Below are 72089 nucleotides of genomic sequence, written 5' to 3' on the forward strand. Positions count from 1 at the left end.
TGTTGCCCATCTTTCCATTGTATACATTACTTGTTGTCCCATAGCATCTACTAAACCTCCCAATGGATTCAGTTGTTGGGCAGAAATGGACATTTGATAGTTTCTTAGCCCTGTCTAGTATGTTGGACGTGTGTTGCATACTCTGAAGTGCTGGTTTGTTCGACCATTTGCGGAGGATTTAATAGGATGGGTACATCGATAGGATGTGACTATACAGTATCCTCTAGGTTAAGTATTTCTACATCTCCTTCCACACCCTCTTCCAGGCGTTCATTTTCTCCTCTTGCTCTACGTCAAGCCATTTTTAATAGTCCCACCGAGCGTGCCAAAAAATATATGTTGACTTTTTTAGCTTTCGAAGGTTAATAATGTAATTTGGAGTGTGCCAGCAATAATCAATCAGTCCTTATAGAATTTAAATGCTAACCAATTATTAGACGATTGTGTTGAAGTTATTTCAGTCTCAATGAAGAGGACTTTTACTGGTGGCTTGTTTCAGATACAATTTATAAGAAATAACAAGTACAAAACAATTCAGAAACTGAATTTCATTGAGTAAATAAGAACTTACAATGAAATGACCTAGCCTTGAAAAAGTTTACAGCAACGACTACTTGAGACTACTCCTAAGAAATAAAGTGCAGTACATGAATTGAAATGCTGAAATGTAAAGAACATGAAATATAAAACTGGAAAGAAATATGAAGTAAATAAACTGATTTCTGTATCTGAGTCTGGGTCCTCATTCTGGGGCCTTCTCTTCTATCTATACTTTTCCATGGCAACTGTCGAAGTGGGCCTTCAACCGTCAAAATACGTTCCCACGATTGCTAATCATGTTCTCTCAATATTAACCCCAGTACACCGTTCTTGCAGTTAGGCTTCCCTCATGGATTTGAATTTAAATTGTAAGTAACTGTTAAGATACGTCACATTGCACCTTTCAATTGTTCCAATGCTACGCAGATCCACTACTACCAATAAGAGTTGCCATGTATCTGTCTTTGATTAGAGACTTACCCTAAATCCCCACATTGCCCTTTTAGTGCCACGTGTCGAGCTAGGATTGGCTTTTACAAAATATACAGCCAATAAATAGTCTAAAATATAGTAAAATTTACGTACTTAGTTTCAATCCCCAATCAAATAGTGGGGTTCTATAATCCATTTTGAATTTTATTTTGATCTCTCCAGTTTTATATATTGTCTTTTTTCATTTCAAATTTTAACGATAAGTAACATAGGGATTACATTACAACAAAATTAAAAGTATAAAAATCAAATTATTCAAATTAAAATAAAAAAAAATTAATGATATAATTTTATCGTTCTTTGTTGTCAAACAAAAGCGATACATCTTTGAGCTACTTTTTTTAAAGTTATTTTTTGCTTCTAAATTAACTTTCTAGCTCAGCTTCGAATCTTTGGGTAGCTTCAAGATTTGGTTGTATAAAATTTTGGTCCCTATTATTTTAATTTGCTCAATTTTGACAGGGACCAAATTGACACATCGTTTAACTTTTTGTCCACTAAACATAATAGTCGTTACTTATTAGATTAATATGACACAATCCGTAAATTAAGAGACAATCGAGCAAATTAAAATAACAATGATCAAATTGACACATCGTATAAACTACAGAGACCATTTGCATAATTTATCCTAAAATTTCCCACACTTTTTTTTCCATAAAAACCCAAACAATAGGATAAATTACACTACTAGTCCTTTTAATTTGAGACTTTATAACAAAATTAAAAATGTAAAGTTTAAATTGTTCAACTTAAAATTATAGAGACTAAAGTAATATTTCGTTTAAATTATAATGACTAATGGTATAATTCACTCAAAACAATAATAACAATGACTTGATTGTATGCAGGGCTTGGGCTTTCTGTCCATGTCAACACCACCAATCCTCTCTAAATCCACACACATTTGCATTACCAACCAAAATAGGCCACACACATAAGGCCCTCTTCTACACTGCCTTATCTCTCATCGTTGTTGGAATCTCCGGCCACACGGTCTCCCTACCACCATTTTTTACAGTATAAACAACAGCTACCAATGACAGAGACACAGGACGAAACATTCCATGGCAAATTATGGGCATCTTTGGCATCATCCTCGTACCCATAATTGAAGGCATTGCACTTCCATATATAAAGCAATGGTCTATTGGGTTTGGAATTCTAGCAATATGTAGTTTGGTTGCAACACTTCTGTTCTTGATTGTGTCTTGTTCATATGAGTGTGAAAAGCCAAAGGGAAGCCTACTAACAACTATGTTTAGAGTTTTGTAGCCTTTGTTTGCAAGATGTATCAACTATTAGATCCAAACCACATGTATGCAAAGTAGAGAGTCAAGGATGGATGGTGTACAAGGACTTCCATCGTAACTGAAGGAAGTCTGAGCTGGACATCTACAATACCAGTTCTCCCTTCTCTTCACGTTCTTGCCATTGTTGACTCTCACCAACAGAAGGTAGAAATTTTGGTTGGTTTGTCTCCCTCTCTCTCTCTTTCTCTCTCTCTCTCTCTCTCTCATCTTTATGTATAAATTGAGATGAGAGAGAGGGGGGGGTGAATTGTATCAGAATTTTGAGAGAGAGAGTTGTGAATTGAATGAGAGCATTTCTTTTCCTCTGTTTTTTTATTTGCTGTGTATTAGTAAAATTCTCATTTCTACTCCATGGACGTAGGCATTGGGGTGAACCACGTAAATATTTGTGTCTCATTTGTGCGTGTGATTGTTTGTTGATTATTTTCTTAGTGTTCATAATCCTAACAAGTGGTATCAAAGCCTGGTTGTGTGTTTTTCAGAAAAAAAGAGTGTTCTCAAAAATTGCCTAGAATTCAAAGTTGTCGAAATCCACTTTTGATCACACCAAGTCGAAGTTCTCGACAAGATGAGCACAAGGGTGAAAATCGCGTCGAAAAATGAGCTCGGACGAAGCCGCACACGCCGTTACGCGTTATCTGATGTCGTGACCACACGCGCAAAATGCGCTACATGCACATTACGCGTCTTCTTCGTTCTACCAGTCGCTGATGTCATCCCCTTCATCGATCGCTGACATATTGCCGCCAGCACCGACGTCATCCGACTGTAGCGAGACTTTCTGCGCTCCTTGCGAAAGACAAATAGCCCTACAGTTCAGACTCCACTTGCGGTTCTGAATCTGATTTCACAAATGCAATGTAAAACGGTGAAAACACAAAAAGAGTCCAAATCCGGCAATTCTTTTTGGAAAATCAATGTTTGAATCAAATGCCAAAAATAGAATGTTTACCAGATTTCGGAGTCGCCACCTAAATATTTTTGAAAAATTTAGGAAACTTGAGACTCATGCCAAAGGCCATTAGTCTGTCATCACCAAAGTGTCTCGGCTTACGAACTTAGGTATGAGAGGGGAAGGTCATGAATTAAACACCCCACTCACCTGATCAAAGATCGGCCTCTACTAATCATGATGTGTTTCTTTTTTACATTATATGCTCTTGTTCCGATTATTAGCTATTTTTACTGTGTGACGCTCACACAAATATGGACTAATTGCAAGAATTTCAACATTTGATCTCATGTTTTTTTTTTTTTTTTTTTGAAATTGTTTTGTGAATTTGCCATTTGAAAAAGTGGGCTAAAATGGACATTTAATCAAATCATCCCAATTCAAGCAACTAGCCTTCATCCACAGGCATTCAAGCAATTATATCATTTAAGCAATTAGCCTCATGGTAAGCATGTTAGACATGGCAACACAAACATTCAATGCAAGATGCTAAAACAATAAAAGCTCACCTAGTACTCCGAGCAAAAAAAGTGTGAAAAAGTTAGCAAAATATGTATGTTCCTAATTATGCAATTATGGCTAATGCAACACACACATTATATATTTTATAAGCTCGGTTATGAGCATGGCATATGATTTCATTCAAGACATATGATAAATCACGTATTCAAGTAATGAATTTAACACTTGGTTAGTATGATGAGCCAAACCTTAGATGCATGCAAGATGAATGGATGCAAATCATAAGAATGCTAATGAAACGTGCTCTAAACTAACCACCGTAAGCGATTTAAATAAAAGGGAGAAAGACATGGGATTGGAAGACATACACGTTATTACAACATTTGACCCCTCATGTAGGAGGGTGCGAATCAATGTCTGAAGAATTAACTAACTATTAGAAAACTGGGCGAATGGGTAATAATTAACTTAACTAAGCTAATTAATTACTTTATTACAACAATTTAACTAGCTATACCCCAATTATCAATAAGCTAATGGCTACAACAATACTAATTATAATAAGATTAATTATAACACTAATAATCATAATACTAATGGAACAATTAATCGCATTCGACAAAGGCGTAAGTGAAGATGGATGAAGGTTACATGTATAGCGCCTGAGAGCTACTCTATCTGTCCAAGCCAACTCTGTTTCACCTTCAGCCACTGCTCTATTTTCCTGCAAAACTGCACTGCTAGCTACACACCGAGGGCCGGTCGTGCATCAATGATGGCCGACCGAGTCTACAGATGATCGATCGTGCATCAATTTGGTACAAAACTCTATTTTTGTGTTCTGAGGTGAACTAGTGCTGACAGAGTGTTCTCAAGCTCTGTTTGTCTCATCTTCCTTCTCTGTCATGGGAAAGCCTCGAGAGAAGGTTGAAATTGATCCCAAAGCCATCAATGAGCAAATTGATTGCTTGATGGTCTCGGATACCATTTTGGACCAAAAGTCAATGAATGCAATGAATAAAACCACCCCTCCCTCTTGTCATGGAATGAGCTCAAAGCGGGAGGTTGCAACGCTTCATGAATCATCAAAATGCCATGAATTAGCATGTGATGACTCTTGACACAAGGAACTTGGCATAACATTTGGCCAAGTTCAAGGGATTCTAACTGTTTTCTTTATATGGGTTGTTCCAAGTTTTAAGCTAATTTTATGAAGCCTTGCCATTCTTTAGTCCATTTTTCCATGGTGATATTAAAGTTCTCTAAACAAAAAGTAATGTCCAATGAGAGATTCTTCTAAAGCATGAGAGAAAGACTATACTGTTGGCAATGAATCTTCGAAAAGATTAAGCCGTCAAGTAGAAGTCTCTCTTGCATGTTTTGTACAACCTCAATCGGTTGAAATCATTCTCAAGAATGAAAGGGATAGATGGTGGATTGATTGTTAAAATTAGACTCTTAACATGAAAAATGAGCAAAGAAAAGCTTGGAACAACATGTAACAAGTTATGTATGCCAACTTATGAGACAGCAAATGAATTAACCAAAGCATGAACCAATTTAAAAGGCTTGGACAACCCTAAAACAACTCTTAATACATGAAAAACAGAGGTTAAAAATGCATGAAAAACAACAAAGTGATGAAACAAGGCTAGGAAGCAAAAACAAGGAGCGGTGCCTAATCCCTTCACTTTTGAAACTTCAAACATGATTTTTAGCTCCTTTTTACCTTTGAAAATCAGTGCAATGAGCAAAGAAAATGAGTGTAAAATAGAGGTTTGAGCTATAGGTAAAGGTGTAGAAAGAGCAAACTCTCTCTACCCTTTTGGTACCTCTTCTAACCCAATCTTAAACACTTCAAATAGGATCAAAACAACATAAAACAATAAGAACTAAGTAGTAAATGAAAGAAATGAAAGCAAGAAGGAAGATAACAAGTTTATACCTCTCAAAGGAGTAAGCTTGTTGTTTGTGATCAAACTAAGCTCCAACACACTCTCAAACTTGAATTATGCTTCTTAAAGATCACCAAGGCTCTAAGATGGTGAGACAAGGTTGTGTATGGTGTATGGAGATGACACAAGGAAGTTAGGTTAGCTCAAAGGTTGCTTGCTAACGAAGAAGGAGGACGAAAGAGCTCTCAAGGTGTATATAGGTTTTCTAAATTTTGTTCAACCCTCAAAACAATAACACGGCTTCATTTTTATAGAATTTGAGCTCTAAATACGATAAATATCTTCACAAATGGACAGTTGGTGGCCTCCTACCCAAAACAGTGTTTTTTTCCACCAGAGATCGGCCGGCCATCATTGATGCCCGACCGGGCTTTGACGCCCTCCCCTGTTTTTTTTGGTTCAAACTCAGCTCAGGGTGGAAAAAGGTCCAAAAATAGGACTTAGAGGTTCAAACAAAGTAAATGTTAAAGATTTGAGATTATTTCGAGAGCTTGACTGAATTCGAATCGCTGCGAATTCAAAGGACACAATTCAACTTTCATCATTGAGTGTATCGAACCAAGCGCCTAAGTCTTGCGGGCAGTCAAAATGGGCTGTCTACACCGACCCGCGCTAACGCATGTTCAACTGCGCTGACTTGCATTGACCAAAGCCAACCCGGAGCCGTTGACCAAAGCTGCACCACTAACCAAGCCACTACTGACCGAGCCGTTGACCAAGCCTCGCATCTAGCCGCTAACGTCAGCCTAACACCAGCCAAACCTGAGAAATTATTCGCTCCTTCTCAGCCACTCCAGATTCTGCCGATTTGAACCGTTCAACCTGTTTTGGCTTGATTTGATTCATTCTAAGTCTGTTTTTGACGATCCAATAGTGTTTTCCAACTATTTCAAATATTCTGGACACATCCATATGGTCAAATTTTGCAAATAAGATTTCAAAAATTTGTAGTCTTTATTTTGGCAATCCGAAGTGTTTTTCGAGCTAAGTTGACCAGTCTAGACTCAACAGCGACGTCTGATTTTTCAGACAGAGTTCATTTTCTGTAGAAACAATTGTAGATGGAGGAATCAGCATTGACTTCGAGATCTATGATAAAGCTAAATGCTTCCAACTATGTAATCTAGAAGCCTAGAATGGAGAATGTCCTGTATTGCTGAGATTTGTTTGACCCTATTGAACCTAATGGAGTCAAAACAACAACGGAAAACAACGAAGACTAGAAGCGGAAGAATCAGAAAACCATTGGCCAGATCAAACAATGGATCGATCATAGTGTCGTCCACTATGTCACCTAGGAAACTGATGCCTATGCTCTCTGGACGAAGTTAGAAGGCATGTACCAGTCAAAAACTACTCGGAACAAAGCCCTCCTAATGAAGACTTGTAAATTTGAAGTCGAAAGGCGATATCTCTGTTGTTGAACACACTAGTGAGTTTCAAAATCTGGTGAACCAACTGGCAACCGTTAAAATGGAGTTAGATTATGAAATACAAGCCCTCTTGCTGCTCAATTCTTTGCCAAACAGTTGGGAGATGTTGGTGGTGTCCCTCAGCAACTCTACACTAGAAGGAAAACTAACCATAAGCATGGTTATAGATACTCTATTCAGTGAAGAGGCAAGAAAGAAAGACATGGGTGGAGATCAATCCCATGTTCTCATTAGAGAAAATAAAGGTAGAGGCAGAGGCAGGGGAAGAAGCAAAAGCAAAGGATGCAGCAGAGAAAGATCTCAAGACAGAGGGAAGTCTAGAGATTGTAGAAGTCGGCCAAAGTTCAAGTGTTACCATTGTGACTAGGAGGGTCACATAAAGAAATATTGCTATGCTTTGAAGGAAGAACAAAAACAAGACAATGGACAACCAAAGACCAAAGATGGGAACACTGCAGTTACTGTCACAGAGGATATTTCATTATTCTCTGTTACAGAAGAAGAATGTCTTCATATGTCAAATAACGATACCGAGTGGGTGGTAGATACAGCAGCTTCTTACCATGTCACACCCCATAAGGAGTTCTTTAGTACGTACCAAGCTGGTGATTTTGGTATAGTGAAGATGGGCAACTCTAGTTTTTCAAAGATTGTGGGGAACGGCAATGTTTGCATCCAAACCAAAGTTTGGTGCACAATGGTGTTGAAACATGTCAGGCGTGTTCCCGATTTACGGCTGAATCTTATCTCAAGGATAGCCTTAGATCGACAAGGCTATGAGAACTACTTCGACAAAGGCATGTGGAAATTGAAAAAAGGATCTCTGGTGGTAGCCAGATGACAACCGGTACCCTGTACAAGACTCGTGTGGAGGTGAATTCAAATAGCCACAATGCGGCAGAAGATGAGGCATCACCAAATTTATGGTACAAAATATTGGGTCACATAAGTGAGAAAGGGTTACAAATTTTGGCAAAGAAGTCTCATATTCCCTTTGCCAAAGATGCAAAATTGAATTCTTATGACTGTTGTTTATTTGGAAAGCATCATAGAGTCACTTTCCATTCTTCATCCAAAAGACAATCAGAGTTGTTGAGCAGAGTATACTCTAATGTATGCAGTCCCATAGAAGTGGAATCCTTGGGTGGTAGAAAGTATTTCGTGACATTTATTGATGATGCATCACGGAAGGTATGGGTATATGTCCTAAACACCAAGGTTGAGGTGTTCCAGCATTTTCAGACATTTCACGCCATGGTGGAAAAGGAGACAGGAAAGAAGCTGAAGTGTGATACCCCCGTTCTGTATTATGCTAATTGGTCCCAAATGTCATTGTGATTTTATGTTTTGATATGATTTGTGTGCCATTATGTGAATATATATGATTTTGAAGTTTTACCTGTTCACCATAGGAATATCTGTTCGAATAATCAGCTTGGGAAATTCAATCGAGGGCCTTATCGGCCACAGAACCCGAAATTTATTACGCCATTGTGTTTGGCATAATTTTTAGAGCCTACGGTGAAATTTAATTGAAATTTATTCGGGCCAGATTAAATTGAATTATTTAATGACATTGTGCTCCAATTGTTTAATATCTTAATTGTGGCTAGTGGGGCCTCTTGCATTTGAGCACTACACATCTCATTCTCTCATATACCTTCATTTTGGCTGATATTCACTCTAAGGAGAGGAGAGGGCCGACCTTTAGAGAGAGAGAAGAGAGAAAAATCTGTGTTTGATCTTGAGGGCTTGGAATCTTGGAGTCCAACTCAAATTGGACCATAGATTGAAGAATTGGACTTCTAGGTAAGTCATTGACTCTTGAAATTATGAATTGAACTTGTAATCTTGTGAGTTCAAGAGTTGTTTGTAATCAAGAGCATGTAATAAGTTGATTTTTGTTGAGTTTGAAGTCTTAGAACTCATGCATGTAAGAGATTACCTTGAATTTGCATGTTTGAGCTTGAAACACATGATCCATGTAGAGTTTTGGTTAAAGCTCATGTTGTAATCGCCATTTGTACCATCTGAGTTGGGAATGATGAGCATCTCCCACATGCATGTACAAATCATGGAAGTATAAGTCTTGAATGTTTGAGTTTGAGCATGTTGATGATGGGTTTGAGATGTTTTGGGACATGCATGTAGATAAATCATGAAATTGAGCTTCCTAATGTTGTAATCTTGTATTAGTAGCATGTTAGCATGTGTAAATGTGTAATTTGAGCCATTGCATGCAAGAAATGTAGATGGAAAACCGTATTGGAGCTCAAGAACACGATCTGGGAAACCCAGATTTTTGAGGTCCGCTCGAGCGGGGTAATGGCCGCTCGAGCGGGAAAATCGTGCTCCCAGCATTTTTGCAGAGTTGGATGTCCGCTCGAGCGGGACACCTTACGCTCGAGCGTGGAGTCTTGTAGACAGGCCTTCAGCTCGAGCGCATCTTTCGTGCAACCAGTACTTTAGCAGGCCTTAAGGGTCCGCTCGAGCGGAGAAGTTTACGCTCGAGCGGGGACCCCGTTTCCTGGAATTTTGTTCATGCATTCTGTGATTCGTTTTCCGTTCTCTTTCACTTGTAAGCACTCTTAGGCATATGTTAAGCATTGTAAATGAGTTAATGAGATACGAACAAAGCCTAAAGAGGAATATGTGAATTAAAGAACGGATTGAACTGTTAGTGACCCTTTTGTATTCATGAAATGTGTAGGGTCAAGCTCCAGGGCGCATCCACAAGCCGATCACTGTGAGTAATATCAATATTTGAAAACTTGTCAATGTCCAATCGTTATTCCCCTATAAATATTATGAGCGGTTAATTGGAATTGTGGACAAAAGTCTGACAAGAAGAAATGAATGAATGGGCCAAAGGCCGTTTTGACATGAATGAATGGGCCAAAGGCCGTTTTGACATGAACGAATGGGCCAAAGGCCGTTTTGACATGAACGAATGGGCCAAAGGCCGTTTTGACATGAACGAATGGGCCAAAGGCCGTTTTGACATGAATGAATGGGCCAAAGGCCGTTTTGACATGAACGAATGGGCCAAAGGCCGTTTTGACATGAATGAATGGGCCAAAGGCCGTTTTGACATGAATGAATGGGCCAAAGGCCGTTTTGACATGAATGAATGGGCCAAAGGCCGTTTTGACATGAACGAATGGGCCAAAGGCCGTTTTGACATGAACGAATGGGCCAAAGGCCGTTTTGACATGAATGAATGGGCCAAAGGCCGTTTTGACATGAACGAATGGGCCGAAGGCCGTTTTGCCATGAATGGAAACCCGGATGGGCCAAAGGCCAGAATGTTTGGAACTACAGTTACTTGACTTGCATTTCGTATAGTTATATATATATTTGGTTGTTAAACAGAAGTATGAATTGGGCCCAAGGCCGTTCGGAGCATGTTGTTCTACATATTGTTGTGCAACTGTTATATTTGATATTATTCACTGGGCTATCGCTCACGCTCATTCATGTATTTGTAGGTGAGCCAAGGGAGGTCCAAACCCAGCCTCAGTGAAGTCTGCTAGAAACAACAGGAGTTTTGGGAGAGTCAGCCTTGTGCCTCGCGCATGAGACCATCCTTGCCCTTTCACTATGTACCTATGTTTTGTCTTGTTGGCAAGGACCTAGTGCATGTCTGTACGTACATAGTCTGTTATAGGTTGACTCGTTTTGGACGATCCTGTCTGTAATGAATTTTTGTGAGACCGTACTTTTGATGTGAGTTATTAACGTATCTGAGTATGGTTTGTTTGATTTGCATGTAAGCACGGCTCTATGGACAAAGTTTTTAATTTTGCTTCCGTTTGGCCCCCATTAACTCTGTTAAAATACATTTGGTTTGGTTTGAGGCCGTAGGTAATCTCATGGTTACTGGCCGGTTGCGTCCCTAACCCATGGGGGCGGGTTCGGGTCGTGACAGAGTGGTATCAGAGCACGAGTTAATAACTCACACACTTGTCCAAGAAGAGCAATAAGCGTCTAGATAAGATCTAGGATGCATTCATGTGATAAGTACGAGTTTGGAAGCATTGATTATATGCTTAAATGTTCTGTTATGAATAATTATATGTGTAAGTTGTGAACTACTTGCATTACAAATTATCTGGAAATATGTGCTCCTTAGTGTATGTGTACTTGTGTACCTTTGGTATGGAATATAATGCAAGTTTAATCAGATGGTGAGAACCAGAGGTGATGAGTTAGAGGAATCCTCTACTGCCAGACTGGACAGAATGGAAAGACTGATTCAGGAAATGGCAGAAGCTTTGAGACAGCAACAGGAGTGGCAACAACAGTGGCAGCAACCACACCCGCCACCTCCACCTCCGGCACCACCCGTACCAGATAACCAAAATGATGATCGGATAATCGCTCTCACCAAGGAGTTCAAAAAAATGAAACCACCACAGTTTCATGGTGGATTGGATCCTTTGAAAGCGGAAGCTTGGGTTCTTGGGATCGAAAAACTGTTTGAAGTATTTCCGTGCTCGGATACACAGAAAGTGCTTCTAGCCACTTTTATGCTAGAAGACGAAGCGAGAAGATGGTGGATGTTAATGCGAGAAAACCACCGGGGTGTTGACTGGGTGAAATTTTTGGAAATCTTCTATGACAAGTACTTCCCACAGTGTGTCCGGGACAGGAAAGTGGCAGAATTCATGGAACTCAAGCAAGACAGCATGACTGTAGCTGAGTATGAGGCCAAATTTACTGAGTTGGCCAGATTTGCACCACACGTGATTGACACTGATTATAAGAAGGCAAGGCATTTTGAAGGTGGGCTCCGAAGTGACATCCTAGAGCGAGTGAATGTCCTGAAGTTGGAGACCTACATCGGGGTGCTTGATCGGGCCATCATATCAGAGGCTAATATAGCTAGACAAGCTAAGCCAACAACCGAATGGAAAAGCAACAAAAGGCAAGGCTTCTTTTCGAAGAAGAAATTTTTGAAAAAGCAGAACACGGGCTCCTCAACTACTTCCAATTCTTCCCGAGACGCAGCTCCCATGTGCAACATTTGTGGCAAAAAGCACCGTGGAGTCTGTTACCGTACGTCAGGAGCCTGTTTTAAGTGTGGGAAACAAGGGCATATAGCCCGAGATTGTAATCAGAATAGTGGGAAGATAGCTGCTAGCTCCACTGCATCGATCCCGAAGCCGGGAAACACTTTGAGATCTGCTACTACTGGGGATACAGTGAGACAAGGGAGAGTCTTTGCACTCGTTCCGGGTGATACACGGAATGCCAATGCCGTTGTCTCAGGTACTATTTCAATATGTAATCAGGATGCCTTTGTATTAATTGATTCTGGATCGACGCACTCATTTGTGACATATGCATTTGCATCTAGACTGAAAAGACCCCTAGAATTGTTGCCATATTTGTTATGTGTGTCTGCTCCATCGGGGGAATCTGTGTTATGTGACTATATATATCAGTTTTGTGACATGCATATTGAGGATGCTACCCTATATGTAGATTTGTTGCCCTTAAACTTTAGACACTTCGATGTAATTTTGGGCATGGATTGGTTGACCAAATATTGTGCCACTATAGATTGTGTGACAAAGAGGGTTGTGTTTAGACCACCAGAACAGAAGGAAATTGTGTTTGTGGGAAATGGGGTAGTGCCTCCACCATATTTGATATCTGCAATGAAAGCATGTAAACTGATCAGGAAGGGATGCCAGGGTTATTTGTGTTATGTATTGACTGAACAATCCGTGAATGTTGAATTGGATGATATTCCCATTGTTAGAGAATTCCCAGATGTGTTTCCAAGTGAATTACCAGGGGAATTGGTAGATAGGGAGATAGAGTTTACTATTGAAACTGTGCCAGGCACCCAGCCTATTTCTAAAACTCCCTACAGGATGGCTACCGCCGAAATGAAAGAATTAAAAGAACAGTTGCAAGACCTTCTTGATAAAGGGTTTATCCGGCCTAGCACTTCGCCTTGGGGCGCACCAGTGTTATTTGTAAAGAAAAAGGATGGTACCTTACGCCTGTGCATTGATTACCGGGAATTGAACAAGGTAACGATAAAGAACAAATATCCCTTACCCCGTATTGATGACTTATTTGATCAGTTGCAGGGATCACAGGTGTTTTCTAAGATTGATTTGAGATCTGGGTATCATCAGCTGAAGGTTAAAGCAGAGGATGTTGAGAAAACCGCATTCAGAACGAGGTATGGTCATTTTGAATTTCTTGTTATGCCATTTGGAGTGACTAATGCTCCGGCAGCATTTATGGACCTAATGAATAGAATTTTTAAAACCTACCTTGATGAGTTTGTTGTAGTCTTCATCGATGATATTTTGATATACTCTAAAGATAGACCTGAACATGAACATCATTTGAGGACTGTTTTACAAATACTTCGGGAAAGGAAATTATTTGCTAAACTAAAGAAATGTGAGTTTTGGTTGGACGAGGTCATTTTCTTAGGGCATGTAATCAACAAGGAAGGAATTTCAGTGGACCCGCAGAAAATAGAAGCAATTGTGAATTGGCCTACACCAACTAACGTGACAGAAGTTCGCAGTTTCATGGGCTTGGCCGGGTACTACAGGAGATTTGTAAAGGACTTTTCGAAATTAGCTGTGCCTCTTACCCAATTGACGCGTAAGGGACAACCATTTGAGTGGAATAGTGAAAGAGAATCAGCCTTTCATGAATTGAAGACAAGATTGACCACCGCACCAATTTTAACACTACCCTCAGGTACGGAAAATTTTGTGATCTTCAGTGACGCATCTTATAAGGGTTTGGGTTGTGTGTTAATGCAGAACGGGAAGGTGATTGCTTACGCCTCCCGACAGTTGAGGCCACATGAGAAGAATTATCCAACACATGACCTAGAATTGGCTGCAGTTGTCTTTGCTTTGAAAATCTGGCGGCATTACTTGTATGGGGCAAAGTGTGAAGTTTACACGGATCATAAGAGCCTAAAATACTTCTTCACGCAGAAAGAGTTGAATATGCGTCAGAGAAGATGGCTAGAGCTGATAAAAGACTACGACCTAGAGATTCAGTACCATCCCGGGAAAGCTAATACAGTGGCTGATGCCTTGAGCAGAAAATCAACAGGGAGTATGGCTTGTTTGCTTACTGAACAAAGGGAGATTTGGCAAGACCTTGAAAAGTCTGAAATTGAAGTAGTGGTATGTGAACAGGGCGGATTGATAGCCGCTATTACAGCCGAACCGGCAATTGTTGATGAGATCAAGCAGAAACAGAAAGGAGATGAGCTCCTCAGAAAGGTAATTGATGAATTTGAAGTAAGCCCAAAAGCAGAGTACAGTGTTGAAAATGGAATGTTGAAATTTCGAAACCGAATATGTGTTCCTGATACCCCGGAGCTAAAGAAGAGGGTTTTAGATGAAGCCCACAGATCTGTATTTGCTATGCATCCGGGTAACAATAAAATGTATCGAGATTTGAAACAAACCTATTGGTGGCCTAAAATGAAGAAAGAGATTGCAGAGTATGTGTCCAAGTGTCTTCAGTGTCAGCAAGTTAAGGCTGAACATCAGAAACCAGGCGGCCTACTTCAACCTCTTCCTATTCCTGAATGGAAGTGGGAACATGTGACTATGGATTTCGTTGTTGGCCTACCTCGGACTTCCCGAGGTATGGATTCTATTTGGGTTGTAGTTGATAGACTGACTAAGTCTGCACATTTTCTGCCTGTTAAAACTACATTTACTGCTTACAGATTGGCTACTATTTATGTTGGCGAAATTGTCCGATTGCACGGAGTCCCAGTGTCCATTGTGTCAGATAGGGACCCGAAATTTGTATCTAGATTGTGGAAAAGTTTGCAGGAGGCTATGGGAACAGAACTAAGGTTCAGTACTGCATTCCACCCACAGACAGATGGCCAGTCAGAGCGAACGATACAAACTTTGGAAGATATGCTTCGCATGTGTGCCTTGGATTTCCAAGGGAGTTGGGAGGATTACTTATCACTTGCAGAATTTGCTTATAATAATAGCTTCCACTCCAGCATCGGTATGGCACCATACGAGGCTTTGTATGGTAGGAGGTGTAGATCACCTATTTGTTGGACAGAGGTCGGAGACAGAGCTTTGCTTGGGCCTGAAATTGTACAGGACACCTCTGAAAAGATCAAAACTATTCGGCAAAGGCTCAGAACAGCCCAAGACCGACAGAAGAATTATGCAGACGTTCGGAGAAGACCTCTTGAATATGAGGTCGGCGACCATGTGTTCATCCGTGTTTCTCCGATGAAAGGCCAAGTCAGGTTTGGGAAAAAGGGCAAGTTGTCGCCCCGTTACATTGGGCCGTTTCAAATTTTGGAGAAACTTGGTCCAGTGGCTTATAGAGTTGCTTTGCCACCGGGATTTGAGCAGATCCATAACGTGTTTCATGTGTCGATGTTAAGGGGTTACCTCCGAGACCCGTTACATGTGATTGATTATCACCGGGTTGCTATTGATGAAAATATGGAATATACTGAATGGCCGGAAAGAATTATTGATCGACAAGTGAAAGAATTGAGAAACAAATCCATTCCAATGGTGAAAGTGGAATGGAAGGAACACTATGGGACAGATGCTACATGGGAAAAAGAGGAGGAAATGCGTTTACGCTACCCACATTTATTTCCCGACGAAGGTAAATTAAGTTTGAGGGACCAAACTTCCTAAAGGGGGGAAGACTGTGATACCCCCGTTCTGTATTATGCTAATTGGTCCCAAATGTCATTGTGATTTTATGTTTTGATATGATTTGTGTGCCATTATGTGAATATATATGATTTTGAAGTTTTACCTGTTCACCATAGGAATATCTGTTCGAATAATCAGCTTGGGAAATTCAATCGAGGGCCTTATCGGCCACAGAACCCGAAATTTATTACGCCATTGTGTTTGGCATAATTTTTAGAGCCTACGGTGAAATTTAATTGAAATTTATTCGGGCCAGATTAAATTGAATTATTTAATGACATTGTGCTCCAATTGTTTAATATCTTAATTGTGGCTAGTGGGGCCTCTTGCATTTGAGCACTACACATCTCATTCTCTCATATACCTTCATTTTGGCTGATATTCACTCTAAGGAGAGGAGAGGGCCGACCTTTAGAGAGAGAGAAGAGAGAAAAATCTGTGTTTGATCTTGAGGGCTTGGAATCTTGGAGTCCAACTCAAATTGGACCATAGATTGAAGAATTGGACTTCTAGGTAAGTCATTGACTCTTGAAATTATGAATTGAACTTGTAATCTTGTGAGTTCAAGAGTTGTTTGTAATCAAGAGCATGTAATAAGTTGATTTTTGTTGAGTTTGAAGTCTTAGAACTCATGCATGTAAGAGATTACCTTGAATTTGCATGTTTGAGCTTGAAACACATGATCCATGTAGAGTTTTGGTTAAAGCTCATGTTGTAATCGCCATTTGTACCATCTGAGTTGGGAATGATGAGCATCTCCCACATGCATGTACAAATCATGGAAGTATAAGTCTTGAATGTTTGAGTTTGAGCATGTTGATGATGGGTTTGAGATGTTTTGGGACATGCATGTAGATAAATCATGAAATTGAGCTTCCTAATGTTGTAATCTTGTATTAGTAGCATGTTAGCATGTGTAAATGTGTAATTTGAGCCATTGCATGCAAGAAATGTAGATGGAAAACCGTATTGGAGCTCAAGAACACGATCTGGGAAACCCAGATTTTTGAGGTCCGCTCGAGCGGGGTAATGGCCGCTCGAGCGGGAAAATCGTGCTCCCAGCATTTTTGCAGAGTTGGATGTCCGCTCGAGCGGGACACCTTACGCTCGAGCGTGGAGTCTTGTAGACAGGCCTTCAGCTCGAGCGCATCTTTCGTGCAACCAGTACTTTAGCAGGCCTTAAGGGTCCGCTCGAGCGGAGAAGTTTACGCTCGAGCGGGGACCCCGTTTCCTGGAATTTTGTTCATGCATTCTGTGATTCGTTTTCCGTTCTCTTTCACTTGTAAGCACTCTTAGGCATATGTTAAGCATTGTAAATGAGTTAATGAGATACGAACAAAGCCTAAAGAGGAATATGTGAATTAAAGAACGGATTGAACTGTTAGTGACCCTTTTGTATTCATGAAATGTGTAGGGTCAAGCTCCAGGGCGCATCCACAAGCCGATCACTGTGAGTAATATCAATATTTGAAAACTTGTCAATGTCCAATCGTTATTCCCCTATAAATATTATGAGCGGTTAATTGGAATTGTGGACAAAAGTCTGACAAGAAGAAATGAATGAATGGGCCAAAGGCCGTTTTGACATGAATGAATGGGCCAAAGGCCGTTTTGACATGAACGAATGGGCCAAAGGCCGTTTTGACATGAACGAATGGGCCAAAGGCCGTTTTGACATGAACGAATGGGCCAAAGGCCGTTTTGACATGAATGAATGGGCCAAAGGCCGTTTTGACATGAACGAATGGGCCAAAGGCCGTTTTGACATGAATGAATGGGCCAAAGGCCGTTTTGACATGAATGAATGGGCCAAAGGCCGTTTTGACATGAATGAATGGGCCAAAGGCCGTTTTGACATGAACGAATGGGCCAAAGGCCGTTTTGACATGAACGAATGGGCCAAAGGCCGTTTTGACATGAATGAATGGGCCAAAGGCCGTTTTGACATGAACGAATGGGCCGAAGGCCGTTTTGCCATGAATGGAAACCCGGATGGGCCAAAGGCCAGAATGTTTGGAACTACAGTTACTTGACTTGCATTTCGTATAGTTATATATATATTTGGTTGTTAAACAGAAGTATGAATTGGGCCCAAGGCCGTTCGGAGCATGTTGTTCTACATATTGTTGTGCAACTGTTATATTTGATATTATTCACTGGGCTATCGCTCACGCTCATTCATGTATTTGTAGGTGAGCCAAGGGAGGTCCAAACCCAGCCTCAGTGAAGTCTGCTAGAAACAACAGGAGTTTTGGGAGAGTCAGCCTTGTGCCTCGCGCATGAGACCATCCTTGCCCTTTCACTATGTACCTATGTTTTGTCTTGTTGGCAAGGACCTAGTGCATGTCTGTACGTACATAGTCTGTTATAGGTTGACTCGTTTTGGACGATCCTGTCTGTAATGAATTTTTGTGAGACCGTACTTTTGATGTGAGTTATTAACGTATCTGAGTATGGTTTGTTTGATTTGCATGTAAGCACGGCTCTATGGACAAAGTTTTTAATTTTGCTTCCGTTTGGCCCCCATTAACTCTGTTAAAATACATTTGGTTTGGTTTGAGGCCGTAGGTAATCTCATGGTTACTGGCCGGTTGCGTCCCTAACCCATGGGGGCGGGTTCGGGTCGTGACATGAAGTGTATCCGAACAGACAATGGAAGCGAGTACACGTCAAAAGAGTATGAAGCCTACCATGCTACTCGCGATATTCGACATGACAAGACTGTTCCTAGAACCCCATAGCACAATAGTGTAGCTAAGAGGATGAACTAAACCACTGTGGAGAAGGTCAGATGTATGCTTAAAATGGCAAAGTTGCCAAAGTCATTTTGGGGAGAAGCTGTTCATGTTGTTTGCTATTTGATCAACAGGTCGCCATCAGTTCCATTGAATTTTGAGATTCTAGAAAATGTGTGGTCTAGAAGGGAGGTTTCTTACTCTCACTTGAGAGTGTTCAGGTGCAAAGCATTTGCACATGTATCTAAGGAGCACAGGCAGAAGCTGGATGATAAAACCACTCCATGCATCTTTATTGGCTATGGAGATGAAGAATTTGGATACAGATTGTGGGATCCGAAAAACAAAAAGGTCATTCGAAGCCGAGATGTGGTATTTCAAGAAGGCTAGACCTTAGAAGACTTTGGGCAACCAGCCAAACCCAAAGTTGATGATGTTTTAGAAATTGTTCCGAATCCTACACCATGACAACATGCCACTGATGAAGAAGAGCTACCACAGCATGCAGCTAATGATATAGAGTTGCAGGATGGTTTTCTAAAAAAAGAAGTTCTAGAAGAAGAGGGTGTTGAACAGGAAGAGGCACAACCCCCTCTGCCAGAGACTGTTGGTCTATAGTTACAAAGATCAACAAGAGAGTCTAAGTCGTCGACAAAATACCCTGCTTCTGAGTATATTTTGCTTACTGATGAGGGGGAGCCAAAAAGTTTTCAAGAAGCTCAAAATCATAAGGAGAAGAGTACCTGGTAGCAAGCTATGCAAGAAGAGATGCAGTCCTTGCAGAAAAATCAGACTTATGATTTGGTAAAACTTCCCCAAGGTTGAAAAGCATTGAAGAACAAATAGGTGTTCAAGTTGAAGAAAGATGGCAGCGGAAAGCTAGTCAAGTATAAGGCTCAATTGGTTGTCAAAGGTTTTGGCCAGAAGAAAGGAATTGATTTTAATGAAATCTTCTCGCCAGTTATGAAAAGGACATCCATTCGAGTAGTTTTGGAACTAGTGCCCAGTTTGAATTTCGACCTTGAACAAATGGATGTGAAGACGACATTTCTCCATGATGCTCTGAAGGAAGAAATTTACATGGAGCGGCTAGAAGGTTTTGAAATAAAAGGGAAAGAAAACTTAGTCTGCAGATTGAAGAAAAGTCTCTATGGCTTCAAACATGCACCGAGACAGTGGTATAAGAAGTTTGACTCATTCATGGTGGGTCATAAGTACAAGAGAACTGCTGCAGACCAGTGTGCATATGTCAAGAAATTTCCTAGTGGAAACTTCATCATGCTCTTGCTCTATGTTGGCGACATGCTGATTGTTCGACAAGATGCCACCGTAATCAAATCACTAAGGAAGGAGTTATCATAGTCCTTTGACATGAAGGACGTAGGCCCTACACAACAAATTTTGGGCATGAAAATTATGCGTGACAGGGAAGCCAAGAAGTTGTGGTTGTCATAGAAGAAGTACATTGAACGGGAATTGAAAAGTTCAACATGAAATATGCCAAGCCAACCAGTACTCCACTGGCTAATCATTTCAAGCAGAGCAAGACGTCTTGTCCCTCCTCTACTAAAGAAAGAGAAGAGATGGAGGTTATTCCTTACTCATCCACCATAGGGAGTTTAACGTATGCAATGGTGTCTACCCGACTAGATATTGCTCATGCTGTTGGAGTAGTAAGCAGATTCCTTTCCAATCCAGAGAAAGAGCAATGGGAAACAGTCAAGTGGATTCTGAGGTACCTCAAGGGTACAAATGTGTTTGTGCTTTAGAGATGCTAAACCAATCTTGGAAGGCTATACTGATTCAGATATAGTAGGTGATCTTGATAGTAGAAAATCTACATCAAGATTTCTGTTCACTTTCGCAGGGGGAGCTATGTCATGGTAGTCCAAGCTATAGAAATGTGTTGCTTTATCCACAACTGAGGCAAAGTATATTGCTGCAGCAGAAGCTGGGAAAGAAATATTGTGGTCAAAGCAGTTTCTCCAAGAGTTAGGATTAAAGCAAGAAAAGTTCACGGTACATTGTGATAGCCGAAATGCTATAGACCTGAGCAAGAATTCTATGTACCATTCTCGCATGAAATACATTGATGTTCGGTATCATTGGATACGCGAAGTGATAGAGAAACAATTATTGGAAGTAATCAAAATCCACACAGATAAGAATCCAGCTGACATGCTTACAAAGGTGGTCTCGAGAAAGAAACTCGAAATTTGCAGAGACATTGTCGGGATGGACTTCAAGTGAGAAGTTAGTCACGCGTGTGGGTATGAAGGGGGAGAATTATTAGATCCAACCCACATGCATGCAGAGTAAAGAGTCAAGAAAGGATGGCGTACGAGGACTTCCATCATAAGTGAAGGAAGTCTGAACTGGGCATCTGCAAGACCAGCTCTCCCTTTTCTTCGCGTTCTTGCCATTGTTGACTCTCACCAACAGAAGGTAGAAATTTTGGTGGGTTTGTCTCCCTCTCTCTCTCTCTCTCTCTCTCTCTCATCTTTATGTATAAATAGAGACGAGAGGTAGAGGGTGAATTGTATCAGAAATTTGAGAGAGAGAGTTGTGAGTTGAGTGAGAGCATTTTTCCTCCTCTATTTTTGTATTTGCTCTGTGTGATTGTTTGTTGATTATTTTCTAGGTGTTCATAATCCTAACATCAACTCCTCCCTAGTGATGGAAATGAACTTTATGAGAAAGATGGCACGATATTAAGTTGATGCCTCACACTGCTAGCCTCAGGTTTTGAGCAAACCACATGAACCACAAGATCAGGCGTTTAAACCTCCCTCTCCCAAGACATCTCAAAATCCCAATTTGCCAAATTATACTTCGCTTTAACAAGACTCAAACAATACGCTCCCCCAGTTGGCATTGCAGCATCAATGACATTCGCCATCCTAACTTGCATTACTGCTACAAGCATGGAAACGCGAAGGCTAAACGTGATTAGAAAACACGTTTTACTAGATAAAATCATAAATTTAAGATAAAAATCGAGTCAATTAAAATTATAAAGACTAAAATGACACAAGAATCAAAGTATAGGGACTACTGTCGTAATTTGTCCATTACTAATTAATGAAAAAATTTATCATTTTATATTTTATGTTTTATGTTTGTAAAGTTTATGAGTAATTGTAATTATTTTGTTAGACTTCCACTGACGGGTAATACCCCTATTGTGAAATTATGTTTGAATGGTTGAAATTGGAATTATATTTGAGAATTGAGTATGAAAAATTATATTCATATATAATTTTATATAGATTTTGTTTAGATGGAAAATTTTTATATAGAACTTGTCGTCAAGAATAACTTGATAGTAAATTTCTATAATAGAATGTTATTTAAATGGACATTTTATTTTAAAATAACGAGTATGGTTAATTGGACTAACATTCATTCAACTATTAGTAAATATTATTTTAACCTGATTAGGTTAAAAGTCATTTTTTTTTTTTTAAACTTTTTTAAATCATATCACTTATTTACTTTTTTCAAAATAGACATTTAATCTACTTCCCAAAATAGGCATTTATCTCTAATATTTATGAATTCGTACATATTAATTATTTCAACTATAAAAATCGTACAAATAGATCTCATTCAAAGGTGATCTACAAGGGTAAAATGATACTTTTTATAGGTGATGGGGTTAAAATGTACATATTCATACGCTACAAAAATTAAGATTTTAGAAATCAAAATTTAAGAACAAAATTATTTTTTAGGGACTAAATACTTTTGTTGTAAAAAGGGTCGTTAATATATTTTTAGCAACGAAAATTAAAAATTAGTAATGAATTATTATTTTTTTGGGACCAAATTTTTTATCTACAAAAATAAACTTTTTGAGACTAAATTATTTTGTTCCTAAAAGTGTATTTATTAGTGACATTTTTAAAATTTTGCCGTTAAAAGTCATGTTTTTGACTTTTTTGGATGATCTTTTATCGACTATTCTTACGACGATAGAAATTGATTCCTAAATATTTTTTTGCAACAAAATTTTCATTTTTTGGGGCCAAAAAATTTAGTCATTAAAACTCTTGGTGTAACTAAACAATTGAGAGGGTCTTGGTGTAACCAACCCCAATAAGTATCAACGCTACTACGTGATTCTGTATATAAGTTCTGATTAGTTTCATATTTATATATCAAGTAATTATTGAATACTTCTAAAACATTAATGTGACATTATCCACCTAGTAATCTAAACCAATAACATAGTAGGAATTCATACGGATAAAATATGATGATTCAATTTTGTTAAATAGTTGGAGAACACGACATGACTTTTAGTATAAATTAAAAAAACTCATTGACCAAATTACCCCATTTACAATCCTATAATATTTTGAAAATATCTAATAATTTTGTATGATTCATAGCCTTTAACTTCATGCAAACTCAGCATTGTTTTTAGGGGATATCACAATTCGTGCAATCTTTTAAAAAAATTACAAATTAATGATAACTATTATAAATTTTAATAATTAAAATTATAATTTTTTTTATATATGTATAATTATTTTATAAGTGTGTCACTAGATTGTAAATTCCCTCTTTTTTATGTGGTTAGATCCAATGTGAAAAATGCGAGCCACTATGAAATAGACACCAAGATTTTATCGTCAATTATATATAAAATAATTAGGGTGAATTGTTTTACATTTTATCTTTTGTATCATTTTAGTCCTTACATTTTTAATTGATTCAATTTTAACTCTAAATTTTAAATTTTGTGTCAATTTACTCCAATTAATAATATTGTTAGTGTTTTTGACAAAAAAATTATCACCGAATTGATTAATATTACTCACTGAGTTTAGCAAATTTATATTTCCCTTAAACTCATGACCCATGCTACTTGTGTATTTTTTTTTATTAAAAATGCTAGCAATTGTATTCAATTGGACTAAATTGAGACAAAGTCATAAATTTAGAATCAAAATCGAGTTATTTTAAATTATAGGGATGAAAATCAAAATATAGGGACTACCAGTACAATTTGCCTAAAGAATTAAAAACAAAAAGAATGAATTACACTGATAGTTTCTATATTTTGCTCATTGTGTTGTTATGGTTTCTATATTTTCAATTAACTCAATTTTAACTATGATTTTATGATTTTGTGTCAATTTAGTCTAATTGATAATGTCATTAATGTTTTTGACAAAAATTATTACTGAATTGATTGAGATTAACTCAATTAGTTGAATAATAAATTTATAATTTTACCTTTAAAAATATGACATATCAATTATTTAAGTATTTTCTGTATATAAAAAACTAAAAATTATAATTAATTTGATCATAGGGAGATAAAATTATAAATTTATGATTAAAATCAAACTAATTAAAACTACAATAATCAAAATAACGTGAGAATCAAAATACCGTGTTCATTTGTTCAAATAAAAACACCACAATTTTTATATTATTTTATTATTGTCAAAATGATAAGATCAAAAACGCGGATAAAGAAATATATGGAATGTGCCATAGCACATGCATGCACCTAGTTCATCACTCATTGTACTCTTGGCCCTATTCCTAAGTCAAGTCTTTCTTTATTTGTTTTTAAATTACAAATTACAAATACAGTTTACTTAAATATAACGCGTGATTTGAAAAATTATATTATATCTCTTTAAATTTGTAATCACATAAAAAAATAATTTTTATTAATAAATTATAAAATCAATTAAATTTTTTTAATAATATTAGAAATATATTTCAAGTAACAATTCAAGTAATTTGATTGTTATATAGAAGAGTAACTAAAAAAAGATTTAATCGGGGCATTTTGACTAATGGTTGTGTTACATGCTTTGTATGTAAGGTCTCAAATTCAACTCCTATAGAGAGAAATTTGATACATTTGTGGTATAGCTTAACAGTTGATGCGTTTGATATATTTGTTGTGTTATGTTTTACTAACTTTCTAGCTATGTCTCAAGTTTAACTCCAATGAAAAGAAATTAGAGACTATTGTGGTGTAAATAATAGTTGCTGTTGGGCTTGGGCTTGGGCTTGATGCGTTTGATATATTTGTTGCGTTAGACTTTGTTAACTTTCTAATTATTGTAGGTTAGTAGTCTATTTCATGATATAAATAATTCTCATATTTGTAATTACTTCCTTATTGATTGATAAAAAAAAAAAAATTAGAAATTTTATTTTTTCTGTAAATTTTGTTAAATAAAAAATTAAGAAAAAAGGATATTTGTAATTTTCATAATTATAAGGGACAATCTGTATTTTAAGTAAATATGAATAAATGTATTTGTAATTTACCATTTTTTACTAAGAAATTTCCCTAAAAATATAAATAATAAAAATTAGAGTAAATCACAAATACATCCCCTAAGATTTTATTAAAATACAAATTGTCTCATGTTATTTTGAAAATTACATTTCATTTCTTGAATTTTCTAATTTCATAACACATAATTTGTTTTATTAATAAATAATCAAATCAATTAATAATTTTTTTAATGATATCATAAATTTATCTTAATCAATAATTTAAAAAAAATTATTATTATATAGAAGAGCAGTTATAAATTTTATTTATTTAATTAATTATGAGTTATAAATTTTATTTATTTAATTAATTATGTTAAGTAAAAAAATTTGATAAAGAATATTTATAATTTTTTAAACATATTCATGAGAAAGAGAAAGTCGTCCACTTGTCTTTGGACTTCAAGTAATTATAACGTCAAAGAATGAATAGGTACAGACAAGGCAACTTGAACTCGTTCAAAAAAACATAAAGACAAGGCAACTTGAAGCCTAATACGATATAAATTTAACTTGGAGTATATTGGTGAGTTCACACAAAAATTAAAATAAATTGATATATAGCATTGCTTACTAAAACAATTGTAATATTACCCATATTTTATCAAATTTTTTACATGAATTTTTGTGATTGATTCTTATATCACTAAAAGGGTAACGAAAGTACATAATATCTTATTAGATGCATGAATAATATAAAACTAAAAAAGAAAAAGTGAAATATAACATTATTTAATTAAAAAATTGTACAAATCATGAGTGTTTTTATTTGTTTATTTTGTAAAAAATAATATTTTATAGGTAGCAACGCGGCTGGCACAGGCTCTCTCTCTCCCTTTGAAATTCCGCGTTCATTTTTTCTTTTATATATGTTTGTGTATATATATATGCATATACTCTTAAATTCCACCACCATTCTCTCATCTTCTTCAGCAATATATCTTTTATATTTATATATGCACTATCACAGTTTGGATTACTTCAAGCTTTAGAAAGATATATTTGATTGTGAGTACCATCTTTTTCTTTTCATTCATTCTATTTTTTTATTTTTATTTTAATTTGACTAAATTGAAACAAAATCATAAATTCAAAATCAAAATCTAGTCAATTAAAATTACACAGATCAAAATACATGGACTACCAATATAATTTTCTCTAATTTTTTCCCTGAAAGTTTGTACTAAAATGTTTAGTATAATTTCTGATTATAGTTTTTGAGACTGAAATAAATAAATAAGCTAAAAAAATATTGATTATTAAGAAGAAAACGTGCTTTTAACTTAATTTTTTTTTATTATCAATTGTCGTGTTTGCTAAAAATTGCACCAAATAGGTCTATAGCATTAAAGCTAATTTATTTAATGCACAATTTCGTTGTGTGTTCGTTTTATTTCTTTTTAGATAGCGTGTTCATCTTATTGTTAATTGTTCATATCTTTCACAGGAAGCGAGAGAAAGAACAAAATTAACCGAAAAAATGGTGCCATTTGTGAGAATTTTGCGTAATTAGTACATTTATCAAATTCCTTAATCAATTTTGATGTACTATTATTTCTATTATCTCCTACACATAGTTCTAAATATCGGCCGGTACGGTACGTACCGGCCGATTCGTACCGGAAAATCAGAGGACCGAGTCGGATATGGGCCGATATATCGGTGAGACTGAAATTCACGTCCGTAGCGTCCGATTCGCGGTTCGTATCGGCCTGAATCCGATACACGAAGTGATACATGCCGATACATGCTGGTACAGTGAAGATTGAAGCAGAGAATCAGATGAAGAAGATTGAAGCAGAGAACCAGATGAAGACGAAGAAAGAAAAGCAAAAGAACTTAGATTCGAGATAAAGAAGGTGAGATTTGAAGGTAATGAAAAGAGGAAGATTAAGACGACGACAGAACCATTTCTGCCATTGAAGGATCTTCAAGCTTGTTGGAGTTCTTTGAAGCTCTGATACGACTCTGAAGTTCAAATCTTGAATTTCACAAATTAATTACTAAAAACACAATTTCAATAAACTAAAAATACAATTTTTTACACAAATTCTCACCTTGCTTTCATTTCCTCACAAAATCGAAGATAGAAATTCAAATCAATAGATATATACGTAGTTTATATATATATATATATATATAGAGAGAGAGAGAGAGAGAGAGAGAGAGAGAGAGAGAGAGAGAGACCTGGGCTATACAGAGGTGAGAGGTGAGCGTGAGTGAAAGGTATGAAGTCTGAGGAAAAAGAGAGGTGAGGGGAAGAGGTCAGTGGCCTCCTGACATTTTGGTCTAGTCAATATAGACCAGTTGTTTTAATCAATAGAGACTAGTTGTTTTATTATATTGATGAATCTAACTAGAATTAATTTTAAATTAGAGTTAATTCTAAATTGGTTACAACTGTTACTTAATTTTTTTTTCTTTTTTTTTGAACTCATGTTTTGTGCACCATACAATGTTCACGTTTTTATTTTTTCTATTTATTTGTTCACATTAATTTTTTTATTAAAAGTTTAATATATGTCAAAAAAAAAAAACTCAAGATTAAAATAAATATATATCATTTAGTTGAAAAAATGGGTTAAAAGTGTTCTTATATATCAAAATTTTGATTAAAATGTGACAAATTAAGGTTAAAAGAGTCAAAAAATATATAAAATTGAGTTTCAGAGGGATTGCTAATGATTTTTAAAATTTCACAGTCGCGACACCCGATTCCCGATACGTACCGGCCGATACTACCGATACCGATACTCCGCGATCGATACCGTTACACTACTCGATACCGCGATTTAAAACCATGCTCCTACATCATATATGGAGTGCTAAGTCTTGGTGGTTTGTGTTGTTATGTTTATCAATGGTATGCTAGTTCTGATATGGGCTGACATACTAGCCATGTACGCCATGTGGATGATGATGCTATACTTAACAAATGTTTGGAAGCTCAACTTCACTCATGCTGCTGCAATTATCAATGTGTTTTGGGGTTTGATGGCAATTATGGTCTTGCCCATACAATTCCTTGTTGATGCCTTCATGGGTAGCTACTGGATGCTTCTCATCTCCAGCTTTTCCTATAGTGCTGTGAGTGTCTCTTCTTCCTCCCTATTGTGATGTTTTTTTCTTTCTTTTTTTGGTTAGTCCAAAAAGGGTAGAAGGGAGCGATTAAGACATTGCTTTGTGGGGATCCTAACACACTCTGTTAAGATGGGCTAAATCATAGCCTAACCTCAACCCAACCGTGGGCATAGTGGTAAAGGTGTTAGTGACCAGAGATTGAATCACGTGACCCATCCATAATTGCTGAGGAGAAACTCATAATTTTTGAAGGTATAACTATCAATAACTCTTAATAATTGAATTTAATTCTGATCAAACTTTATTAAAAATAAGTCTTAATAAATAGTCATTAAAAATAATTTTTTGTAACAATTTTTTACATGCGCTACTAAAAATTGATAATTAGTGACTTTTTTTGTCACGATTTTTATAAATTATCACTAAAACTTATAATTAGTGACGTTTTCCTGTAACGAAATTTTCAAACTGTTGCTGAAAGTTAAAAATTAGTAATTTTTTTATGACGATTTTGTTAAACTGTCGCTAAAACTTATTAAGTGACATTTTTTGTGAAAATTTTTAAATGGTTGTTGAAAATTAACAATTAATGACTTTTTTTTAATGATATTTGACGAAAGATACCATTAATTATTATAGAACTTATTGAACAATAAGTTCACCTATTAAGATTTACATGTGAATCTTCCAATTTTTTATTCACTTTACTTGAGAATAGGCCCCCAACCACCACTCTTGGTGGTCAACTGTGATGCTATAATCTCCACAAAGGTCCCAACCATGTTACAAAAAATAGTGATTTTGGGTATCATATTTTAGAAGTAATAATTTTAAAAAAAGGTAAATAAATACAGCCACGTTATGTGGCAAATAGGATCAATTTCAGTGATAAGTAATGTCAATTTCAATAATAAATAGATATTTATATTATAAGATAAATGAGATCCATTTTAGTCCTAAGTAATATCAATTCTAATAATAAATAAAACCACTAAAATTAGTTTATTTTTCCAAAAGCCCATTTAAATTTTTGTTGCCGATTTTAACCATAACCAAACAATAATGACTGGAATTTTTACATATCCAAATCTAATGATTAGGAGCAGTTTTAGGTATATGGTACCTAAAAACCCTTTTTTGTGCCAAACAAAATCTTCTATAAGAGGCAAACACACACAACTTTTTTTTTTTTGCATGCAGGGTTTTGGATTCCTAACAATGTCAACACCTCCAGTGCTCGCCAAGGCCACAGGCACCTGCAGTCTATACGAGCCCGAATGCATTGGCGAGGGACAAAAAATACTCTTCTACGCAGCACTAGTTCTAATAGCCCTGGGACTATCTGGTCACCTAATTTCACTAACCACATTCATGACCGAGCAAGTCACAGAAGAGGTCGTTGAAAACATCAGTACGCGCTCGTGCATCACCATGTTTGTGGCCTCATACATGGCAATCTTTGTCGTTATAGGCGGAGTTGTGGCGATTTCATATATAAGGATATGGTCAATTCGGTTTGGCATACCCGCTATTTGTACGGTGGTGGCGACACTGATATTCTTGAGTGGTTCGGGTTCGTATAATTGTGTTAAACCACGCGGGAGCTCGCTGACTACTGTGTTTAGAGTGCTTGTGGCTGCAACCTCTAAGATGTTTTGTAAGTGCCCAGAAGAGGCTGATGGGCTCTATGAAACCCGTGATGATAATGTTGATGATGTTGATTTGGTGCCTCATTCCCGTCGCCTAAGGTCTCTCTCTCTCTCTCTACTTGTTCAAATTAAAATATTCAACCGTTACATTTACAATTTCAATTATTTAATTATTTATGAGAAATGATTTACTAATAAAAAAAAATTTTAAAAATGATGTGGGAATGTCGTTTTTAAGATTATGAGTTTAAATAGTGAATATTTTAATTTGAGATTAAAAAAATTACAAAAAAAAATCACATGATTTTGTATATGTTATTTGTGTTTAAGGTATTCGGTGCCATTTTTTGTTTTTTTTTAAACCAACCTTTCCATGTCACATCCATTATCTAAATTTATAATTTAACAATTTCATTTTTTTAATTTTGATTTGATCTAAATTGGTCTAATTTCATACTGGCATTTAAATCATTAGCGAGATATTAATAAGATTCATTTCTAATTCCTACAGGATGGCATTTGTTACTTTGGTTCTCAACATTTTGAATTTCTTCTTTTTATTTCAAGAAATATGCATTTCGTGTAATTTTAATTTCTAAAGTTTCATTTTTATCAATTTTATTCCTAAATACTTTAAAGTTGTGCAATGTCTTCTCTAAATATGGCATGTGTCTTATTTTTGTTTTTAAAATTTTAGTTTTGTCAATTTCGTCCCTAAATATTGTAAAGCTATGCTTCATTCTCTCCATCAAAGTTACCAAAATGACAGTATTAGACATAACATTTTTATTTTATCGTGTTTGTTTTTAAAATCAACCTTGTCATTCATTTTTCATAAACAAATTTGATAAATAAAATTGCTACAATTAATGAATATACCTAATTTTTTTCATAAATAATATATATGAAAAATTATAAAATGAATCGTTCGGATTATTTAAACAGGCCCATGATAAGTTGCACGGACCCTAACTTTGAGCTTGACATAACCCGACGCGTACATTTAAAGCCTAGAATCGCCTTTCTAATCCATATTATGTTTGAAATGCAGGTGTCTAGACAAGGCTGCAATTATATTACCGACAAAACCTCTAGAAGAACAACAGAAGAAGAGATGGAAACTCTGCAGAGTCACAGAAGTAGAAGAAACTAAACTCACCATACGAATGATCCCCTTGTGCATGACTTTCATTTTCTGCGGCGTGTATCTTCCATCGGCAACACATACTTCATCGTGCAAGCAAACCACATGAACCACAAGCTCGGCAAAATCTCAATCCCCATCGTCATCCTTCTATGGTTCCACGACCAAGGCAAGCAACATTTCGCCAATCTCTACTACAAGCTCGCCAACAAGCTAGGCGGGTCAGGGGCACGACACTATGCTCCTCTCATAGGCATCGCTGTGTCAATGGTTTTCGCAATTCTAAGTTGCATTACTGCTGCCAAAGTTGAGACAAGAAGGCTAAATGCGGTGAGGACACACGGTTTAATCGACAAGCCAGAGGATAGAATTCCAATGAGCGTGTTCTGGTTGCTTCCACAGTTTGTACTCATCGGTGCCCTTAATGGGATTCTTGAAAACAGCATTGTCGCAATCTTGATCGATCAGGTTGGGTTGGAATTTCAAGTTTATTTCAAAATAAAAATCTTTCAGACAGTCACTATATACCTCTCGTCTTCAATAAGTGTTGTGTTTTTATAAGGATTTAGCTTCTCTCCATGTTTACTTATAAGTTCTCATCTATTCTTTTGAACAGGTTGGTCCATCAATGAGAGCATACACGATCCATTTTGGTATCGGTGTGGGGGGGTTGGGGAGTATAGGGAGTGTTCTATCAGTGTATGTAGCAGGGAAGGTGAGTGAAAGAGGAGGAAAACAGAGTTGGTTTCAGGACACATTGAACCATAGTCGGCTTCATAAGTATTATTGGACACTGGCTTGGTTGAGTGCTGTGAATCTTGGTTTATACATTGTGACGGCACTTTTCTACCGTTTTAGAAAATCAGAATTGGAAGATCCTCAATCAGAATTGGAAGATGAGGATGCTCCCAATTACCAGAACATGAATGCTCCTTTTAAAGACAATGCTCGATGTTGTTGTTAGGTGGCACAGAATTTTCTGTTTTCAAAATTTATTAGGTCACGTATATTGTTTTCTGTTAATTATCATATTTGCAGTGTGAGAATTAATGTGAGTGTTATATGATTTATATGATGTCATAGAATTCTGAGAACATTGATAGTTGAATAAATTTCCTTGTATATGTAGAGTTTTTGACTATTTAGTCGGTTGGTAATTTGATTGTGATTGGAGATTGCAATAACATGTGATCAGGTACATTGGTAGAGTGGAAGAATCCCAGGTTTCATATTAAATTAATAATTTGAATTGTATTTTTCAATTTTATGCAAAGATCATTAATGGAAAACACACTGCTGGAAAATTTACTTTTAGCGGCGTTTACGAAAAACGTCGCTAATTCTTTTTATGACGTTTAGTACCAAACGCCGATAACGCGGCCGTCGCTATAACTTTATGACGTTTGAAAAACGTCGTTATATTAGTATAGGCGGCGTTTTTTAAAACGCCGCCAAATATCCTACTAAACGTAGTATGACGTCACTATGACATTTAGCGACGTTTTTAAAAACGCCGTCATAAACATTTATACATTTTTAAAATCTAGCCGTTGAGGTGGGATTAGTGACGTTTTTTAAACGCCGCCATAGCCCTTTTTTAATTTTACATGATTGAACAAACCTGTCAAACTAATAATTGATGTTTATTAAAATAATAAACTAAACTTGAAAACAAAATTAAAAATACCTTTTTTTATTTCATAATTTAATTAATATAAAATATGCTGTTGAGCTGTTTATTTATTCACATTCCAATTTGTACAAAACCATAAAGCACGTCGACATAGCAAAAAAAATCAAAATTGTTAGGTTTTTATTCTTGGCAACCCCGTTTGACAAAACTCCTTTCAGATGTATTTATTTTCGCACTTTTATTTCAGTGAGGCTATGAGTTTATTAGATGCGAATCCAAACCCAAATCGAACCATGCAGAGAAGTTTGTGATGTTAATGCTTTCAAGATTGCCACTTCGCTGATTATTACGGGGGTCGAGCTGCCCGGTCAGCTCGCGGCCGAAGCAAAATGTAAAATTGCATTCAAAATTGCATGTCCGTCGTTGCTCGCTCGAGCCAAGGAATTCTCGCTCGAGCTAGGGCTTGCTCGCTCGAGCCAAGGAATGCGCGCTCGAGCCAAGGATTGCGTCCATACAAAAACCTGAAAGAGTGTATTCCTCGCTCGAGCCAAGGATCCGTCGCTCGAGCCAAGGCACTAGTAGAAATCATGAAAAATACACTGCTCGCTCGAGCCAGAAAAGCTTCGCTCGAGCGAACCTCAGAATCCGGATTTCTCAAGAAGTTTGTTTTCTTCCCAATCTTGGATTACTTTTGGTTCTCTATAAATACTTGGTTTTCTCCCAAAACTAAGGAATTGATTGAAGTCCTCCAGATCTTCTTTTTGGTTCTTAAAGTTTATATCTGGGGATATTTTGTTTGTTTTCTTTGATGTTTTTATTGAGTCTTCAACTCCTGATTTAAAGAGAGTACATCAAAGGTTTGTTTGTTATACACAAAAGAGAGAGTTATTCTTCAGTTGTGGATTCTGAAGAATTCGAGCCTGAAGCTTTGGTGGAATCCGGAGTGGCTCATCAGAAAGACAATTCCGTGGTGAAGATGGGGTTGGAAGAGGCACATAGAGGTTGGTTCAATTAGGCGTTGTGGATTCGCTAGGTAATTGAGAGTATACCTGTGTAATTCCTTTAAATCTTCTTAGTGGATTGTTTTGTGGCTGTTGCCCGTGGTTGTTTTATCACAGTTGGAGGTGTCCAATTGTGGTTTTTTCCACGTTAAATCGTTGTGTCTCTTTGTCTTGATTGTTTGATTGGGATTGTTATATTCTGCTTAAAATTGATACATAATCACAAATCAACATCTAGGGGATTTCTAGATTTTTCAAAAATAACCTGCAAATTCCTCTTACATCTGGATATTTTACTAAATACAAAATAAAAAAATTCTAACAAGATTTCAATTTTGGGTCTGCTGAAAAAAAAAAAAAAAAAAAAGTTGCAAATTCCTCTTACATCTTGAATCAGCTCTTTCCTTCAGCAAAATTATCCTTTTGACCTACAGATAAATAAATAATTGTTGCAAATTATAATCTTTTTAAAGAAAATCTAGAACAAAGCAATAAATTGTATCAAAAGCATGAACAAAGCAATAAATAATTGTTGCAAATTATAATCTTTTCCGCTTATACTTGCTTTATCAGATTCAAAGTAAAGGTGAAACAGGAAGCTGGAGAAAAACCATTCCAAGGCGTTTGAAAACGTCTTTTGATTCTTGAAACGGCGCCGTTTCAATTACAGAAAAAGAAGACGTTTATAAAACGCCATTAAATATTAGAAACAATGGCGTTTTAAGAAATGCCGTTAAAAAAACGCCACCTAACCCCATATTTGCTGTAGTGAATGTACCAGTAACAAAACAGACAAGTACAAAACTGACGACTTACCAATGCCAACAATCTGTTATTATCTCTGCAACCATTGGATCAATCTCCTCTATAATGTCTAGGTGTCTATTTTGAAATCCAACAGCTCCAACAACCGGCATTGAGTTCATCCCAGTCCATGGCACACGTAAAGTTGCCAACTCCCACAACATCACACCAAAGCTGTACACATCGGACCTGCAAACCAGTCCGCAATTATTTTATCAGCAAGACTTGCATGAAACATTAAAAAATGAATTAAACTCTCTAGCATGGCTTTCAAGTCTAATACAAAAAATAAACCTACTTCTCATTGGATGGTTCATTTTTCAAAACCTCAGGGGCCATCCATTCCGCCTGCAGTTCAATGGCACAACTTCAGTATAATTGATATAATATAACATTCTATCCTGACATCAATTACCGTTCCAGCAGTAGATTTTGAAGACAGGAAAGTATTGTGCTTCATTCGTGATAAGCCAAAATCACAAACCTGTAGAGACAACAATAAATTAGAGAAGTTTCAAAAAAACACCCTTAAGCATGAAAAAGTCTAGATCTTAGTAAAAGAGACGAAGTCCATGGTGAGTCACGGCATTGTTAACTACGCATTTTCTAGATTACATTAAATACAGCAACAATTGGATAATCAATGAAGGAATGGGAGATTTCAAATGCCAAGTTCTAATTTCAACAAACCTTAACAACCCAGTTTTTATCAACAAGAAGGTTTGGAGTCTTAAGATCTCGATACACAATAATAGGATGGCTTGTGTGCAAATAATTCATCCCCTTGGCCTGCAAGCAATTAGTAAACTTACTTAAACCAACCAAACTAGATAGCAGAAACGGAAGGCAACACCATTCAACATTCTCCAACTCATACAACATCAAGAGCCATCCGCAGTCGCTTCTTTTCATCGAGTTGATTATTTGGTCGATGCAGCAGCTTGTATAAACTTCCCCTGCATACAAATAAACGGGGCTGAGAAACACCAAATTGAACAAACAAATAGTTAATTGAGGCTGAAATCAAATTCTATTTTCCTGCATGGACAATGATAAAATTAACTGAAATTTTTTTCAGGTGAAATATCTTCTTCTAAAAATCAACCCACAAAAAACTTAAATTAAAATAAATTATTTTCTTCTTTAGACATAAAAGCTTGGCAATATTTATACCCAATTGTCATTTCTTATTATTATGTAAGAATGATAGTGTGAAACTATGTTACCATTAAAAATATGAAGGCAAACATTTGATGAAAACGGAACAAAAGCATCAATTCTTGAAACAATAAGTTCTAACAAGACTTTAAAGTAAACATCAACCTTGGAAGATACTCTGTCAATATAGAAAGATTTGGTGGATGAGTGACTGCTCACATGAAAAGAACAACATTAGGATGTCTCAACCTCAACATGATTTCAACCTGCACAAAGCAAACAAGCAGTCGTCTAGTTCAATTCTTAAAAAGACAACCACTTGGATCATTAATAACAGCACATGATGCAAGATGTCAGATTTGGTACTTCGCATTTGAATTGAACAAGTGCATCGCCTGATATATCTTGGTCCATGAACTTCTTCACAGCAACTTCCTGTCATGGAATCACATTTTACACCAGATAGAGAGTCGTAAACTATAATTTCTGTAAGCAACTATTGACAAAAGGTTCGATCAAATTCACTAATGCATCTAAAATATAACTTACAGTGCCATTCCAAGCAAAACAGATCCTTCACTTGTAGCATCAGAAAGTAATGGATGTGTCGTATTAATGACTGTAGAACCCAACTCTAGTCGTTCTGCCGTCAAATCCTCAATAGAGTGCTTTTGTTTGCTGTCATAATGAGCACCATTAAAGGACTCCACTCTGGTTGAGGGTATAATCAACAGTTTATTGTTTGACAAGAATATATCTGGATAATCTTGAGCCCCATCACCCACTTTTTCCCCATTTAACAGACGTATTTTTTCATGCATTTCCATTTCTCTGAGATCACGAGGATTCATATCCAGAAGAAAATCGGGAGGTTGTGATGCACCACTCTCCAACAAAACTGCATGAAGTTTCTGAGCAAATTGTGGGTTTTTTGCTGCACTGATGACGTACTTGGAAACATCTTTAACTTTCATCTTTTGTGCTTGTGACCCCTTCCCACTAGTGCCTGACAATTCTGCATGTGATCTACATAGTGCAGGAAGAAGCTTCCCAAACTCATTCTCAAACATCTGGGTTTGATTTTCTTTATCAAGATCAGGTGAAACTGCCACCGTCCCAGTTCCTTCTTCAAGCATCGGACAGAAATTGTTGGTAGTTTCAGCATAATCTGCACTGCTCCTCGTATCTAACCCAGAATTTTGAAGATGATCACTGGGAACCTCAGCAGGAATTAGCGTGCCCGGAGCACCCATTAGATCAATAATGTATTCACTACATCAAATCAATAATCAGCCATATCATTACCAAGTGTTCTGTTCAAAACATTTAAAGCCATAACAATTCTTTCTGTAAGACACTGAAAACAAATTGAAGGAAGGATGAAAGATGAAAGAGCAAAAAACACACAGCATTCACCTTGAAGATCAACTCCATTTCTAAATAAAAATCCAGCTACTAAAATATATACTACCACTGTCCCATTTTTTTCTAAAATCAAGTGCAATTTTATGATTGGTCTAATTTACAATTTTATTGAGATTTAAGCTGAGGACTCTCAATTTTATGATTGGTCTGATTTACAATTTTATACTACAAGTATCAAGTAAATCAAGCATCTGAGTGACAATTTTATATTACAAGTATAAAGTAAATCAAGGTATTGTCAGTGAAATTTGTGCTGACTCTCAATTTTCTAATTGGTCTGAATGACAATTTTAGACTAGCTACTCTTTTCAAATTGATCTAATTATATTCTTCATATTCTTTGATGCTTGAAAAGGTGTTCAAAATTAATTTCACATACTAATGAGACAAACACAAACTTAGGATCTGAATGCTTTTTTGCATGTAAACTAAAAACATCATTCGAGGATTTATTACAAAATTTACATGATATTATAGAACTAATAAGATGAACACCAATTATGGATTTAGATGGAAAGATTTTTTTTTTCTTTCTATTTCCTTATTTTAGGTCTCCTTAATTTTCTTTTCCTTTTTATTTTTTAATATTTCATAAATGACAACAACAAAAATCCACGTACATTACCACTAGTGTATATATATATAGAGTATAGAAGTGTTGCTTACCAAACTAATGATCTTAGGTTCAAGTCCTTTTCACGGCCTCAATATTTAATTTTTTATATTCTCTTAGAGAAATAAGGGACACCTGGTATAAGAAGGCGGCTTGGACGCCAAGTGACTTGTTCACTTTATATATATTATAGATATATGAGCATACCATAAATCTTTGATCTACATGGATGAGTAGAAACAACAAATAACTAAACTTCATTATCTAATATTTATTCATCACAAATGGTCTATATTACTGATACAAAACAAATGTGAGAGATTTTAGAATGAGAAAACATATCCTTAGCAATTATTTTTCTACTCCGGGTGGAACTATTTGATATCCATACCTTATATTAAGCAGATCAAATCATTAAATCCCTCTTCAGTTCTCTTCATTAATACTCCTCTTGTACTTCTTGAATCCCACTTGTGTGCATCCCCAGTCTCCCACCATTAGCATCCGCTCCGCCTCCTGATTCAGAAAAATAACACACAACTTGGTGGCACACTTCCAAGCCAAATTAGATATCGATAAATAACTAGATCAGCTAAGATTTTGACAATCAACTTATTACAGTATGCACCAGCATGAAACTGAGTAGAGTGACAGGCTGAACTATAATTCTGAAACATCATACGAAAAGTCTCCAAATATGTTGGGTACCAAGATGTCCCACTTGCTACAAAAAGCTTAACAAGCCATCTGTCATCGCATGAACAAAAGAAAAAACTAGCAAAATAAGTTTCAAGCCACTAAAACAAAAGCAGAAATTGATTCAAAATCAGCAGCATAACTCAGATAGCTTAAAAGTTCTTTTTCTTAATGTTGGACAATGAACTTTTACATTCAATAGATGATGGCATAATCAGACGTACATTACGAACTTACAATTCTTGTCATCCACAAATTTCCATGTTAGGCTCTGTAAAAAGAGCAGCAAATGATTGCAGCATTTTCCAACTTAAGATATATGACCCCACCTAACACTAATTATAGACTCGACAAGGCAACAAAATCATACAATCCTAGTTTCCAACAAGTGAATTAGGCAGTATGAGTCTGCGTATGAGGAGCATAAAGTTTTGAAGACCTTACTCGAATGAAATCGGTGAGGACGCATGAAGGCAGGATCTTGGGTGGCTTGTAAAACGTGAGCTCGACTAACTCCCTCATCTTGTCAGGGGTCTGCGGCAACAATATGGTAGCAGCCTCATCTATACTCTTGACTATTAGTAAAAGTCTAAACAATCTAAAATAGATTCTTAAAATAAAAAATAAAGAACTCAGATAAACTCTATCAAACATAGACATACATGTGACGACGTCGGTCCATGAAGGTCCCAGGGTGGTCTGAGTAAGCACAGGAGATGAAGGAGATGGTTTCGCCGAGAAAAGGCCATCCAAGAGTGTCTAAAGGAAGTGGGATTGGCGATCTTCTACAACTCCTCCTCTTCTACAATTTGAGTACCTGTTGCAACTGTGATTAAAGCAGTGTAAAGCAGCCCAATAATGAGCAAGCATAAAAAAAATCATACTGCATGTTCCACCCCTTACTAACTAATCTGACAAACTTAAACTCTCAAAACCTGATCCTCCATGCGATTACTGGAAATTCCTAGGAAAATAGTAAATTAAATTTTAACTCTTAACTCCTACAATTCATGTTCTTTTTGTTTCAACAAGCAAAAAAACTCCATGATTTAAAAAATAATAATAAAATAATTTCAAATCAGCCAAAACTTGTTGGCTGCTAGATTCTTGGCTATTTGGGAGCCAAAATCGTGAGAAACCTAACATCATATTTTAATAAATTTGTATCATTGTCATTGGCTCAAATATAAGGACTGGAAGTGTCACCATCGATGTCACATCCGACCCTATATACTTGTGCATCATCTTCCAATAACTATCCTTTTCCTTCGAGAAAATAATGATTTCAGCATGCATAAAATAAAGAAATTTGAATGTAGGTGACTTTCAATAGCATGGCAACCTAAGATATACACAAGTAATCAAAAGAAAGAGAAAGTTCTTATGGAGACCATTGCCTCCTCTCTAATTGCAAATATGAGACTAGATATCTAACAAGGCAAATCCTCATACTGACAAAAAAATTGAACTTGCAATTATTCCACTACACACTGACAAAACAGTACAGTAAATTACCAAACTGGGATACCTGCGATCCCAGATACAGAGGATTATATATATGCCATTATAGTTGATATAGGTTGAAGTAATTTTTCCAGAACAAGACTTGTTTGTCAGGACTGTAAACTCATGTTGTGGTGATGTTATAAAGCAACAAGCAATTCTACATTTAAGACAAATATACAGACCAGCTTACTTGCGGGCCAATATTTAATCTTCACAAGGCTTTTTATATATATATACGTTCTATCTAAAATTTTGATAATGTAAAAATACTTTCAGTAAAAAAGCTTCACATCTTGAGAGAAAGAGAATAACACACAACTCACCTCCTGCTTCCATCTTCCTCTCTGAGCTTCCTCTTCAGCATCATCTTTGCCTCCCTCAGGATTAATTACTTCCATCCCCTCATAACCAAGCATTCTGGATGCAAGAAGAAAAAAATAGGCATTCATTGAATCATTACAGACTAAGATTCTTGATACAAAACATCAATTGCTTAATAACCTACATGACGAAGATTATAATGATGTCCCACATAGATTTCCATACAAAGAGATAAGACTTCAAATGCACATGACATTCAAACCACCAATAACAGCCTCGTGTGAGTTACTAACAAGTTTACATGATGAAATAAAATTTTGAATGGTGTTGATCAAGTCTCCAAAAGTGAGCATATGACGCATAAAGAATCAATTTATTGTATTATGATGAAATGCAGGAAGAAAAAGCTGTATCCTTCATCTTCCCCCTTATACGGGCAGCAGAAAAAGATGAATGACCAACTGGAGCTATCAATTCACTATTTTTCTCCTTTTTACATGTCGTTAGGCTTCTTTAGTACACTTTTGCTGAAGTATGAGATCATTAAGCATTTTCTAAATCAATTAACAATATATAACCCGCATAAGGCACACAAGAAGTTTTGGTTCTCTCAAATAATGTTCTATTTTTTGAAATATTTCCTTCTGTTTCACATTCCAATTTTGTAATATTCTTATTTTCATTTCAATGATGTTTCTGCTAATTTTTTCAATGGCAACTATAAAGAAAATGGAATAATAATAATCAAAACTCTACTAAAAATGTTAATCAAGGAAAGCCCTTTCAAGTGGATCGGCATATTATACATGTAATAAAGACCACTAGTTTTGGCCAAGAAAATGTGTCATATACTAACCAAATTGAATGGATGATAACTCTAAAATATCACATTTATCAATTTCTTTTTCAGAATAGTTGCAAGTACTAACATGATCAATAGCTTGTAAGATCTCCTAGGTTCCTTCTATCAAATGTTAGAAGACAGGACAGTAATTATGTGATTTCAGAATAACTTGAATCTCAAATGAATGAATGCTAGAACTGAAATAACAGCAAAATCAAGCGCATGAAAAAAGAAAACAATCCAGATTTATATTCTTTAATATTTTTTTCCCAGTTTTCTCAGCAACCAAACAAAGATAAGGCAATGAAACAGATCATATACAACTCATTGGTGAAAAACAATTACTGAAACAGAGCACATACAACTCATCAATCACTGAGAGAGTGAGAGAGAGAGAGAGAGAGAGAGAGAGAGAGAGACGGGAAGGAGGAGCTTCAGAGAGAGAGAGAGACAGTGGAGCTCACCTTAGTAGACGATGGTGCAGATGGTGGAGACCGATCTGAATCTCTGCAATGAAATCACTGAGATGAAATCGCTCTGAATCTCTGTGATGAAATCATTGAGATGAATCTCTGAATCGCTCTGATAAGGGTTTAGAGAGGGTTGAGAGAGATAGAGAGAAAGAGAGACAGTGGAGCTCACCTTCGTTGGTTCTCGCTACCTCGCTCTAAGAATGAACAAGCGGTGGAGCTTCGAAATCGCTCTGAGATTTATTAGAGAGAGAGAGAGCGCTCCAGATTTGGGTCTTAGCTGAGTCTTAGATTCAAAATTAGGGTTTGAAAAGAGGGGGACACCAAGCGCGTGAGGCACAACACATTTGAAGGCGTTTTTCATATTATAAAACGGCGTCGTTTTGTTAAATAAATAGGTGACGTTTTATAAACGTCGTTAAATATTAAAAAAGTGACGTTTTAAAATGCGTCGTTAAAAAAACGCCGCCTAAACCCTTTTTTCCTGTAGTGACAATTAAATTAATCCTTTAATAATAGCAATATGATTTCATCATATTTGTTTGCAAAGTAATGGAAGACGAGTATAATTTTGAAAACATCCCGTTCATAATTTTTAAGAAAATTTTGATAAATATGTAACTACTAACCAAATCGATTATCAAAATAAAACTTATGATTGACCCACAAGAAATGGACTGCACAAAAAAAAAAAATTCAAACGATGAAAAAGAGTTGCTTCTTGTGAAACGTATGGACCAAATGAAGTCAATGGTCTTTCATTATACTATTTGCATATAAACAAACAAACAAAAGACTAATAAGAAAGAAAGTAAACGCAGCTTATGGCGAGGTTTCTTTGAAATCACTTGGAAGAGGAGATAAGTTTTCTTTGAAGTTGGCTGGCTGCTCAGAAAATTGTCGTTCAACTATATACTATATGCAGTAATATTCACAATTTTTTCATTTTTATTTTTTTTTGGGGGGAGGGGTAACAAGCGCATCCAAAGTTTTACTTCAATCTCTGTCCATGCAGTCTCCTATCTCACACATACGAGTACACGGACTGAGGAGCAAAAAGTTCTCTCTACCTCAAATTAGTGTGCTTGGCTATTTGTGGAGGTAAGATTGTATTACTATTGATTAGTTACTGAATTTAAACAAGATTACTCTCAGAATTCTTTCTAGTTCTTGACTCTGCATATGCACTTGAAAAGCTCTGTTTAACTCAATTTACTCTGTTCTTCAAATTGCACACTAGTTCTTTTGAAATTCTACTTTTGGGCTTCCCTTGAACTGTTCTTATTCTTCTTCTAAACCTGCTTTTGCAGAAAGTGAGAGTGGAAAAGACAACGCATAAATGGCAACCTTTGTGAGGATTACAGGTAATTGACCTGGTCTTTGACTTCTAGTTCTATATCCAAAGTATTATCAATTGTTGTTAGCTTTGTTTAAAGATTAAGCTCATATAATTTTCATATGTGTAGACCGTCTTCCATCCGAGTCTTGACTATAATTTTCCCTCATTTTCCAGCTACCCAAACAGCCTTTAATGAAAACGTCTAAACTTCAAAACCCCAACCAATTGGCACACATAACTCTTTTTCTTTCTTTCATTTTTTTTTTTTTTTAATAAAGATTGGGTAGACGAGTCTTTGTTAATTACAACTGTTTGGCATTTAGCGCTGAAAAAAAAGGGTGGGAATTTACAGTCCGGTGGATTTTTCAACAAAAAAATTCACATGTATGGAAAAATTTATAATAATGTTTTATTAATATTTATAAAGTTTATCATTAATTTTAGAGAATTACATTGAATTGTATTTTGTTCAAATCAATAATCTATACGAAGGTATTCTAGTCCAAAAACAAAAATGCTTGGGACCTCTAATTAGAGGTGCCACTAGTGATGTGGCAATGAGTCCCACCCGCTGCCACTGTCTGTGTCTGTTTTTTTTTTTTTTTCACCTTATTAGAGGTGTGTTTAGAGCGAAGTATACACGTAACAATCTTACCAAAAATACAATAGGTCAAATGTGATTGGTTATCAAAAAATCAGTGACATTTAGGCATCTAATGATGCTTGGACATGTATATTTTTAGTAAAATTATTAGTAAGAATTTATATGGATGTAGCATTGATCTCAATTAAATTATGTAAGACAACTTTGTTTCTTACATCTTCTCTAATTTAGAAAGTGGGTCTAGAAAAGTAGTATTGTATATCATTTGCCTCTATAAAAATAGCATGTACATGTTATTTATTATTATTAGGACTAATTACGTTAGTTCCGAAATTATGCATTTTATCACACTTTAATCTTTAATTTTTAAATTTTATCTATTTAATTTGCAAATTATAAAATGCGATTTTAAATAGTCCAAAAGCTCACACAGTCAAAATTGATTAATGCGAGTTGGGTATTTTCAAAACATAGTCCTCTGTTCACAATATATATATATATATGCACACATAGTCCACAAATTATGCATTTGCACCCCCAAAATATGCACTTTATTGCATTTTCTCCTCAAAGTATACACATTATTGCATTTTTCTCCCCAATCTTTAAAAAAAAAATAATAATAATAATAATTAAAAAAAAAGGGGGTAATATTCAAAAAATGCCCCATCTCCTTTTAATCAATTTAGACCATATGGATACTAGAAACCATTTAAATTCACATTTTATAGCTTCATGACTAACAAATTGATATAAAAAATAATAAATAAATAAAATTTGGTCACTACAGTGCAACAAAGCGCATATACTATCAGGTAATCAAGTAAAAAATCCATTTATGTATATCATTTTTCTTATACTTAATATAATTTTGCGGTTATCCTCTTATTTAAAACAATGATAGTGTTGATATGGGCTGACATATTGGCTGGGTACGCGATGTGGGTGATGATGACTTACTTAACGAATGTTTGGAAGATCACTTTGACGCACGCTACTGGAATTATAAACATTTGGGGAGGCATAGCTTCCATAATGCCGCTAGGCTTTGCCTTCCTTGTCGATATGTTCATCGGACACTATGCAATGCTGCTGTTCTCCAGCATCGCCTATTGTATTGTGAGTAATATCTCTGTGAAATTTCTCTGTTTTTTTGGCTTGTTTCTGAGTTTGATGTTGCTTTTGAGTTGAAATTATTTGCGACTGCTCTTTTTAGCTCTTGTGATTGTCACACCACCTAAGGCTTTATTAAGCTGGTAGATATAATAGATTTTTAATTTTCATTATAACTGAGAAATTTTTAATCTCAAACGCCAACCATCAAACCTATAAGACAATAGCATGGACTACATTAAGGCCAATTCCATACTGGATTAATTTTGTGCAGCAGCTAATGCTCAGAATTGTTTGGATAGCTTCAAGATTTGGTTGTTATGAAACTTGCAACAATTCTTTTCAGATAATATATATATATATATATATATATATAAAGTAACAGGATAAAATACATATGTAGTTGGTAAAGTATATGTTTTGTTTCACTTTGGTCATCCAAGTTTTAATTTTATCAACTTCATTCTTAAAAAATTTAGTTTGAGTGAAATTGGTTAAATTTCAAATGGACTGTCAAAATTGTATAGGTAGTTATAATCAAATTCATATATAGCCCCTAAAATATGAATTTCGTGTCACTTTGGTCCCCAAAAATTTTAAATTTGTTACTTTGATCCCCAAACACTGATGAAGAAGACAAATATTGAGAATTTGAATTTTTATGAACCAAAGTGACACAAATGCATATTTCAAGAACCATAAGTGAATTTTATAATTATTTGGTTTAACGATTTAAATGTTCTCTAATTGAAACAATTTCACCTAAATTAGAAATTTCAAACAAAAAAATTGACACAAATATGACAAGTATTACATCAATTTGGACAGTTAAAGTTCAATAATAATTAGAAAACCAACAGTTACCAAGCATAAACTTTTGAGAAAAAATAAATAGCTACATACAACCGTAAGTGAAACAACTTAAATTGTGCCAAAGCTATATAGAACACATGATTTTATAGGTAGATTTTATGCAAAATAATTATAATAACATGATTGAGTGCAGGGGTTGGGCTTTCTATCCATGTCAACACCACCAGTCCTCTCTAAATCCACAGACACTTGCAGTGCTTACAAACCAGAATGCATAGGTCACACACAAAAAGCCCTCTTCTACACTGCCTTATCTCTCATAGCCGTGGGAATCTCCGGCCACACGGTCTCTCTACCACCATTTTTCACAGCACAAACAACAGCTAGCAATGACAGACACGGGACGAAAACTTCTATGGCAAATTGTGGGCATCTTCGGCATCATCCTCGTGCCCATAATTGGAGGCATTGCACTTCCATATATAAAGCAATGGTCTGTTAGGTTTGGAATTCCAGCAATGTGTAGTATGGTTGCAACACTATTGTTCTTGAGTGGGTCCTGTTCATATAAGTATGATAAGCCACAGGGGAGTCCATTAACAACTGTGTTCAGAGTTTTTGTAGCCTCTGTTTGCAAGATGTGTCAACCACTTCCTAGTGATGGAAATGAGCTTTGTAAGAAAAATAGCACTGATGCTAAGTTGATGCCTCACCCTGGTAGCCTCAGGTTTTGAGACTTTTCCTTTGGCTAAATTACACTATACCCCTTTTTGTTTAGTTATTTCTTCTTTTTTTAATTTTGGCTCTTGAAATTTTTTTCTCCACTTTTTTTCTCAATTTACTCTTAAAGTTAAATTTTATTCAAAATTAGATTTAAAAAAATGATACAATAACTGTCAAATGACATAAAATATATTATTATATTAGAGTTTGTGTTTGAGAAAGAGATGAGAGTTATATATAACAAATATTTTTATGGCGCATGATTGTTAATGTGTCATTTTCTGTTTAATGTTGAATATAAATTAACTTTTAGAGTAAATTGAAAAAAAATTGAAACATGAAAAAACAAAATAAAAAAAATGGTCAAACATAAAGGGCAAAGTGTAAATTACCCCTTTCCTTTTCTATCTTAATCTTTTGTCCTTGAACTTCAGAAAAGAACACCAACTTCAAAACTGCTAATTCATCAAATTTGTATACTGACTTATTTTTTTTATTGGAAAGGCACTAAATTCTTGATGAATTGTCTTCATGATTTGGACCAGGTGCTTAGACAAGGCAGCGATCATATTGGCAAACAAAACTCGAGAAGAACAAGAGAAAACCAGATGGAGACTCTGTAGAGTCACAGAAGTTGAAGAAACCAAAATCGGATTCGAATAATCCCAACGTGGCTAACTTTCATCGCCTGCGGTATCATAACTTCCATAGGAAACACCTTCTTTCTTGAGCAAGCAAAACACATGAACCGCAAGCTTGGACGTTTAAACCTCCCTCTCCCAATCCTCCTAATGTTCTACGACTTTTCAAAATCTCAATTCGCCAAATTATACTTCACTTTAACAAAATACCTCCGTGAAGCAGGACTCAAGCACTATGCTCCCCCAATTGGCATTGCAGCATCAATGACATTTGCGATCCTAACTTGCATTATTGCAGCAAGTGTGGAAACGCGAAGGCTAAGTGTGATTAGAAAACACGGTTTACATGACAAGCCTGATGAGAGAATCCCAATGAGCATGTTTTGGTTGCTTCCACAGTTTTTACTCCTTGGGGCGCTTGATGGGGTTGCTGAGAATGGGATTATGAGTTTTTTCAAAGATCAGGGTCCGCCATCGATGAGGGACTATTTCGTGTTATTCACTAGAGGAGTGATTGGATTGGGAATGATTGGTAATGTCGTTTTTGTATCTGTGGTGGGAAAGGTGAAGCCAAGTTGGTTAAAGGATACATTGAATATGAGTCGATTAGACAAGTACTACTGGACACTGGCAGTGTTGAGTGCTGTGAATCTTGTGATGTATGTTTTGGTAGCAACATGGTTTTCGTACAGGGGATGTGCAGACAATGATGGCGAGGAAGCGCCTGAAGTTGGAGGAGCTGTGACGCCGTATGATGATAATAAGTAGGGTTGCTGCTGCTGTTAGTTTTTTTTTTTTTTGCCAATTTAGTGGCTTTTTTTACACAAATAGATCAAAGATTCAGAGACAACCCTCTGGCATAAAGTGGGTCTCAAAATCTATGTAAGAAGTGTTGGGAGAAAACAAAACAAAGGGCCAATTCGAAATATCCAAATCCGACACAAAAATAACGGAAGTAGTTTATTCTCCCTCTCTGTGTGAACCTATTAGGAAACAATTTAATAGAACACAATATATTCTGAAAATAATCTGAAAATGATGATCCAACAATCACACAAGGCAACAATAATTTTTTAACGTGGAAAACCTTCCCGATGTGGAAAAGAAAAATCACGGGATCGTAGTCCACCAAATATCTCCACTATCAACAAATAATGGGTATATAAGAGTTCTCTCTAAATATAACTAGAGGCAAACAATCAAGAACAACTTACAACTAAGCTTTCTTAGTAACCAAAGATCAAAATACAAAGTTTAGGAAAGATCTCACCAAAACGGGTACTGTTCATGGGCCAAAAACCAGCAATAGAATACTCCAAATCTGATCTCCACTGTCCAGAATTTAGAGTCTTGAGTTGTGAACTCGCCTACCAAATTTCAGCTCAATCGGACCACAGATGCTTGTTGATCAGATAGCTTGATCACTGTTGGACAGAATTTCTGCATGTGGAGAAGTGGTTTAGAAATACTCTTCTGATCCTAGGGGACGCTCATGATCCACTGATAGTCACCTGAAAAGGAATAAACACTCCGGTGGGGGGTGCCGGAATTAGCACTCCGACAGACAAGTCAGTCTCAACACTCAAGATTACTTATATTCTAAATTAAGCACAACAATTCTCCCATACCTTTCTTAGTCTGTTGTTCCTTTATTTATACTCGTTTCCTGGGCCTCGGGGCCAGGTCCACTTTTCACTGATTATCCTTTTATTTACTCGGCTCTAGGGATGTAAGAAAAATCGAAAAAACCGACCAAACCGATTGAACCGGACCAAACCGACTATATTTGGTCTGTTTTTTAATAAGAATCGGTCTGTGCGGTTTTAAAATTTGAATTTTTTCGGTTTTCGGTTCGGTATCGGTTTAAGTACCTTGTGCACCGATCTAAACCGAAACCGACCGCTTCAACATATATTGTATTTATAATATATATATATATATATATAATCTAATAATCTAATGATATTAATAAGTATAATAAATTATTAACCTTAATTAATTAACATTATCATGTTTATAACCTAAGTTTGTAAACTCTTATTATATATAATTTTAACTCTAACTCATTATTCTTGAAACCTTAGGGTGTGTTTGGTAACGTTTACGTTTTCAGTTTATATTTACAAAAATTTTATAAACTGGTTTTTGTTTATTTTTAGAAAAACATAAACTATAAACGCGTTTGATAATTAACAAAATGTTTAAAAAAATTTAAAAATATAAAAAAGAGTAAGAAATGGCAAGTGATGACAAGTGGCGGCGGAAGACGGTGGTGACAAGTGGTGACGGTGGGTGGTGGGTAGCTAGTGGTGGCGGGTGGCGGGTGGTAGCGAGTGGGTGGTGGTGGGTGGCGGATGGCGGGTGGTGGTGGCGGGTGGGTGGGTGACGGTGGCGGGTGGTGGGTGGTAGCGAGTGGGTGGTGGGTGGTAGTGGTGGCAGGTGGGTGGCGGATGACGGGTGGTGGTGGGTGGTGGGTGGTGACGGGTGGGTAGTGGGTGGTAATGGTAGGTAGGTAGGTGACGGTGGCGGGTGGTGGGTGGTAGCGAGTGGGTGGTGGTGGCAGGTGGATGGCAGATGACAGGTGGTGGTGGTGGTTGGTGGGTGGGTAGGTGGGTGGGTGGCGGTGGTGAGTGGTAGCAAGTGGGTGGTGGTGGTGGTGGTGGCAGGTGGGTGGCGGATGGCGGATGGTGGGTGGTAGCGGGTAGATGGCGAGTGGTGGTGGTGGTGGATGGGTGAGTGACGGTGACGGGTGGTAGATGGTAGCGAATGGGTGGTGGTAGTGGTGGTGGTGGGTGGTGGTGGCAGGTGGGTGGTGGGTGATGATGGTGGTGGTAGTAGTGGTGGTGGTGGTGGTAGTGGGGAGGTGGGTGACGATGGCGGGTAGTAGGTGGTAGCGGAGGGGTGGTGGTGGTGGTGGTAATGGCAGGTGGGTGGAGAGTGAGTGGTGGGTGGTGGTGGGTGGTGGGTAGTGGTTAGTGGTGGCGGGTCGGTGACAAGTGGCTGGTGGTGGTGGGTGGCTGGTGGTGGATGGTGGTGGCAGGTGGGTGGTGAGTGGTGGTGGCAAGTAGATGGCAATTGGTGGTGGCGGGCGGCGGATGGTAGTGGTGGGTGGTGGCGGGTGGTGGCGGGTGGATGGCAGGTGGGTGGCGGGTGGTGGTGGTGGTAGCGGCGGCGAGGGGTGGGTGGTGGTGGCTAGTGGGTGGCAGGTGGGTGGTGTCTGGTGGGTGGCTGGTGGGTAGTGGTGGCGGGTGGTGGGTGGTGGTGGGAGGTGGGTGGTGAGTGGTGGTGGCAGGTGGTAGTGGGAGGTGGGTGGTGGCTAGTGTTGGGTGGTAAAAAAAAAAAAAACTGAAAACTCAAAATGAAAACACATTTTTTGTGTTTACATTTTTTGGCCAAATTTATAAACTGAGACTACTGATTTATAAATCAAAAATTTTACCAAACAAGTTTTTATTTGAGTTTTTTAAATTTTTGTAAATATAAACAGAAAACTGAAAACGTAAGTGTTACCAAACAACACCTTAGTATTTTTAAACTTTTTTTTGTTTTTATTTTTGTTAATTTAGGAATTAAAAAGTATGATTCCGAGAAGGATGCATGGCATGATGAGATGCTTACTCAAAATTTTTTGGGAATGGATGTGGAGGCTATCCGATGCATTCCTATTTGTCCAACATTACCTTCGGATAAATTGGTCTGGAATTTTTCAAGAAATGGCGAGTTCTCGGTGCGCTCGGCTTAACATTTGTGTGTGGATATGGCCTCTTTAGCTGGGCACGGTGCTACCTCCAATAATGGACAGTCGCAACGGCAGTTTTGGCGAGCTTTATGGCAGCTTCATTTTCCGAATAAACTCAAGATTTTTGGATGGAAAATGTGTCTTGGGTTGTTAGCCGTAAGGGCCAATATGCGGAAACAGCATATCGTCAATATGGATTTATGTGCAGGGTGTGGAGTTGAGGCTAAAACGGTAGGCCATTGTTTTCACAATTGCAGGTTTGCAATGAATGTTTGGATGTCGAGTTCGCTAAATATGCTTATCAGCTCTACTCTTGTTACCAATTGCTTTGAGTGGGTTTGTAATCTCATGGACAAGACTGATATAGAGCACATGCGGTTATTTATCACTATATGTTGGTGTCTTTGGAATAATAGGAACTCAATTATCTTCGAAAATAAATCTAGGACTGTGGAGGAGGTTGTTTCTTTTGCGGTGAACTATGTATCCGACTATGATCAAGCTCAACAGTGCAGCCAACTTCCTACAGGTAAGGTGCAGATGCGATGATGGGTTATGCCAAGTAAGGGTGTCTTTAAACTGAATTTCGATGGCTCCGTTAGAAAGGCCCAAGCCAGTACTGGTATTGGGATTATTATTCAAGACTATCATGGGGCAGTCATTGCTTCTATGGTTGAGCGGATCCCGTATTTGGAGGATGTTGATTGTGTGGAAGCTATGGGTGCGATCAAAGCCCTTCAATTGGGATGTGCTTTGGGTTTGGGTCATATTCATCTTGAAGGTGATTCTCAAAATGTGGTGGCTGCAATCCAAGGCAAGGAGGATAATTTATCTTGCTATGGTCATTTAGTGGGTATGGCTCAAGCGCTTCTTTTGCGGTTTCATTCTTCATCGGTTTCGTATGTTTGTAAAGATGGCAATTCGGTGGCTCATTGCTTAAGTAGGCTCGCCTTTGATTTTGCTTCACCACGAGTTTGGATGGAGGAGGTTCCTCCTTCTTTAATGGCGTTGGTGGTGTCTGAGGCTTTTTCTTCTGTATAATTGCTTATCCTATCTAAAAAAACAAAAAAAGTATGTATTAAATGGATGGATTGGATATGTTTGAAATGGTAGACAAATAACTAATTTAGTATTTTTATATAGATTAATGATTATATTTAAAAGTGGCTCAAGTTTAAAAAATTCTAAACCGATTAAACCACACAAAACCGAACCGTTTCAATTGGTTCGGTTCGGTGCGATTTGATGTGAGAAACAGTCTGTATCGGTGTTCAAAATAATAAAACCGACATTATCGGTTCGGTGTAATTTTTTTTCTAAATACCGACCGTACCGAACCGATTACATCCCTACTCGGCTCCATAGTTCAATATCTACTCAGCTTGTCTGTTTTATTCGGCTTCCTGATCGTGCAGGACAGAGCCGAGTAATATCTGTCTTCTAGACCACGCTTCTAATTCTTCTAATTATCCAGCCCCCACAATTGTCCCCCCAAACACCCTGCTATCATCAGTTAGTCGGCGTGTTTGGCTTTTATCCTGAGAAGTCAAAAATTCGGCGATTAACCCTCTTCCCAATGCGTGTCAGAATGCGCACACGTTTCTTAGTCATCGTAATGCTTTCCCGTCCCTTCGTACACTGTTTCCATTTAATATGATTTGAAATTGTCTCTTCGAGTGTATGTCTTGAATATTCAAAAGATATCTTGGTCGCCCTCCAGTGCAACTCTATCTCTTCGCGGCTTCTACAACTCGTTTCTCGCTTTATCTCCTGTAAGTCTTCTTCTCCTTCATTTTTGATCCCGCTTCCTTATTGGCTTTTAACTTTCCGTAATCCTTGGGTTTGGCTTAAAAAGAATGGCAAAACATCTGAAGGAGCTCCTTTCAGCGGATCGAATCTCCGACTTTCGACGCCATTTCTCCATCCCTGATGACGTCCATCTGTCACTTTTGGCAGACAGCATCACTGATATGCAGAGGGAAAATGAGAACACAATCATCTTTTCTCTCTTATCAATTGCTGAGGGCGGAGTCCGCTTTCCTCTTCACCCACTTTTGAGGGCCGTTCTTAGATACTAGGGTCTGATCCCCTCCCAGCCCAACGTCAATTTCTTTCGTATCATAATGGGGATCGTAGAACTAAATCGTCGTCTTAGGACCAATTTAGGTATTCCTGCCATACGGCACTGTTACGCCCTTGACAAATCTACTGGCCAACTAGAGTGCTACTTTCTTAGAGCTACGGATATTGATCATCACTTAGTGACTATGCTCGCCAGTTCTGGCAAGCGTGTCGACGACGTAATGGTCGTTGTCTGCAGCAACTGGGAGTTTGGTAAAGGCGAAGATCGTCTAGACCCGGTACCGAGGAAAAACGGCGAACCAGGTGGCCGATTAGATCACTTTGGTCTTCATATTTGCATGTATATGTATTCAGCACTATGTTCATCTTATCGTTTTGTTTGTGCAGGCAGCGATTTGAAGAAAGTGTTGGTTTTAGACAACGACATCGTGCTCGCAGAAATCAAAACCGCAATACAGTTCGTTGGCCGTCCAAACCTTCAAAAACAAGGGAGGGCAGCCCACATTCTCCTGTGGTACGAGTCGACTTACACAACGTTCTCGGCGGCAGAAAACATTCCGATCGCGCAAGGCGACAATCAACTTGCTGCCCTCATCTTTCCCAGCTTCAAAAACTTGAGGCAGATCGGTTTAGAGTCATCTGATTCTGAACAAGCGGAAGAACAAATGGCCGAACTAATCGCCAAGGATTCAGACCAGTCAGCCGCGAAAGTTGACGAAGTGATTAATTTGGCCTTTAAGGAAGCCAGATTGAATTATTCTGACCCTCCGTCTACATCAGGCTGAGGGGACGCCTTCGAAGATATTTTTTCGAACTTGGGAGACCTTCTCGGCGATTACTTTGAAGATATGGCTGGGGAAAATCTTACGCAGATGGCACGAAAAAGGAACGTCGAACGCATGGCTACCCAAAAAAAGGCTGAGGCCATCCATTCCGGATTTGTCCCGACTGAATCTGTTCAACCTACTGTTGTAGAGGAATCGGCCCAGGTTGTCGTCGCCGAGACGAAAAAGGATGTCGAGCACCCGATCACAGAAGAGCTGCTGATTTCGGAAGATCGAGGCGAAAAAAGAAGCGCCGAGGACAAGGGCAGCTCTGAAGACGGCCCTGTTGATAAGCGGCCACGCTTAGAGGAGTCGATTGTGGTTGCTCCTTTCATCATTGAACCAAAGATAAAAAAACATACCGATCTCCTCCGAAGCTTCGGCTTTGAAAGATCCAGCTGTGGCATTGAGCTTGGCTGCCACGGTCTCCTTGCTGGCTGACATGGCGACCTTTCGTGCCAAGCTAGACTTGGCAACGATAGCATTAGCTGCTCAGTCGGCCTTTTTGGTAAGTGTTTATCCTTGGAACGTGATGATCTTTTGGTTTGCATTTGATGTTTCTTGGAATGTGACGATCCTTTGTTTTACAGACAATTGAAAGGATCGCCGAATTAGGCCGACGCCAGCATGATGCTGTTGAAAGGATTGGCCGTTTGTAATCGAAAGTTGATGGCCAAAGGAGCAGGGCGGAGTTTGAGGCAACGAGGGCCGCAATGGAAAGTGCACGGGCGGAGGCTGAGAAGGAAAGGGCCACGACTGCTGATCAACTCAGGTCTGACGCCGAGAAGAGGGCAAACCCGAGCGAGGAATTGTTCAAGTTAGCCAAGGAGGTGCTTGCGAAATTGGAGGCCGAGTTGGAAGGGTTGAAGCAAGCCAAAGAAAAAGTCGAATCTAAGGCTTTCGCGTCGTTTGAGGCTGGGAAGAGTGCCGCTTTTGCTGACTACGTAGAAAAGGTCCCCAAATTTGAGAATCAGGGATTCAGACACGGCTGGCTCAAAGCCCTTGTTGCCGCTGGAGTTACATTGGCCATGCCAATTCCATACGAGCAAGTGGACGTTGAGCCACTTGAGTCTGATCCTGAGACTTGATTTGGGTGACATTCTAGTTTTGTTAGGCTTTACTCAATTGCAATGTATGCTTTTTGTTAGTTGACTTCCGTGTTTTTTAGATTTTCATATGTAAAATGTTCGCTACTAGCGCCCAATTTATGAATGAAAATTATATATGCTCTCAAATTATTTCTCGTATTGTTTGCTGTATGAGTATATAGTTAGGAGAATCAACAGTTAGGACAAAATGTCAAGCCTACGTAAGACGGCAGACTTAATCAGCCGATTAAAATTAGGGATTTGATTTAATCATAAACACAATGAATTTATGACTACTGTTCAGATAAATCGATTCGTGGAACGGCTGGGGCACCCAAGCCGTCTAGATTGATGAATCTGCCCTTGTCTCAGATGGCTCATGATTGTAGAACGTCGATTAACACGTTATTTATGAATGTTGTACTGGAGAATCGATTCGTGGAACGGCTGGGGCACTCAAGCTGTCTAGATTAATGAATCTGCCCTTGCCCTAGCTGGTTCATGAACGTAGAACACCGATTAACACGTTACGTATGAATCTTGTAGAAAATCGATTCGTGGAACGGTTGGGGCACTCAAGCCGTCTAGATTTATGAATCTGCCCTTGCCCCAGCTGATTCATGATCGTAGAACGCCACTTAACACGTTACTTATGAATCTTGTACTGGAGAGTCGATTCGTGGAACGGCTAGGGCACTCAAGCCGTCTAGATTAATGAATCTGCCCTTGCCTTAGCTGGTTCATGAACGTAGAACGCCGATTAACACGTTACGTATGAATCTTGTAGATAATCGATTCGTGGAACGGCTGGAGCACTCAAGTCGTCTAGATGGATGAATCTGCCCTTGCCCCAGCTGGTTCATGATCGTAGAACGCCGCTTAACACGTTACTTGTGAATCTTGTGCTGGAGAATCGATTCATGGAATGGCTGGGACACACAAGCCGTCTAGATTAATGAATCTGCCCTTGCCCTAGCTGGTTCATGAACGTAGAACATCGATTAACACATTACATATGAATCTTATAGCTAATCGATTCGTGGAACGGCTGGGGCACTCAAGCCGTCTAGATTGATGAATCTGCCCTTGCCCCAGCTGGTTCATGATCGTAGAACGCCGCTTAACACGTTACTTATGAATCTTGTACTAGAGAATCAATTCGTGGAACGGCTGGGGCATTCAAGTCGTCTAGATTAGTGAATTTGCCCTTGCCCCAGCTGGTTCATGATCGTAGAACACCGATTATCAGTGGTGGATGGGGCGATTGGGGCATATGACTCAGTCGGCGCCGGGCTGTTGATGCTTCAATATTAATGAGATTGCCTCGGAGGTGCTGCCCTCGTAGGGAATAAATGGGCGTGTACTTCGTGAACGAGGGTCCTATTTATGTACTCAGTCAGTAACTCAGTCCAGCTCTTGGAAGAAGATTAAACAAGTACGAATGTCAAATAAGCTTTTCTTCAACAGCAGAGGTGAAACGAAGACGCTAGCTGAGTTGGGAGGTGCCATGAGTCAAAGCGGTGAACCTTCACGCGCGGGCAGTAGGACTTCGAGGGATCGGAAGGGACACCAATCTCCTCGTCGTCGAAGTAGGTCGCCCAGGAGGGACAAATAGCCACAACGTAAGTCCCCTCAACCTCGTCTTGGAAGGGAATCCGACGCGACTCCTCACCCACTGAGTTTCGCGGTCTTCGTGGGTAAAAGACCAATGACAGAGGCAGATTCGATCATTCGAGATCCAAATGTGGCAGTCGAGTTTGCTCGACAGATTTTTCCACCTGAAGTTCAGCAGTCGATGGTAGGGCAGCCGGACTTCGAAGTGTTTCGTGAAGGCGTTCACGGGGCGGTGAGGAGATTCTACACGGCTTATGAGATCAGTATGCGTCTCTGCGCCGCTCGCCGCGACATAGAACAGAGAGACAAACGCATTCGGAAGTTAAAAGCTCGCGGCGAGAAGGCCGAGCGTGAGCTAAGGGAAATCAAGTCTGCCGGGCCCCAAGCAACCAGCCACCCTAACCCGGTTGTCGAAGAGAGGGTTACTCAAAGGCTGATTAGTGATGCGATCGCCAATCGTAATATGGCTAGCATGTTTGTGATTGAGACTACGAGGGCTACAGCCTATGAAAAAGGCTTCCACGATGACCGAAAGGTCGGGATTTAGAAGACCAAGGAGAAACTCACCGAAGAAGTCTGCCGATGTGAAAATCGTGGATTTAAGCACGGTTGGATCAAGGCACTTTGGCAAGTCAAGGCACTTTGGCAAGTTGAGAATCTCCAGGCGGCAGGGTTGGATTCAGAGTTTTCGTCGTACCAACATAATGATTTACCCTTCTCTGCTTTCGAAATTGAGAAGAGTGATGATGAAGAAGCCGCCGTACCGAAGAAAACCTTGTAATGATTATGTAGATTGAAAGTGAAATTATGTATTTATTAGCTGATTTCAATAAAATGCTTAGTTCTTAATTTGTAATGCACTTATTATGCATTTTATATTAGTAGACATTTTATTCCGAACGTGCGCACGTATTACGTTTATACGGCTTGAACAATCTAATTTGGATAGTACATTGTTTATTTCAATTTTGCCTATTTCAACTTTGTTTCGTTGTAATTTTTACTCGGCACGCGTGTATTTCGACTTCGAAGACGTCACGCACCGAGGGTACTCCGAATCCGTAGGCTTTTTCGGCCCAATGACGTCGTGCGCCGATGGGGCTCTGAATCCAGAGACTCTCAGCCCATCTTTAGTTGCTGTTTAGATAATTGGCCTATTTTAACTTCGAAAAGTCGAAAATTAGTACATAGAATGGTCGTGGCCAATATCGATCAGCATCCGTCTTTTGGAGTTCAGTGTTTAATGAAATCGCCTCGGAGTCACTGCAAGGATTAGAGATAAATCGCGTCAGACTCTTTGCACCAGTAACTTCACTTACTGTGTTTAGACTCGATTTAAAACAATTGCGCTGCGTGGGGTTAGATAAGTGTGAATGTCGAATGGAGTTTTCTTCAATCAGCAGAGGAGAAGCTCGAACTTTGGCTGAGCTGGATACTGCAATGAATCGTAGCAGAGAACCCACTCGTGCAAGAGGTAGGGCGTTCAAAGAACGGGAAAAACGTCAACCCCCAAGTCGTTGAAGCAGATCACCCCGACCGCGACTGAGAAATGAGGCCGACTTAGCACCGTGACCGTTGAGTTTTACTGTTTTCGTAGGGAATTCCTTTCTTGTCCTGGATCTTGGCTTTTATGTTGTCTATGGTATCAAAGCTTTCCACCTCGAGGGTGATTGTCTTGCCGGTGTGAACATCGTGAATTCAAGCGCGGTCAGATCAAAGCATTTCAAGCTGCAGATGCTCTCCGAGCAGCGGGTGCTGATTCGGTGCTGTCGCTGTACCAACGCGACCACTTCCCCTTTTTCGCCTTCGAAGTTTGAAAAGGGCGAGGACGAAGGCGACGCTGTATGAAAATAGATATTGTAATGCTTGAACGCGGATTGTGTTTTTGTAATTACTATTTAATCGAATAAAATGTGTTATTTTAAAAGTTCATATATCTCGTTCTTAATTAAGCATCTTATTTCGATTAAGTATCTTATCTCGTTGTAATGCTTGAATGTTGGCACGTTTTGTTTTGTTCATATGGTTGTGCCGGCTCATCTTGCATATTCCTGCTTTAATTAAGCATTTTTTCATACGGCCCTTGAGCGTCGCCCGGCGAGACTTTATTTGGTCAGCCGAATTTGGAGGCTTTATCGGCCAAAGATGTCTTGTGCCGATGGGGCTCCGAATCTGGAGGCTTTTTCGCCCCAAAGCTGTCATGCACCGATGGGGCTCTGAATCTGGAGGCTTTAGTCGGCCAATCGTGATATCCATGAAGGGCGCTCTGAATCCGAAGGCTTTAGTCGGTCAATCGTGATATCCACGAGGGGCGCTCCGAATCCAGAGACTTTTTGGCCAATCATGATATCCACGAAGGGCGCTCCGAATCTGAAGGCTTTTTTGGCCCAATGACGTCATGCGCCGATGGGGCTCCGAATCGGAAGCTTTAGTTGGCCAATCGTGATATCCACGAAAGGCGCTCCGAATCCGAAGGCTTTAGTCGGCCAATCGTGATATCCACGAGGGGCACTCCAAATCCGGAGACTTTTTGGCCAATCGTGATATCCAAGAAGGGCGTTCCAAATCCGGAGGCTTTTTCGGCCCAAAGACGTTTTGCGCCGATAGGGCTCCGAATCTGGAGGCTTTAGTCGGCCAATCATGATATCCACAAAGGGCGCTCCGAATCCGGAGGCTTTAATCGGCCAATCGTGATATCTACGAGGGGCGCTCTGAATCCGAAAACTTTTTGGCCAATCGTGATATCCACGAAGGGCACTCCGAATCCGGAGGCTTTTTTGGCCCAAAGATGTCATGCACCGATGGGGCTCCGAATCTAGAGGCTTTAGTCGGCCAATCGTGATATCCACGAAAGACGCTCCAAATCCGGAGGCTTTAATCGGCCAATCGTGATATCCACGATGGGCGCTCCGAATCCGGAAGCTTTTTTTCGTCGCAACACTTTTTAATTATATTTTGCAATGGATGGGATTACAACTTTTCAACAAGAATCCTTGCATTTCAAAAGTGGAATGTGTACATGGAGAATCATTTAGAACTAGGATCATTCCCCACAAGTCAGGTTTAATGACAGAATTTTCGCAAGTGCGTCGGGTTCCAAGGCCGTGGCAAACTCCTTCCTGATATATTTATGAGCCGATATGGAATCTATCCAATAATGGCCATCTCAGTTAGGATCCAATTTTCCATCAACCGGTTTCTTGTCATCCAGAAGTGCCTTCAGGATCAGCTCTCCCGGTGTAGCGACGCAGGTGAACGCGTTGATTATGCGACTTGGCAAGCTGCTGCTGGTATCGCCTAGGGCCTCCGTGGCATCAGTGGAGTTGACCTGCGACTCGGCACTTCAGTGGGGTTGACCTGCGACTCGGCACTTCAGTGGAGTTGACCTGCGACTCCGTTGGTGTCTTTCCAAAAAGGAGATAACATGCATGTGCGAATTGCTGGGAACCACGGATTTGCTCAATGCCATGTTCGGTCGGGAAGCGTAGCAGCTGATGATTGGTGCTTGGGATGGCCTGAATAGTATGTAACCAAGTTCACCCCATGATGAGATTATACAGCGAAGGGAGCTTGACAACCACGAATTCCACATCCACTGTTTGGGAGCTCGATCGAACGGGAAATGTGATTTTCCCCAACGGGTACTCTGGATTTACGTTGAAGCCGAATAATGGATGAGGAGCCAGAAACAGGTCTGATTCATTGAAGCCGAGTTTGATGAAGGTCTCGTAATACATAACCTCCGAAATGCTCCCCTGGTCTATGAGGACGCGTTCAACGATAAATCGGTTTACGTGCAGTTTAATGACCAATGGATCAATATGGGGGGATGTGATGCCGATAAGATCAAAATTGTCGAAGATAATACTCGGAGCTTCGTGGGGCCATTTCGTCGGTGCACGTTGCTTCTGGGGGGCTGACTGAATTGCGTGTACGGTAAAAGACGTTGGAAGGCTGTATATCATATGAATGACACCGAGCGGAGGTGAATCCTGCCGAAGGGAAACTATTTTGATTGCGCTCTTTCGGACATGTTGCTGGAGCTAACCATCTTGCACCAATTCCTCAAGGTGGTCTTTCAAAGCATAGCAACTATCCGTATCATGGCCGTGATCTTTATGATAGTCACACCGCCTATCCCGTCTTCTCATGTCGGGAGGTCCTACCATTTTGGACGGCCATTTGAAGAACGGAAGATGTTGAATTTTGGACATAACCGAGCTGATTGACTCTGACAGCTCCATATATTTCTTGTCGGCACGCTTTGTGCGCCTACTATCAACTTGCAGTTGCTCGTTTGCTTGGTGTGAGCATTAATCGCATGATCAGCGAGAATCCCGTTTCTTGTCTCGTTTGGCCCGTTGTCATGGTTCGGGGCTCTGAGGTGGTACGAAACTTATTGGCTATGCAGTTTCAGGAGGGGTTGTTTTGTTGGCCATGTGTCCGGCTTTAACCCGTAAGGCGTCATCTTCCACTTTACAGTATTCCTCTACTTTCTTCATCAACCCCCAGACCATTTTGGGGGGTCTTCTAGTCAAGCAACTACGGAGGGCACTATCTGGATGTAATCCCATTTTGAAGGCCGTGATGGCCATGGAGTTGTTGCAAGCATCATCAACAAGATTAAAGCATTCCCAATATCGCGTCGAATATGCTCTTAGTGTTTCTCCTGGCAAAATTTGCATTGCCCAGAGAGAGTCGGCTTGTTTCGGCTAGACCTCGTTAATGATGAATCTGGCCCTGAAGAATTTTTGTAATTGGTGGAAGGTTTTGATCGAAGCCAGCTCCAGTTTATAGTACCACTTGACAGCCAATGGTCCCAAACTGCTGGGAAATATTCGGCACATGAGGGTCTTGTCGTCTGCATGCAATGTCTTGGCTTGCTTGTAGTGGCGAATGTGGTCGGTGGGGTCTGATTTGCCGTCATACAAGGTGAATGACGGTGCTTTGAATTTCTTGGGTAGTACTGCCTTTGCGATCCGTCGTACGAATAGGTCGTGTTGATCTTCGTCCGAACTGTTCCTTCTTCGTTTGTGCCTTATATGAGGACTTTCTTCAGAAGAACTGGTAGTTTTAGGTCGCCCCTTCTTCCTGGGCTCTAGGGATAATGAGTCGGAGTCGCTATCAGTGTCGTCCTGTCGGGCTCAAGGTCGTCGACCACCTACCTTCGGAGAACGTTTCGGATTTAGGCGTACAACTTGTTTGGACACTTCCAAGGCCAAATCTTCATGAAGACGTTCATTTTCTGCGATCATGTTCTCCAACCTTTGTTCATTTTGCTTTGCCTGTTCCATGATCGCTTGCATTGCTTCATGCTCTGGAGTCGAGTGTAAGACAAAGTTCCGAGCGCGTCTTACGAGGATGGTGTCCAGTCCAAGCCTGTTTGGTGGAGTGAGGTCGTCTCTATGCGTCGTTTCATCAGTGACTATTGGAGGGTCCTCCGTCACGCCCGCCATGGATATGCTTGAGTATTCCCACAGACGGCGCCAATTGTGGAGAAATAGTTTGGAAATACTTTTCTGATCCTGGGGGATGCTCGTGATCTGCTGATAGTCACCTAAAAAGGAATAAACACTCCGGTCGGGGGTGCCAGAATTAGCACTCCGACGGACAAGTCAGTCTCAACACTCAAGATTACTTATATTCTAAATTAACCACAACAATTCTCTCATACCTTTCTTAGTCAGTTGTTTCTTTATTTATACTTGTTTCTTGGGCCTCGGGGCCAGGTCCACTTTTCACTCATTATCCTTTTATTTACTCGGCTCCATAGTTCAATATCTACTCGGCTTGTTTGTTTTATTCGGCTTCCTGATCGTGCAGGAAAGAGCCGAGTAATATCTGTCTTCTAGAGTACGCTTCTGATTGTTCCAATTATCCGGCCCCCACATTGCAAAACCCTTGGCCTCTCATCTCCTTTCTGTTTTGGTGGCTACTACATCTCTTTCTCTAAGTTACAGAGAAAGGATTTGTAAAACTACTCATGGGTCAGAACATATGGGCCAAAACATTTCAAAAAATGCAACCTCTCCATATGGGTTTTGGAACTCACATGGGTTTTACTAAATATTTTGGGCCATCCTCCACATAAGAGGGAAACCTAACCCAACAAATCTCCCCCTTTCTGACTAGGTGGAGGGATTCTCCATCTCGAAAATTGAGCAACACGTCTCAAGCTTCTCCCTTACCAGAGCTTTTGTCAACATATCAGCACCATTATTATCAGTATGAATTTTTTCAAGTTCCAACAACTTATGATTAAGAATTTCTCTTATCCAATGGTACCTCACGTCGATGTGCTTCGACCTCGAATGGAATGTAGAGTTCTTAGTCAAGTGAATAGCACTTTGGTTATCACAAAACAACACATATTGTTAGTTTTTGAAACCAAGCTCCATCAAGAACTTTTTCATCCATAGTAACTCTTTACAAGCTTATGTTGCCGCAATAAACGCTGCCTCTGTTGTAGAGAGTGCAACACATTTTTGCAACCTTGACTGCCAAGAAATAGCTCCACCTGAGAAAGTGATCAAATAACCTGAAGTAGACTTACGGGTATCCACATCTCCTGCCATATTTGCATCAGTGTAGCCAACTAAAATTGGTTTTTCATTTCCAAAACTGAGTGTCAACCTGGAAGTGCCTCTAAGATATCTCATTATCTACTTTACTGCATTCCAATGCTCTCTTCCTGGATTTGATAGAAATCGGCTAATTACACCAACTGAATGAGCCATATCTGGCCTTGTGCAGACCATTGCATACATTAAGCTTCCTATAGCTGAGGCATATGGAACTCTTTCCATATCTTCCTTCTTTTTATTTGTAGAAGGGCTTTGATTAGTGCTTAACTTAAAATGAGTAGCAAGAGGTGAGCTAACCACTTTGGCATTGTTCATATTAAATCTTGGGAAAATTACACTAATAGTCCCTATAGTTTGGAGCTTGTGTCACTTTAGTCCCTGACTTTTCAATTGTGACACATTTGACTGTAAATTTTGAATCTTGTTCCAAATAAAGACAATTGAACATACCATTGCTTAATTTCAAGAGTAAAATCGTCAATTTGATAAAATATAAACTCATTTGACAAAAATAAATGTCAAAAAATATTTTAAAAATTTTGAAAATTATTTCTACCCACCAAAAATAAAATTATGAATAATTGATAAAAATTAATAAAAATTACATGATTAATTTTTAAAAATTAATTTTACATGATCATCGTCCAAATACATAATAAAAATTAATTTGATAAAAAATAATAATAAATGTCTAAAAGATTTATCAATTTTATATAATTTTATCTTTAGTAGCTAGAAATAATTTTTAAAAATTTAAAAATAATTTTTTGACATTTATTTTTGTCAAATTAATTTATATTTTATCAAATTGATAATTTTGCCCTTGAAAAATCCAATAGTATCTACAATTGTCCTTATTTAGAACAAGATTCCAAATTCAGGGTCCAATGTGTCATAATTGAAAAGTTGCGGACCAAAATAACACAAGACCCAAACTATAAGGACCATTAGTGTAATTCACCCTTAAATCTTTCAAGCACTTTTTCAATGTATTGCTTTTATGACATGTACAACTTCTTCTCTTTTCTGTCTCGATAGATTCGAATACCAAACATTTGCTTTGTTGGCCCTAGGGGTATTCGCGGATCGGTTTTGTGCGGTTTGTGATTCGGTTTTGACCCGCCCACACCTATGCGGTTTTGGAAAAAGTCAAACCACAATCGCCCGCAGTGCGGTTTGCGGTTTGTGCGGATAGGATTTGCGGATATGGGTGGTTTTGCGGTTTAGATTTTTTCCTTTAAAAATTAACTTTTGAATTTTTTTCCCATTTTGTAAATATTTATTTCGAGTCATTTTCTTTCAATTTTCTAAAATGTTCCAACATTAATAATTAATGAATTAAAACTTATAAAATTAAAAACAACAAAATCTCATTTTTTAACCTTATTTATTCCCTTTCTTTCAATTTTCTATGCAATCAAACTGGGTGTACTATCATAATAGTGAAAACATCCAATTATCAATTGGTGAACATAGCAAGAGAAAGGAACAAGCTTACATTGAGACAATGGGGGAGTAATCTGAACAATGTGAAATAGATAGGATAGAATAGATAGATCTAGATAATGAACGAACGGTCCATGTTTTTTTTTTTCAAAAAACGAATTAAAAAAAAAATGTATTTGGCTAAGTGCGGGCGGGTTGTGGCGGGTGTGGTTCAAAACCGCAACCCGAAAATCTTATATATTTCAAACCGCACCCTACCCTATTCAATTTGTGAAACCGCTCATACATGTGCAGTTCGGTTCGGGTTTGGCGGATTATGCGAGTCGGATAATCCTATACCCAACCCTAGTTGGCCCTAAGTCTTTCATGGCAAAGAACTTGCTTAGTTGCTTCTTCAATTTGTCAATTCTTGAAGGATTCCTACCAACAATCAACATGTCATCAACACATAGCAGTAAAAGAATAAAACATTATCAGAGAATTTCTGCACAAATACACAATGGTCAGAAGTAGTTTTCATGTAGCCTTTCTCTCCCATAACTGACTCAAACTTCTTATACCACTGCATGGGTGCCTGTTTCAGACCATAAAGACTTTTCTTTAGCTGACACGCATAACCTCTTTTCCTTTCACCCTGAAACCCTCTGGTTGTTCCATGTAAATCTCTTCCTCCAAGCCACCATGAAGGAAGACAGTTTTCACATCCATTTGCTCAATGTCTAAGTCTAAACTAGCGGCTAAGCCAAGAACCACACGAATATAAGACATTTTTATAACTGGTGAGAAGATCTCATCAAAATCAATGCCTTTTCTCGGACTAAACTCTTTAACAACTAGTCTGGCTTTGTATCGTGGTTGTGAAGTTACTTCATCATGTTTCACCCTGTACACCCACTTGTTCTTTAAAGCTCTTTTGCCCTTAGGCAACTTCACAAACTCAAAAGTGTGATTGTCATGCAATGATTACATCTCATATTGCATCGCATCAGCCCACTCCAGCTTATGGTCATCTTCCATGGCTTCTGCATAACATTCAGGCTCTCTCCCATCAGTCATTAACACATAGTCATCTACAGAATACCAAGTGGAAGGATGTCGATCTCTAGCTGACCTCCTGGTTAGAACATCTAGTGGTATCTCTAGTGTTGCCAACTGCTCAAGAGTCTCATCACCTGTCTCAGCCTATAAGGGGTCATCTGCATCACCTAGACCTTGTTGGTCATCCTGAACATCATGTTCAACCTGTGCAGGAAAATCTGTTAGATAAACCGGATCCAAGTCAACTAGACCATCACTATGCCAGGACATTGTGTTCTCTGCTTTCTCAATATCTTGAATAGTTTAATCTTCAATAAACACAACATCTCGGCTTCTCACCAGTTTCTTGTCAACTGGATCATATAACCTATAGCCAAACTCATCTAGGTCATAGCCTAGAAAAATGCACTATAGGGTCTTCACATCGAGCTTAGGCCTCTCATCTTTGGGAATATGAATAAATGCCTTACATCCAAAGACACGCAAGTGATCATAAGAAACATCCTTGCTAGTCCAAACTCTATCTGGTACATCGAACTGAAGAGGAACACATTGTGTGAGATTAAGAACATGTATAACTGTGCTCAAAGCTTCACCCCAAAAGGATCTTGGCAACTGTGCCTATGAAAGCAGGCATCTAACTCTTTCAACCAGTGTCCTGTTCATTCTCTCAGCTAAACCATTCAACCGAGGAGTCTTTGGGGGTGTCTTTTGATGTCGAATACCTTGTTGTCTGCAATAATCATCAAAAGAACCGCAATACTCTCCCCCATTATCTGTTCTGATGCACCTGAGCTTCTCCACAGCCTATCTCTCAACTAAGGCTTGGAATTGTTTAAAAGTCTCCAACATTTGATCTTTGCTTTTGAAAGTGTAGACCCACAACCTCCTTAAATGATCATCTATGAAGGTCACAAAGTAAAGGGAGCCACCAAGTGTTCTTGTCTTCATAGGACCACAAACATCTGAATATACCAAATCAAGTATATTTGGCTTTCTTGAAGAAGGGGAACTCTTGAAGGAAACTCTATTCTGCTTTCCTGCCAAACAGTGAGTACACCTTTTCAAAAGTGCATTCTTCATTCCAGACAGATGATTCTTTTTAGCCAATGTTGCTAGGCCTTTCTCACTCATGCGGGCAAGCCTTTTATGCCACAATTCCACTATAGACTCATTATCCACTGCATTAATAACTTCTTTGGGGAGCCTTGCTTGCATTACGTACAAAGTAGAATGCTTCTTGCCTCGAGCCACAACCATAGCACCCCTAGTGAGCTTCCACCGACCATTACTGAAAGTGTTGCAATACCCCTCATCATCAAGTTCGCTTGCAGAAATCAAATTCATACGGATATCAGGAATATGCTTTACATCTCTAAGAACCAACATCATGCCATTATTTATCTCCAAGTGCACGTCTCTAACACCAATGATTTTGGCCAAGCCATCATTGCCCATCTTTACCAACCAAAGTCGCCAGGTATATAGGATGTGAAGAAATCTTTTCGAGATGTATCATGAATAGAGGCACCACTATCAATCACCCAGTTGGTCTCATGGCATGTTATGTTAATAACATCTTCATCATAAACAATGAGAAAGTCTTCGGAAGTAGCGGTGGCAACTTGATCATTATCGTTTCCATCATGCTCAATCCCTTTCTCCTTGTTTTCTCTCTTTAATTTTCTGCAGTGTTTCTTTATGTGCCCTTTCATCCCACAATGATAACATTCAGCATTAGCAAACTTGTTGGACATGCTTCTACCTCTATCTCTATTTTTCAAACCTCTGCTCTTACTTCTCCCCCTCCTTTCTGTAACCAAAACCTCTAATTGCGAAGAAGATCCTTGTGATTTCCTCCTCATCTCTTCATTTAAAATACTACTCTTAGCCAAATCCATACTGATTACACTATCTGGGGCTGAGTTAGATAATGATATTCTAAATGTCTTCCAAGAGTCCGGCAATGTACCAAGCAAGTACAACCCCTGTACCTCATCATCGAACTTGATACCCATTCCAACTAGCTGATTAATTACTCCCTGAAAAGTGTTCAAGTGATCTATCAATGGGGTTCCATCTTGGTATCTCAAAGTCATCAATTGCTTTATTAAAAACATTTTATTGTTTCCAGTCTTCTGAGCATACAATTGTTCAAGTTTGTTCCAGAGTGTACGTGCATGTGCCTCTCCACTAATATGATTCAAAACATTATCATCCACCCACTGCCTAATGTATCCACACACTTGTCGATGTAGTAATGTCCATTCTTCATCAGATTTATTTTCTGGTTTTTCAGTAGCAAATACCGATAGATGAAATTGCTTCACATAAAGGAGGTCTTCTATTTTTCCTTTCTATGTGTGATAATTAGAACCATTCAAAGTAACCATTCTACTTAAATTTTCTTCCATTATTCAACACAAGACACACAGCAATATGAACCAATCTCTAATACCACTATGTTGGGAGAAAACAAAACAAAGGGCCAACTCAAAATATCCGAATCCAGCACAAAAATAGCGGAAGTAGTTTATTCTTCCTCTCTGTATGAACCTATTAGGAAACAATTTAATAGAGCACAATATATTCTGAAAATAATCTGAAAATGATGATCCAACAATCACACAACAAGGTAACAACAATTTTTTAACATGGAAAACCTTCCCGATGTGGAAAGGAAAAATCACGGGACCATAGTCCACCAAATATCTCCACTATCAACAAATAATGGGTATACAAGAGTTCTCTCTAGATAGATGTGACAACCATCACCACTGATTAGTGCTAATCTATGATTAAGCATGTTAAGTAACTGATTGACTAAAATTCTGACTGATTGATTGAATGTATTAGTTTGAATGCATGTCTATCTGTTTGACTGTTAATTGATCTGTTCATGTTTTATGTTTTAAACTGCAAAATGAAAGCCTTATCGGCGGCCGAATCTGAAATCGATTAGTGTTTTATGCTAATTAGAATTTATGTGATTTTATGGTATGTTTAATTGAAATTTGATTTGGTATGATTAAATTGGATTAAATAATGTTGAATTACATTAGTTGGCTTATTTACCCTTTTGCCATTAGTGGGCCACTACCTACAACATTGTTTGGAGCCTTTTATACATCATTCTTGTTCAATCTTTAGAGACAAAACCATAGGAGAGAGTAAGAGAGGAGAGTTTGGTTTCATCTAAGAGAATTACTTGGAGAACTTGAAGATTTTGAAGAAAGATTGCATAATTGAGCTCCTAGACTTGAAATTGAAGACTTAAAGTAGAGCTTTTACCTTCTTGTTTATGAATTGAGTAGGTTCTTGCATGGTTTAGAAGATGTTAAGGTCTAGAGCCAAGTTATGGCTTAAAATGTTGAATTAAGGCTTAAATCATGCATGCATGTTTACATTCTTGTATTTTGAGGTTGTTTTCATAGAATCCACTCATGCATGTCCATATTTGGGTTATAGTTCATGAATTCATCATGTTTTGGAGTGAATTGACTCATTTGATCAAGTATTTGAAGCTTTGGTTTCAATTGAATTCATGCATGTTGCATGTTCATCATGTTCTTAAAGTTTTGTTTGAAAATGGGTTCAATTGACTCACCCTTGGGCTTTGATTTTACAAATTGATCTTCAAAACATGTTATATTATGGGTTTAAAGTGTTTTTCCAGAAAATGGGCCCAAGAGGTTGAGTTTTGATGTGTTGAATGTTGAGTTTCATGCTGGGAGACAAATCTGGAAATTTCATATTTTGGATCCACGCTCGAGCGAGGAACTTCACACTCGAGCGTACACTCTGAGTTCATGCAGTCTGCTCGAGCGAGTAAAGTAACGCCCGAGCGTGAAATGCGTATATCTAGTACTTTGCATGTGTTTACAGTCCGCTCGAGCGAGGGAATACATGCTCGAGCGAGGACTTGTGTCTCACGCTTGAGCGGGGGTCGAGCGCCCATCGAGCGTGAATTTTGTGCATCCAGTATTTTTACAGTCTGCTCGAGCGAGGAAAGTCATGCTCGAGCGGAGATCCTTTGTCTGCATGTCCGATCGAGCGTAGAAAGCCACGCTCGAGCGAGACCCCTGTTTTTTGAAAATTCTGAAAAGTGTTTCAAAGTGCATCTTTGTATCCCTATTCCATCCTAGGCATTCCTAGGCCTAGTTTAAGGCATCTTAATGAGGATAATGCTATAGAACCACACCGAGTCAAGATAAGGACTAAGTTATTGTTTCCCAAACGTGCAACTTAGTGTGTGTTCATCTTGTAACTGTATAGGGTTGGCATCCGAGGACGCTCACTAGCTTATCTGTAACCCAGAACTCTGTGAGTAACAATGTTATAAAGATATATTCAATCATGAATACTTTTTGAATGATCAACTGTACTGCTTTTCTGAAATGATATTTCTTACTAAATAAATGTTTGTCCTATTTGCGAACTGTATTCGTGGCATCCATAGCAATTTACTATTACTGTATTATACTACTACTGTCACAGAGATCTCTGTTGGTTCCCATGTTTGGAACCACTACTATTTACTGTTATGATGGTCATCAACTGACTGTTCGGTCTATTAAGACCTACTGTACTATTTTTCTATGGGATGTACCACTTATGACTGCTATGATCGAATAACTGATATACTGTTCAAATAACTGTTTTAAATACTGAAAGGACATTCATTCTTAACCTCTTTACACATATGTTATTCACTGAGCTTTAGCTTACTGTTTATATATATATATATATATATATATATATATGTAGGTGTCCAGGCACTGGATTGGAGCTAAGAGCATTGGGTTAAACTCCTCTTTTGTAAAGCTAACCAACGTGCCTCACTGCGAGGTTCCAAATGTGTTCAAGCTTAGGCTTTTTGGGGTGTCTCAGTTCACCCTTCTGTCTCTATTTTGTATAGACTGTATAGACTTGTACTATACTGTTATCGTAGGGATTTGGTCCCTAACCTTAATGATGTATATGTATGTATATACTGTTTTGGTTCTGAATGTGATTATGTATGAAGAGTCTTTTTGCATACAGACTGTCACAGCTCATTGGACATCTTTTAATTACTGTTTTGACTTCCGCTAGTCCCTATACACTGTATTACTGTTATTACTGTTAAGCAGGCCTTCGGTAATCACGGATTACTGGCTGGCTACGGTGCTAAACCTATAGGGGCAGGTTTGGGTCGTGACAATAGAACTAGAGGCAAACAATCAAGAATAAATTACAACTAAGCTTTCTTGGCAACCAAAGATCAAAATACAAAGTTTAGAAAAGATCTCACCAAACGGGTACTGTTCACGGGCCAAAAACCAGCAGTAGAATACTCCAAATCTGATCTCCACCGTCCAGAATTTAGAGTCTTGAGCTGTGAACTCGCCTACCACATTTCAGCTCAATCGGACCACAGATGCTTGTTGATCGGGTAGCTTGATCACTGCTAGACAGAATTTCTACAAAACCCTTGGCCTCTCCTCTCCTCTCTGTTTTGGTGGCTATTGCGTCTCTTTCTCTAAGTTACAGAGAATGGGTTTGTAAAACTAGTCATGGGCCAGAACATATGGGCCAAAGGATTTCAAAAAACACAACCTCTCCATGTGGGCTTTGGAACTCACATGGATTTTACTAAATATTTTGGGCCATCCTCCACATAGGAGGGAAACCCAACCCAACAAGAAGGTTGTGTCGGATTTTTTTTTTTAAAGTGTTGGTGTTAGTAAAAGAACTGTTCTTACATTTTGCACCCAATTTGTTCATTGTGTATGTAATTGATATGATATTAAAGACAGAGGAATGAAAAGAAAAGAGAAAACTCTTGTATTCAATTCAATAATCAATGAAAAGTACAAACTCCTTTATGTAGGAGAGAAGATAAGTATATATAAAGAATATATTGTGCTACACAGATAAGGATATGCTATAGAATATTGGGGAAATAATATGGTCGTAGGGATATCTTATATAAATTGTGAAAAAAATCATAGAAGTAAGTATAAAATTTTTACATATAGCACAGTGAAATTCATATTTTTCGTGTTTTGAGAAACTGCAAAATCAATTTAAGTGGTAAGTAGAATCATGAAAACCAATTCATTTTCTAGAAAAAAAATAATAAAAATCTCATATTTGCATCCAATTTTACATATTATTTAGTAAAGGGCAGGATTTTCTTTGTATTTGAATCTAAATGTTAGAATTGTGGGGCATGATGCACCAAAATTAGATATTCTAAGAGCATCTCCAACGGTGAATCAAAATTTTAACCAAATTTAAGTAAAAAAAAGCCAATTTTCTCAATCTGATATAGCTTGCTCCAACTGTGCATCAAAAGGGAAGGGTCGACCAGTAAGTACAAATTTTTTTTTTTTACCTGTTTGAACCTTTTTTGACCGGTTTGAACCTACCATTTGAAAGGAAACCGGTCGACCGGTGGGTCAACCGGCCGAACAACTGGTTGGTTGACCGGTTGGCCCACCTCAACGGTAACGCACAATGAAATGGTGAAATCTGGAGCCTGTTCTCACTTTGATGAATTTTTTATTCCATTCTCATTTTGATACCAATTTGGTGAAACCATTAGAGCTCCAAAAAGTGACTTTTTCACCAAAATTCAAATCTGATGCAAAGTTTGTTGAACCGTTAGAGATGGTCTAACGAGTTGGGTTGAGTGAGCTTTTGCATATTCGAGCTCGTCTACTAAGATTAGTCAAGCTCGTCTTCCCAAATATGTTTAAAAAACTTGAGTTCGGTTTGACTCAACTCAATTGAGTCAATTATTAAAGTTTTTTTTTTTTAAATTAATTTGCTTATTGAAAATAAAGAGAAAATTATAAGTAAAATATAAATAAAAAAATTCATATATTATTAATAAATTTTATTAATTAAATATATAAATTTACACGAAAGACAATTGAAAAAATAACATATAATAATAAAATCTTAATTGTGGGCCTCTCCCACGACTATCATAACCACACATGGTATGAATGAAACAACCAAAAAAAAAAAAACAGAGTTTTAGTGCATTAAAACATGCCCCAAAACCCTCATGAATGGCAACCCAAATGACTTAAACATACAAGCATGCACATTGCCCATTTCAAGGCACAAAACTACAACACCTCAAGGCATAAAAGGATGATAAATGCTGTCATACAAGCATGATACAGGGACTGAAATAGCATGAGA

At 38.2% G+C, this 72089-nt stretch overlaps 3 protein-coding genes and 1 long non-coding RNA gene across 12 annotated transcripts; 2 read left to right on the forward strand and 2 right to left on the reverse strand.

Annotated features, from left to right (window-relative positions):
• Positions 1-27721: 27721 nt before the first annotated feature.
• On the forward strand, positions 27722-31254 carry LOC114307521 (protein NRT1/ PTR FAMILY 5.5). Of its 4 annotated transcripts, XR_014341984.1 has the most exons (4): positions 27724-27942; positions 28044-28232; positions 29181-29728; positions 30681-31254. XR_014341984.1 is itself a non-coding variant. In XM_082891330.1 (3 exons), exons 1-3 carry the CDS (start codon positions 27750-27752, stop codon positions 30880-30882), a joined length of 987 nt encoding a protein of 328 aa, XP_082747456.1. In that variant the 5' UTR covers positions 27722-27749; the 3' UTR covers positions 30883-31253. The 4 variants fall into 4 exon arrangements, 1 of the variants encoding a protein (XP_082747456.1); XM_082891330.1 differs by lacking the exon at positions 28044-28232 and having other exon boundaries at positions 27722-27986; positions 30681-31253; XR_014341983.1 differs by having other exon boundaries at positions 27730-28232; positions 30681-30837.
• A 2416-nt stretch (positions 31255-33670) lies between these two features.
• On the reverse strand, positions 33671-36816 carry LOC145801092 (serine/threonine-protein kinase EDR1-like). Of its 3 annotated transcripts, XM_082891331.1 has the most exons (9): positions 35919-36028; positions 35736-35804; positions 35589-35635; positions 35089-35167; positions 34902-35000; positions 34627-34695; positions 34510-34559; positions 34224-34400; positions 33671-33835 (listed from the first exon to the last, which is right to left on the reverse strand). In XM_082891331.1, exons 2-9 carry the CDS (start codon positions 35781-35783, stop codon positions 33823-33825), a joined length of 582 nt encoding a protein of 193 aa, XP_082747457.1. In that variant the 5' UTR covers positions 35784-35804; positions 35919-36028; the 3' UTR covers positions 33671-33822. The 3 variants fall into 3 exon arrangements, 1 of the variants encoding a protein (XP_082747457.1); XR_014341986.1 differs by lacking the exons at positions 33671-33835; positions 34224-34400; positions 34510-34559; positions 34627-34695; positions 34902-35000 and having other exon boundaries at positions 35919-36816; XR_014341987.1 differs by lacking the exons at positions 33671-33835; positions 34224-34400; positions 34510-34559; positions 34627-34695; positions 34902-35000 and having other exon boundaries at positions 35129-35167; positions 35535-35635; positions 35919-36815.
• Positions 36817-38114: 1298 nt separating this feature from the next.
• Positions 38115-41730, reverse strand: LOC114292588 (uncharacterized). 2 transcript variants are annotated; one of them, XR_014343241.1, is made up of 5 exons: positions 41417-41730; positions 41239-41319; positions 39933-40026; positions 38766-38920; positions 38115-38666 (listed from the first exon to the last, which is right to left on the reverse strand). It is a non-coding gene; the product is annotated as an uncharacterized LOC114292588 (long non-coding RNA). The 2 variants fall into 2 exon arrangements; XR_014343240.1 differs by having other exon boundaries at positions 41239-41730.
• A 321-nt stretch (positions 41731-42051) lies between these two features.
• Positions 42052-47496, forward strand: LOC114267511 (protein NRT1/ PTR FAMILY 5.5). 3 transcript variants are annotated; one of them, XM_082891333.1, is made up of 6 exons: positions 42052-42168; positions 42260-42345; positions 42555-42608; positions 44092-44306; positions 45307-45840; positions 46382-47385. In XM_082891333.1, exons 3-5 carry the CDS (start codon positions 42584-42586, stop codon positions 45613-45615), a joined length of 549 nt encoding a protein of 182 aa, XP_082747459.1. In that variant the 5' UTR covers positions 42052-42168; positions 42260-42345; positions 42555-42583; the 3' UTR covers positions 45616-45840; positions 46382-47385. The 3 variants fall into 3 exon arrangements, 2 of the variants coding, with proteins under 2 accessions (XP_082747459.1, XP_082747458.1); XM_082891332.1 differs by lacking the exon at positions 42052-42168 and having other exon boundaries at positions 42175-42345; XR_014341988.1 differs by lacking the exons at positions 42052-42168; positions 45307-45840 and having other exon boundaries at positions 42175-42345; positions 46382-47496.
• The last annotated feature ends 24593 nt before the right edge of the window (positions 47497-72089 follow it).

The sequence above is a fragment of the Camellia sinensis genome, chromosome 10 (assembly GCF_055761805.1).
Source record: "Camellia sinensis isolate YWXY chromosome 10, ASM5576180v1, whole genome shotgun sequence".
Classification (NCBI taxonomy): Eukaryota; Viridiplantae; Streptophyta; class Magnoliopsida; order Ericales; family Theaceae; genus Camellia; species Camellia sinensis.

Excerpts from the sequence above, each read along its gene's own strand:
- LOC145801092 (XM_082891331.1), bottom strand. The coding sequence starts at position 35,783 with ATGGACCAAGATATATCAGGCGATGCACTTGTTCAATTCAAATGCGAA. Across the intron at positions 35,001-35,088 it reads TGCGGATGGCTCTTGATGTT|GCCAAGGGGATGAATTATTT; the intron begins GTATGAGTTGGA and ends AATTGCTTGCAG. Across the intron at positions 34,401-34,509 it reads AATGAACCATCCAATGAGAA|GTCCGATGTGTACAGCTTTG; the intron begins GTAGGTTTATTT and ends ACTGGTTTGCAG.
- LOC114267511 (XM_082891333.1), top strand. The coding sequence starts at position 42,584 with ATGGCAACCTTTGTGAGGATTACAG. Across the intron at positions 42,609-44,091 it reads AACCTTTGTGAGGATTACAG|TGTTGATATGGGCTGACATA; the intron begins GTAATTGACCTG and ends AAACAATGATAG. Across the intron at positions 44,307-45,306 it reads CCAGCATCGCCTATTGTATT|GGGTTGGGCTTTCTATCCAT; the intron begins GTGAGTAATATC and ends GATTGAGTGCAG.
- LOC114307521 (XM_082891330.1), top strand. The coding sequence starts at position 27,750 with ATGTTTATCAATGGTATGCTAGTTCTGATATGGGCTGACATACTAGCC. Across the intron at positions 27,987-29,180 it reads CCAGCTTTTCCTATAGTGCT|GGTTTTGGATTCCTAACAAT; the intron begins GTGAGTGTCTCT and ends TTTTGCATGCAG. Across the intron at positions 29,729-30,680 it reads CCTCATTCCCGTCGCCTAAG|GTGTCTAGACAAGGCTGCAA; the intron begins GTCTCTCTCTCT and ends TTTGAAATGCAG.